Raw genomic sequence first — 72,089 nt, 5'->3', positions numbered from 1 at the left:
CTGTCAAACGTTAATGGAAATAGTCCCTAAACTTTTTGATGACTCAAAGTCCCTAAACTTTCTTCTCTATTGATGAGTCATAGTCCCTAATCTATTTTGCTGACTCATAGTCCCTAAACTATTGCTTACTAAGCAAAGTCCCTAAACTTTTCCCTAGAAAACACCTAAAGTGGTGGTTGAGGGACTAAAAGTGCACAAAATAGTTGTCAGGGACTAAAAGTGCACAAATACAATAGTTTAGGGACTGTATTTTACCTTTACTCGAGTAAAGTAGTACATTAGTATAGTATATTATTGAGATTATTGATATAGAGATTGAGTATATTAGTATAGAGTATAGTAGTATACTAGTTTAAATCCCGTGCAACGCACGGTTTTTATTTAATAAAAATTATGAATCAGTGAATTATAATGTTATTTTTATTTTTTTTTGTTAAGTAGTAGAACTTTCATGCAAATCGTTTTTTCTTACTTATAAGTAATACATAAAAATCTTTATTTCTCATTTTCAAGGCCCATCTTTATGTAGTCCGAAATTTTTATACACATCTTTTCTAATTATTTTTCGATTAGATCAGCTGTCAATCTTTCATAGTACCGTAAAAAGAAAAATAATTACTGAGTAGGTCAACAAAAATTACGAGTATGTAAAAAATAAGGGTTAAAATACAATCTATCTAAAAACAAAAATGATCTACTCATCTGCATATATATTACACTACCAATTCATCTAGCCTTTCCTATTCCCTAGCCCTTTTGTTATACTTCTTCAAAACCTCATCCAATTCCTTTTTTGCATTATGTTTATCCTCTTTCAACCATTCAAGTTGAATAGCACCAACAGCCGCTGTTGCCTCTACTCGGTCTAAAAACCTGACAAATTCAGGAAGCACATGAGGTGCTCGAGCAGCAGCTCCTTCTTGACCTGTAGACGCATTTCTCATAATGGAATAAGCTTCAGCCTTTCTTCTTTCAGTCTCCATCTTCAGTGAATGCGCTCCATCTCTAATGACCTCCATGATACGACCATGCACAGCACAGAATTCCTCATACTTAGCAATAGCATCATCAAGCTCCTTTGAGTCCCACATCCTTATATTTTTTTGCACAAAAAAAAACTTATTAGTAAAAATCTTTGATGCTAACATTTAATCACCTTCTAATAATAGAGATTCTAAGTCAAACACTACGTTAGGATACCAATAGCATCATCTAGAACCTCCATATTTGTATTGCACCACATATTTCCTCTAGAAATCCAACCTTCCTTATTTATTTCCACACTTCTCTATTCTTATGTCACTTCAAATTAGTATTTTTACAATCACATCAATTCAAAATCCTAATATTGTATTGTATTGTATAGTTCTCTATTCTTGATATCAACTTCATGCACAACAAATCATCATTACCTCAAGAAAATAGCACATTTTAAATCCCATCTAAAATGTAAATGGACTGTAACATGCATCACACAAACAAATTTTAATCATCCACAATACAGAATAATAATTTACAGAAATTGCATCTCAAGAATAATTTTAGCAAAATCGAATTGCTTAAATTATGCTTGAGATGCACTTTCTGTAAATTATTATAAAAAAAAAAAATTGAATGGCCACAATACAGAAAGTGCATCTCAAGCATCTTTTTATCAAAATCGAATTGCACCACATCATAATTTCGTAAAACATAATTGAACCTCCCATAAGAAAAGCATTATCTACCCTAAAACATAAGAACGTATACCAGATAATTGACAAAATCAAGTTAAATGTTAAGTACTAACCTTAGTCAGCCGATTGTCAAAGTGATTCAACACAAATTTCGATTCACTAAGCTTCACAATTCACATGGGAGAGAGTTTGGAAGTTGAACATCCAAAATGTTTTCCCTTTTCTTTTGTATGATCTGAGCAAATTAGAATACTTAGAGGCAAGGGGTAGCAGCAGTTTGGAATACATAGAGGCAAGGGGTAGCCATGCTACCCTATAAAACTTAAAAAAATGTAACTTTATATATAATTTCTTGTATAATTGTACAAAGTAATGTGTCATGGTTCGGTGGTGTGGAAGTATGTATATTAAAGTTGTACGCATGAACTGGAGGTCAGAAGATCGACACCTGTTCGAACATATTTTTTCAAGTTTTTTTTTTAATCCTATGAAATGAAAAATGGTTTTAAAAAAGAGACCGCATCTAACAATAACAGGTCTCTTTGCGTCCTTGGTTAATTCAAAAGGCGTAGACTATACAAATTTATTTCAAAGAGAACGCCTCTAAATACGACTGGTCTCTTTGTGTCCTTGTTAATTCTTAGCCCACATCAAAAAAGATAGCGCTGACAGTTAGACTTACTTCAAAGAGACCCCCTTTCAATTAAAACAGGTCTCTTTGACTTTATTTTACAAAATTTGCAAAACCGCTAATACCGTTAGCGGTTTTAAGTTGAACCGAAAACCAATCCTACGTGAACACTACTTTGGGAATTTGTTTAGGGAACCAAGCATAATGGGAATTAATTTAAGTGAAATCGTTCTTTTTCTTCTAATTCTATGAATGTAGACCATACTTAGAATTTTGTTATTGTAATTCCCTGATTCATGGTCTAAAACCCTTTGATTTTCCTTAGATTTTTTTCAATTCCATCCTTAAGGTCTATATTCTTTCAATATTTCGTAATTATTGCTATTTAGTGTACGTAAACTTAATTACAATCAAAATGTGGGATTGTTTGATATACGACATCCCCCGTATATTTCTTCTAATTCTATGAATGTAGACCATACTTAGGAATTTTCTTCTTGTAATTCCCTTATTCATGGTCTAAAACCCTTTGATTTTCCTTAGATTTTTTTATTTAGGTGTATTTTTAAAGCCCTATTTAAAACCATTTGATTTTCCTTAGATATTCCCTAATCTTCTGCTTTGTGTTTCATCTTATTTTTCTAGTTTGTTATTTTTTTAAAAAAATCCTAAAAATTTCTTTTCTGTATTATAATGGCGACTAGCACTGGTAGCTCCGCCGCTCCTGGAAGCGTTTTTGCACCACCAGTTTGGAGATTTGACGAGTCAAAATCACAAGAAGATAATGCTGCAAGTTTTCGTGTGTATGTGACCGGTATGTCGACCAAGATGAACAATCACTTAGAATTTCTAGAACAAGGAATTACAAGGGTGACGAAAAATGAAAAAGAAAATGAAGAAACTACTAGCCAAAAAAAGCAACAGCATGTAAGGGATGGCTGTGGTGAATGGTCAGTTATGGTTGTTGAATCTGATAGTGATGAAGTTCAGAGCAAATCCAATGACGGAAGTACAGCTAAAAAGAAAAAGGAGGATACAAACCAAAAAATAGGAAAAAAGAAAATTCAGAAATGATGAGCCAAGTGTAATTATATGTGAATAATTAAAGGTCATTATGTTAGGGGTGTGTTAGAACAGTAGCTTAAGTTTTTTTTTTAAAAACTTATTACTTAGCCTAAGTTTTTTTTTAATTAGTTTCTAAATAATGTAATATGTCTGATTTTGAAATGTTAATGTTATTTCCCCAAACCTCCAACTTGGATGCCCTACTCTATGATGAAACTTAAAACTGATATACATATATTGGCAATTGAAATTTGTGAATTTTTGCATAGCTCTTTTTTCACTCCAACCTTAATTTAGATTTACCGATGTTTTGGGAATATTGTTATTATAAAAATGTTACCTTCATGCCCGTTGGGATTATATAAACATTCTAATAGGACATATTTTAATTTGAATAAATAACATGATATCTATATTAGATTATATTATAGTAGTTTACATCATCTTAATTTTACTAATATATTTTACTCAAAAATATATTAGTAAAATTAAGATGATGTAAACTACTATTATATAATCTATAATATCGCCAATCGAATACCAAGTCATTGAGTCATCGTCTAAAACACTAAACCCTAAACCCTAAACCCTTAACCCTTAACCCTAAGCCCTAAGCCCTAAACCCTAAACCCTAAAAACTTAACCCTTAACACTAGGTTAGTCGACTCGGTTAACTCTTTGTATCGATATTCGGCTCGAGCTTGATCCGGCTCCATCGTGCTCGTAGCCGTATAATTTGATTTACAAATCGATAATGACTTTCAGCCATTGCTTGTGTTGTACTATGTATTTTGTTAATAATGTTAATCCACTGTACCAGTTACTCTTCATTTCCATAATGGATGCAATGTTATTAGCAATTGATGCCAAATCTAATGGTATGACATCATCCCTTAAAATAAAATCTAGATTATGTCCAAGTGAAATAAACGACGAATGCCTGTCAAAAATAAAAAATTATCACATGACTTAAGTCTTTGTTGATTTGACATACAACATGTAATTATTATCTTGTTTAGAGGTGATAAAATTAAAGTGACAAGTTCTTGGTATGCCTTACCGATTTGACAAATTAAGACCTTGTTTTTTTTTTCCTTCTGCTGATTTTTTAATTTAAATCAAGGACCTTAACTTTTACATTTTACTCAATAATAAAGTACAAGCTAATCAACTATGAATGTAGCCTAATAGTCTATAAATATATTATGTCTACACACTAGTAAGTATGGCCCTTTGGTTTTCATTTTTGACAATTGTGTGTACTTACTCCAACATACAATCTGTCATTATCTTCCATTTATTAAAAAAGGATCAATGTTATCCCTCCAAGTAAGTTTTAGAATTTACCAGATAGACATGTTTCCAGTTCTTGAAATCATATCCTACAGCTAAGAGCAAAAAATCTGTAATGTAAACTACTAATTAACCACGAGCTAAGCCATTTAAAAAAAAATTAATAAATATAGGAGATTTACTACACGATAAGAATGGGTATTGGCTTTTTCTCCATACTTGTTTAAGTAAAATTTTGTTCTTATTAATAGGTGTATATATTCAGCTTTATACTCCGTAGATTATGACACCATACTATTTGCAAAACCTTATGATGCTTCAACTTTTCAACTTATAATATAGACCCTAGGTTATTGAGGGTTGATCTGGCAAAAGTTCCCTTTAATTACATATGAATTTCAAAAACTCACACAAGTGGAATGCTTTTGATTGATCTTAGTTAAATAGGGGCAATAATCACCAATTACCACATTAAACCACATCAGGCTCTTTAAGTTCAAAACAAATACAAAGTAACACTACAACTACTAGTCACTAACAAAGCAATTCATTCTAGCTTGGCTCGTCAAGGCGACAAATACATAACATATACTCGTACGCTTTAACTCTACACCAACATCAATCCCAATCGCTGCCCTCATCTTCTTCTGCATGAGTAGTTAAATCATCCTCATTCATCGAAATCACTCTAGGCTGCCAACCAGGCTGTACAAAATCAAAACAAAGGCTGCATATTGTTAATTACCCAAAATTAATAAAACAAATAGACTAATTATAACTTAAATCTTGACTTACAGTTATAGTTGTGGACAATACATGACCCAATAAAGTCTGTTGCTTCATATGAATATATGGTATCGCACGTCTATCCCAAATAACTAAAAGGCCCCCTAATCCATTGTCAGGACCAATAACCTCGATGAAGTAATCTTCACCCAAGACCTTGCGAATTAAGTACACAAATGGCTTGTTTACTCTAGCTTCAGTCAAGACAACGACCATAGGCGAATAAGCTTCAAATAGGATGGCAAAATTTTCATCAAACGAAGGTCGATGGATACTCCTAGCATTCCATATCACTAACTTAGAACCCTTCATGAAACATCTAATTTTTAATGAGCCCGTAATTCTTTGAGAACTAATACATACGATGTAGAACCTAGTTTGACTCAATGAAGCAACAGAAGAGAGGACATTTAAGTGAACATGTGTTATCATATCATCGACCTCCAACACGTGAACACCAAACATATTACTTCCAAACACAACTTCTCTTGGATCCGAAGGGACCGAGAATATTGGAATCTCATCCGGGGACATAATGATCTTCATATCAAAAATGGGTACTAAATCATCTGGAATGAACGGAGGATCCATGTCTTCAACATTGTAGCAAAACCATTTCATGAACACTGACACACCCTTGTGTAAATAAGCATCCATATCATCTAGAAGAGGGATATATGCCGGTAGGAACTGATCCTGTTGATAGTGTTCTACCATCGTCCAAAACTGGGACATAAACTGGGATCCATTCTCTGGATACGTATTAAGCTCAGAAAATAAAGCATATGAAGAAAGCTCATTATCAGGTGTAAAATCACTATCATCGTGATAGTATTTTGTTTTGTTGAACTTCAATTCCGACTCAGTAGATGCACACACAGGTTTGAGATACATTGTTTTATTTCGAGGGTGGAAATTGATTTTGCGCCTTGATCTACCAAGCTCAAGGTTGTGCAATTGGGAGATAATTGATTTTGGATTCTTTTGCATTATGCCAGTAATAGGTGTTTTTTTATTTTATTTTTATTTTTTCTTGATTGGATATTTCGGAGGAGTTTATGGCCAAAAAAACAAAAGGATATAGCCCATATAGGACAAAGACATGACTAGATACTTCTCCCTTTCAATCTGGTCCCCTAAAGAAATAGTTATTCTAAAAAACCGTGGAAAATAAACAACTATTAGGAGATATATTTACCATTTTACCCATTTACCCTAAACCCTTAACACTAAACCCTAGACCCTAGACCCTAAACCCTAAACCCTAAACCCTAGACCCTAAACCCTAAACCCAAGACCCTAAACCCTAAACCCTAAACCCTAGACCCTAAACCCTAGACCCTAAACCCTAAACCCTAAACCCTTAACACTAAACCCTAAACCCTAAACCCTTAACACTAAACCCTAAACCCTAAACCCTGAACCATAAACCCTTAACCCTAAACTCTAAACCCTAAACTCTAAACCCTAAACTGTAAACCCTAAACCCTAAAACCCTAAACCCTAATGACTAAACCCTCGACGCTACGAGCTCGAATATAAATCTAGAAGCCTAAACTCAAAACCCTCAACGCGTCAACAATATCATGAATACATACAAAGTTAACATCATGCTCGCCGGTTCATCAAAATATTACGAAGTAACAACTTTGAAATTGATTTCAAGGTGTTCTAACATTATGTAATTCTCATTGTCGGGTTGGTCGATTTAGCTAATATAATACATGCATTTTGAAGATAATATACTTACCATTACCGTCAATTGATTTGTGTGGATTGTTCGGATCGGAAATATTGGTACCCCTCACTACCATAATTAGTGTGATCAATAATCAAAAACGATGTTATTAATTCATAACGTCGGTTTATTTCACATCGCGATTTATTTGCATCGTATATTATATGCACTCCACCCCAAAGATGACCACGCATTTTATGCTGGTGTATGTAGCCGACACTCGCACTTATCCAGTATATACACACCCGTCCTATTCGCCGTGTATTGTGAATCATAAACAATGTTTCCTCACATAATACATTACCTTGCCATCATCCTAATATGTTTTTCAAATTACAAAACTGATCACGCGTGTAACTAGTATATTTTTACGACCGCTTCACAATTAATTCATTGTTTAGCTCAATTCAACTCCCTCACATTCAGCTCGGTTAAGTTCATTTCTAGACAAATCAACTGACTCCAGTTCAGTTCAGCTAACTTAATTCAGTGAAGCTCATTTCATTAAATGTAACCGAATCGTAAGTTATAATTGAATGTAGGGATGACCGTGTCAATGTTTACCGTTCATTTTAAGTTAACGTGGTCATTTTGAAGTCGCATAATTTTTATTTTGTTTAAAAAAAAAAGGGAAATTTTTTTTTTTTAATAAATCATATATATTTAAATGAGCACGAATTTTTCTTAATTTATAAAATCTTTATCTGCATATCATATTTTGAACAACTTTAGTTACTTCATTTACACGGATTGAACACGTGTAGCCATATATCACCGTTGATTTGTGTATAAGGACTCTAAATAAAAATTTAAAAAACGTAAAGGGAAGCATAATTACGAAGACCCATAGAAAATCAGTTACTGTACATTGTCCAATAATAAATATTTAGTAAGGGAAGTTGCTGTAAATATCATACAAAATCTTCAAAAGATATACCTGGGTTTAAGATGTCAGCACATTTTTCTTCAGATTTTCAGCCACAGAGTACATGCATACGGTCAGCTAATGCATTTCTTCAATTTACAAAAGCTATGACAAGACAACTCATAGAAAAATAGTTTTTTCAAAAAATTAAATCAGAACTTTTGCTGCAATTCTTGACAATAGGCTGTTTTGCAAAGTCAGTAGGACTTAAAGTAGTAATTGCTCTGCCAAAATATCAATTTTTTAAATCTTACTTCGATTTATTTTCTGGGGCAAATTTTTTAATTTTTTTTCTCAATGTACTAATGCAATGGACGTGAAGTTTTTATCCATTTCAGTTTGATGACCGCCACGTGTAAGTTTCGAAGGATAGATGATGGACACCTGTTAATTAAATGGACATCTCTATATAAGATTTTGAACAGATATTTTGCACACAGGTGATAACCTAAAGTACCCAACCAAAGCAAATTCAAAACTTTCTTAGCATGGCGAATCCAAACTTTGATCCTGAAAACCCAACTTACCCAGATTGTTGCTATCTTGTTGCAACCAAAGCCAAAACAGTTTTCCGCCAAAGTAGGAAGGCTGGAACTCCAGAACTAGATTTCAACAGATTCATGTACTTTACTGGGAAAAAGGCAAATGGAACGAGGGATATTGTCAGTGACAGGACTATCAGGGAGATCATTCGCAGTCCAGATAGTCCCTTGAGCGAGGAACTGGATGGAATGGTCATGGTTGGCCCCTCAGGTTAATTTGTTCTAGCCCATCTCCCTAATTTGATTGATATTGTTGGCATGATTAACTTAGTTGATGTGTTTAAGGAACTATATGGTGATAATCCTGATGTAATTTATGACAAATCTAAGATTAGTGAGATTGTGCCCTATTTTCTGGCTAAAATAATTGACCCAATCCCTGTATTAGAGATTGAGGGCCCTGTTTACCCACTTAATATTCAGAAAACAAGAACTGAACTTGCTTGTTACTCTGATGGTCTGCAAATCTTTTACCTCCATGCTAAGATTAGTACTGTCGATGTGGTAGCTTGTTTGGGAAAGTACAAGGTTGACCCCTTCATTAGGTTCATGGATGTTAGCATTGAAACAAGCTATGTTGATAGTGAAAAGCCTTTTGAGTTAGGTTCATCTGTTGTGCTGTGGAATGCTCATGGCATTACTAGGCCATCCTTTAAGGGAAATGTCCTTAGGATTCAGGAAGTCCACAAGCCAATGATTTTCATCATTTCTGAGACTAGGGTTGGTAAGAAGTCCTTTGAGCAGGTTGTGGAGGCAATTGAGGGTGATATGAATTGGACATTTGATGAGAGTGTTGGGCTGAGTGGTGGATTTGCTATAATTTGGGACCAGATCAGGGTTAAATCTGATGAGATCCTTATGTGTGCTGATGCTGAGACCCCTCTTAGGATGCTTGGAACCCTTAAGGTAAATTCACATACAATGTTAATCCTTTTGTGTGCATTTATTAGGTTCACTTTATTTACCACATGTATTGGCATAATTTGACAGGCTGCTGAGGAAACCCCTGCACAGGGAGCTGATAAGCCATCTGGTGGTGAAGGATCTTCCGGGGGAGTGACAGGAGATGGAGAGCAGTCAGATGGAGTGGCTAGGCTGGAGATGAAGGTTGGATGGTGTGGCACTCAGCTATTTCTATGTGTCTGGATTTTCTATGATGACTATGTTTAATTTTGTTATGCTGTTAAGCTGATACTGTTGTTTAATTTATGTTATGACTATGTTTTGATGTGGACCTATTAAACTCTATGGTATGTATTAACTAAGCTCAAGTGGTGACTTGGGCAACTATGTACTAATATGTGGGATGTATTCCTACATGTGCTACTTATGTGTGGATTTGCATGTTTATCTACCTATTTTGACTGCCTATTGTGGTTTTAGTACTAATTTTTATTGATTTTGTTAAATATGTATAGATTAAGCCCTAAAAGGGATCAGACAATTAGATGTAGCTCTAAAAGGCATGACAATATTAGATTAAGCCATAAAAGGCATCAAAAGATAGGTTGAATAATTACAGACCTGCCAAACTTTAGTCCCCATAGAGCAATATACAGTTATTCACAAATGATTCAATCTAGTACAAAAGACTTAAGTGTTTCATCCTAATTACATCAGTACAGCATACAGACTAGAGAGATGATGCATAAGCTTCCAAGAGGACCTTCAAAAGGGGGTAAAGGGTCGATTTGGCTTCGCTATCCACATAGCCTACATCCTCGATGTCTACTGCATAGAGGCCTGCATTGAGTGTGTAGTTAGGAATTGAATGAGCATCACGAGTGTGGCATTGAATCCTTAATCAGGGTAGAATGTTGTGTCGATGTTTTTAGGTGTTAGACAAATATTGATCTACTATATATATATATTGATCAAGTGAAAGGGTGTTATGAAGGAAACATTATTGCAATACAAAATTTTACTCCCATAGCTCTTGATCAACACAACTAGGCACCCAAACACTGAAAATCACATTAGCCCCTAAGGGAATTGGCATATAGAGATGTGTCTTTTAAAGGTTAAGATATCAATTCATGGAATAAAGGGTCCAAATTTTGGCATTCATATGTATTGTATCTCATTCTCATCATGTAATATAGGATAACTACTTAATTGAGAAACCATTACCAACATCTCACAATGCCACTTTGTTCACATGGTTTTGAAGACCACTCATGATCTCATAGGAGATTCCATAATCAGAAGATATTCAGCAGGATATTCAGAAGATTATGGGAGAGTGTGAGAGATACTAGGAGCTATTCTAAGGGAATATATAAACAATATATACGAATTACATATTCTAGAATTTCACGAACTAATGATACTTAGATATGTAGTTGTCTAGTTGACTAAGCCCAAAGAGGCGAAACCATAGCCGGAAAACAAGCCAAAGAATAGTGGGAAGAAGTAATCGAATAGAGGTGAACTTAACACGTACTCATGCTAATATACACCTAACTAACATATCAAGCAGTTCGAATAGCAAAGGCTTCAATTCTATTACTTAACTCAAATTATGTGTTCATCCTTAGCCCTAAGAAGTCAGAAACTATAAATGGCAGCTCAAAATAAAAAAATATAACCGTTATACGACCTCACAGATACAATTTCACATGTGTGATCATATCCATTCCATTCTATAGACATGTGTGAGTATAATAATATGACCAATTAGCCCCTATGCATTTGATTATTCTACAGGCCAAAATATATTTCATGTAATGTAATCTAGATAGGGGTTAATAGATTTCAATTTAGACGAACTTAGAATCCACTTAGGTGTGATTGTGATAGTAGAATCAAGGGTTATTACATAATTTATGATTAAGCGGGTCTATCAACCAATGCTAGTACACTTCACTTCATACCCAAATCTGACCACACAACACACAGACTTATCAAACACACAATCTTATCAAACACACATATGGTATACCAGTTATACTATAAATGGCAATACACAAATCAGACAAAAAACACCACACAATACTCTATTTATTGATTCAATGACATACAATGAGACATAAAAGTGCCGCAATTACACATTCCACTGTCCCTATCATACCTAAATTAAAGCCTACAAACACTAACAATAGCATACCCTTGTATGAATTAATATCAAAATTCAAAAGATGTAAAGAATTACAAAGGATCTTACATTCTAGATGACACTAGTTAATTTAAGTAGTTGAATTCAATTAAAGAAACAAACCGCATTTATTTTCTTCCGAAAATGAGCAGGAGCAGGACATTCTTACATAACAAGACAATCTACATAAATTTTTCACACACCCAAGATTAACCAATCAACTACAAGCCCTCATGTAAAATACTGGTAAATGCATTGAGACAACTAGACAAATATCAAGAACATAGTGTAAAATAGTGTATAATACAGTTAGGCAATTATCAAGAACATCAAACCCTAACCTTGTGACTGATCTGGAGACTAGATGTAACGGCCTCCCCAATACTGGCTGCAGGTGTTGTTGACACTGTCAGAGTCGTTGGCGCCGGAGTCCACCTCAGGGTCAGAATCATACCAGTTGTCACCGTCGTAGTTCCAGTCTTGCCCTCTGGCCTTGGTCTCTTTTGCCCGCCCTCCCTTATTTTCCCCGTCAACCTCCTGATTGTCCTGTTCCCCACCCTCTTGGCTGTCCTCATCACCGGTGTCTGTCTCAGTTTCATCATCGCCTTCATCTTTTTCCTTTTCTTCTCCAGCAGCCAACCGTTCTACTTCTTCTTCGCTATCAGAGATGAATCCATTCCTCTTCTCCTTCGCTTCAAGGTAATCACGGTAGGAGGTGATATCAGCCATCAGGAAGATGAAGTAAGCGTCGAAGCTAGCTAGGTTTTCAGCTGAATTTTTGCTTGGATCGGGCTTCCAAAACTGTGGGTTGAAAGGTGTTGGTGTTGCAGTGCTTTGGCTTCCAGTTTCCATTTTTTGGAGTGTGAGAAAGGAGAGTTACAGAGATTTAATTGCAGGATAGAGGAAATACGATTGAAGAAGACAGAGAATAAAAGTAATGAGAGGGACCCACAGAGTAAATTAAGGGGAAAAAAAAACTGAAGTAGCCCCAAAAATTGACCAATCAGAACAATATTGTAATTATTTGCATGTTTGTATACGTAAAAAATAGAAAAAAAAAATTGGCTAAAACATTTCCCAATAAAGAGTTGTGTTTTGAATTTTTGGTTGATGTATGATGATTTCATGTCTTAGTCCGTACTCGTAGTATTTATGGACTTTGTACACAAATAAGAACAATCCCGGAGTAGAAGGATAGTTTTATCCGTTTCATTTGTAGTTGATTCTAGGGGTGGGCATTATTCTGTGAGCTGAATTATTAATTTGAATCGGATCCAAACTTTAAAGCATATGGGAAACGGATTGTATTTTTTATAGAAAAATTATATCGGATCAAAACGGATTGATCTTGTTCGACCAAATTAAACGAAATGTGAGATCACACTTTTAATATTAAGGATACATTACATAAATCATGTAAAATTTTAAGACATTGATATACATTTCGTTCAAATTTACTTACAAGATTCTTCACATTTCGTTAGTTATAAGTTACTTCGTTCTATTTAAGATCATTAAGAAATAAATAAACATTACGTATGTACTCGGAGCATCACATATAATGTTGTCAATTAACAAAATTTTCCGAGAATGAAGAAAAGTTCTAGTGAATAGGGAGTTTTACCAAAGATGATACAAGTTGAAAAGTAGTCGAAATAGACTGGATTCGAACAAACTAGACTCGTCAACGATCGGTCAAAACTCGACTATATAAAGCGCGATCTAATATGATAGTGAGGCTAGTAGCAGTACCCCATTCCCGATCTAGACTCGTAGTGTAAGGACCCCTAATATTCACATGTAAAGGATAGTCTACCACATAAAATAAAAAAAATACCAAATCCTATGTATAAGGTGAGAAGGGGTTTTGGGTGATAAATTTTACTTTCCCAAAATACCCCTCTCATTTTTGTCTTTCCTTTTTTTTTAAAGAAAATAATACCATCCTTTAAAAAAATCGGCTAACATCTAAAAAGTAACTAACCTCTAAAATTAAAAAATCATAATCAAATTAAAAAAAAATATGCCATTAGAAAAAAAATATAGAATTGAATTTGATAGATTCACGCACACGAATTTTTCGTGTGTCTCTTACGTTATATTATTAAAAGGGTAAGGCGTATTACCTCCGTTTCTGTTTAGTTGACATGCATTATTCCATTTTTGGAAAGTTGTTTTTAATTTTACCTTCCATTTACAAGCTACTTGAATTTTCTTTCTCTCTCACTCTATCCCATCTTCTTAATATATACGCCTAAATCAAACATGCGTCAACTGAATAGAAACGGAGGACGTATATGGTGGGTGTCATTCAGCATTCCAACCGCACATTGATACTTATCTTGCTTGTTCTTTGCGGAAACACATACCCGATTGAATCTAGTTAATATTTGACTCGTGAATTTTGGTCGCAGTATCTCGGACAATTCCATACGGATTTCAAAATTATGGAGAAATTAAACTTGCTAATTGTGTCACATAAATAATCATAATGTACCAAAATTTGAATTGTGTCAAAATATATATATATATATATATATATATATATATATATATATATATATATATATATATATATATATATAATGAATTGACAATTGGTCCACGTGGCATTATTAACTTCCATTTCTAATTCCTACACATAGTTTGGCGCGAAGAATTTAGGGAGTTGAGGAGTTACGTATGAAATCACCCCTTGATCACATTACTTCTCCTCCCACTATATTTATATCAACTTCCACAATCTGTATTTCTCTCCAAACTTCATTTTGCTTATTCCAAACTTCCCCTCTCTGTATTTTGCAACTGTCTTTTCCAAAATTTACAAAGTTTCCAAACCTGCAAAAATGGTGAAGCAAAACAAAGGAAAACAGCCAATGGAGCCCTCAGATGAGCCAAAATACACAGAACTTCAATTCCTTGAGATGAAGGAGAAAATGCTGAGTGAGCAAATGAACGACCATCAGTTCATTTGCCAAAGCCTGCAGACCCAATTGAATCACGTTACTTCAGCCATTTCTAACATTCGCCGTCCACAGGCACAGTCCATTCAGGCCCCGAAGCAAAAGCGACAGAGCAAGAAGGCGGTGGATACTCCCCTAAGGTTGGGGCCTACAACAAGACCCACCAAGGCAGCAAAGACAACGGCAATGAAGAGGGCAACTGGTCGGGGTGGTGCAGCAGCGCAAGCACCAGTTTGTGACGGGAAAGGAGACAAATCTGCAGCCGGAGCAAAGGGGGAAGGTGAGGAAGCCGTGGCAGCACCAGAGGTAGCAGCACCGGTGGCGGCACCAGTGAGGCCAAGGCCAAGGCAGTGGTAGGTGAGGCAGCGGAGTCCGGACAGCCCCAGGGATGTCGCATCACCCGCTCCGTACCATGTCCGAGACCGGTGGTCCCCGAAGGTTTCTGACCAGGAAACCGGCGACTACGGTCACTCGGCTTCCACCATTGAAAAGTTTGACTGAAGGAGGTTAAGTAAACTAAGCCAATTACATTTGATTAAGGATTTCATATAACATGAATTAGTTGGCTTACATTTAAATTTCTGTTTGGTTTGATAGTACATTTTCATCTTTGTTGATTTTTAACAGTGTTTTTGCTTGGATTTTTCTTGGGTTTTTCTGATGTAATGAACAATTAAATCGTGGTTTGGACATGTTTAATTTGATGCATTTCGGTATTTTGGTACTTATCTGATCAATTAAGCCGTACTTTTATCGTGAAATACTCAATGTGTTATGGGAATATATTTGCTTATGTATTTTACATTGAAATCGCATGTTGGACATGTTTATGGTACTTCCGTATATTGATGCAGTTTGGTATTCTGGTCATTTTGAGATCAATTTAATGGTATTTGGGACATGTAATTAGATTAGCTGTTATGGGATCATATTTGATAATGTAGATCAATTATATCATATTTTGGACATGTTTAGTTTATTAACTAGCAATGGAACATTAGTTAGATGATGCAGTTTGGTATTTTGGTAATTATGAGATCAATGTAATCGTGTTTTGGACATGTAAGTAGCTTATATGTTATGTAGAGCTAATTTTAACTAACCCGAGCCCTATTATGCGGACTTCATAAAATGTCCAAGACCCATCTATTCACGGGCCGGGCTTGCCCACGGGCTCACGGGCCTACAATCTTTGTTTCCCATATATCTAACACTAATTGCCCACGGGCTCACGGGCCTACAATCATTTACATATGTTAATATTATTTCGATTTAGTTATTTAAAAATTTCTTGAACACTAATGATACTAGACAAAAACATATTTAACTTGTGACATATGTTTGTGAAAAAAAAAAAGGAAAGAGTGAACTTATTTCATACAGGTATATGAAATTGAAAAAGACGCAGTTGTAGCTAATAATAGGTTAGAGTCCAATATAGTCTCTTTGTATTTATTTTATAAAATATACTACATATTCAACTAACTTAAAAATCATTAACCTATTACTCCTTGATATAAAGGGGCCGGATTGGACGGGTTTAGCGGGTTGACCCGTCTATGAACAGCTCTACTGATATGGGGTCATATATGTTGATTTTATGAATAATTAAATCGTATCTTGACCATTTGTAACTAGATTATCTTTTTAAAGCAATTAGTTTAATCATGCTAATTAAGATGTTAGTATGGTTTGAGTGTGAGTATGTTAACCAGTTAAAACTAATAATGCTTATGTACATGCTGGGCCAAACGCTTATAAGACTATCGGGGGCCAAATGTATTATAAAGCATACACCTATTCTATTACGCAGTCCAGCCCAATCACTCACATCAATCAGCCCAATTACTGATGTTCAGGTTTATGCATCCAAATACTCAATATGATTATTAGCTATTCCCTATTATTAGTTAGTTCTAACAGATAATTAAACAATCAGGATTTACAAGCTAAAATAAAAGTAAAAACAATGCATAGAATACAAGTTATTTGGGCTAATCAACAACACAGCCATCATCTTAATGTTGCCACCATTGGGAGAAATTCATAAAACTCTTGACTTGTAGCGGCAGGGGGTACAGAAACCAATTGATCGGAAATAAATAGCGTGCTTCCATGATACAAAGGGTTCGAGCTTTCACTTTGATGTGGAAAGGAGTTTGGTGGTGCACCTCTCCTCTTCTTCGCTTTACAGCCACGTTGAGGAGTATGAAAATATTCATTTACCCTGCAAGGTCCATCGGTGTCTCATGCTTCCTTTGGGTGGCTCTCACCGTAAGCTACATCCATCGTCTATAAAATGTAAAACAAAGAAGCAACACGGGGTTAATCTACCGATAAACACTCATTCATATGATTGGCAACAGACAATGCAACAAAATTGATAGTATTACTAACCCCCATCACACCATAGTCACCACCGCAAGCAATACGATCTTCTTTAGTGGCTAAGCTAATATGATTTAGGTTCCAAACCTTAATCCTAGGGAATTCACCCCACTGAACAGGAAACCTATCCAGCTTATCCAAATAGAATACCTACAAGCAACAAATGCAAGAACTTTGTAATAAGGGCATAAGGCGGTACAATGTAAAGGCATATAGTAATATAGAGATGCACACAAACCTACCACAGCAAAAATGGTACAGCCACCACATCCTCCTGCTACTCCCGTCGAATAAAAACGACGCGCAAAACTAGCAACGCTTTCCATCAACTTATTCAGAACAAGCTCACACCAATTGTACGAGGCAGCATTCATAGCACACGTAAGGGCGGGAAATAAATCACAAGCCAGCCTAGGAGACTGCGTAGGACATAAAACCATCTCTAATGATATCAACAGGAAAATAGTCTTAAACTCCTCTTCCTCATCTACATCCCATTCACCCTCCAACCTTTCCATCAACCTGGAATTCACAGGTATTCCAACAGAAGTATAAACACGCCCTCCATCCTTGCGCGATCTGGTCTTTGAAGATTGGCCATATTTTTGCTGAATTTCATTCACCTTCTTTTGCAGATCACCTGACATGGATTTCCCAGTGGGAACAGTTAACCCACCATTTGGGATACCTAGAACCCAGTGTACCTGATTAGCCGATAACCTAAATTGCTTTCCATCCGGAGCAACTAGCAACTTATTCAACGGATCAATACGACTCATTAGCCAATAACCCATTTGTCGGGGCAAATGAATGTCAGTTGGGACTTTCAACAGCCCACCTAAGCCCATTTCATTTACCCATCGTGTCCTCCTCTCATCAAATGTATTGCATATCCTAGAAAAAGTCTCAACTCGACAGTTCATGTTTGGTGGCTGCAATCACATTATAGAACACTAGTTACTTTTAGGACATTAACAAATGTGGTTCTCTTATTCGTTATTAATACAACCGAGTTAATCACATACCCGACGGAAAATATTACATTGTTGCTTTATAACTTCACCCTTTGCTTTCACTATACCACCAATGCTTAAAGTATCATCCTACAGACCACCAAGCAATGCATTATTACATTTGACTGAATATTACATTTCAGACAAACTTAAAAGCTTAACATACCATAAAGACTTCCTTGCTTAAGACTTTCCTCTTAGTATGATTTAATAAATTGATATCGCCCTGTTCAAAATAAACAAAATCCCCATATCACAACTACACAAACTCACACATTTCAAGTTATCAATGTAAGGTTCAACTAGAGCGTTAGATAACGATGACACTTACCATCCTTTCCAATAGTCACCCTCCAACCACCGAAGAAATTATCCTAATTAATTGCTACAAGGCCTACAATCTGCATATTGACAATATTCAAACAAATTACTAATTTCCTACAATCTACACTGCATATACAAATATGGTCCATTTGATGCAGCACTAGTTTCTCAGGTAGGAATTCAATTGCACATAACAAACAAACCTAATTAGCACAAAAATATAAAATTTCAATTTCCTAAATAGACACAAAGGCGATTAAATGCAATAAATACATTTTACTGCATTGCTAAGCTCATTTCAGGAACTCAACTCAAACAATGCTAAGCTAAGAAATTAAAGTACGCATCAAACGTGACCTGAAATCCAACTTCAACTACGAAAACTGGAATAATTCTAACAAGTTCGAATTGAAAATCAAACAAGTTCGAATTGAAAATCAAACAAGTTCGAATTGAAAATCTAACAAGTTCGAATTGAAAATCAAACATCACCAACATATTGAAATTCAACCAGGTGACAAAAATTAAGGCTCTATAGTATACTTACCAGCTAGGGAGCTCCAATCTTCGAACAACTTCACGATTTCAAACGATTTCAAAAGCACTCCCTCAATGTTTGAGATTTTCTCACTCCAAGGGTTTCGTTCAGGAAGAATGGGAGACTGTTAGCACCGTCAGTCAACCAAATGAGTCATACACATGACATGTCCAATTAAACAAGTAAAAAGACGCTTTTGCCCCCGCTTTTGCCCCGTGAGTAACAAATTTAATCTCTCACGGTGATAAATATGAATTTGCCGATAAATTATTGTTGAATTAACAACATTCTTTATAATTTTTGTTGTAAAGTTTAATTATAAATGTGTACTAGTTTTGTGCCCGTATGATGCCCGGGTTGTTTATTGAATTTTAAAATATATTTTTAATCTATGTGTCAAATTTTAAAACATATTATTCATACAAAATTAGTTAGGAATTAATGTGTTTTTGTGACGATTTAAACTTTGAGAATAATGATTTGGTTTTATCACGTTACTTAACTACCCTTGATCTATACAACGTTAATGTACAAGGGGAAGTCACACAGTGGCAGGGCATTCTATCTAATTGTTCTTCAACTGTTGAACGCTTAGAGTTGAAATTGTGTAATCTTCCAAGTTGTATATTGACAATAATTTCATTCGGTTGAGCTTCCTCAAGATTGGACAGTGCTCAGATTTGCAAGAATTGGAACTTAGTGCTAGGAAATTGAAGAAGTTTGAGTACTATGGTGGTGAAGGTGAACAAGGTTTGACATGGACTTTTAAAATCGTTTCAAGTTTGGAAAGTGCGCATATGTTTGTGAACTGCAGAACTGAATATGCTTTAGAAAGACTTGCAGTTAGCGCGAGCCCTAAGTATTAGGCCTCCGAGCATACGATCCTCTGGTGCGTATAATTCTTGAAATTTTGCTCGTTTTATTAGCTAACATGTTATGTGGCGAACCCTAATTTACTTGCAAGAATTTCTTCTTCTTTACAGATAAGTAAACTACCTACTAGCCGACACAATCTATTTCACTCGGTCTTGAAACTGCGCATCTCCTCGGTGTTTGGTGATAGCAGGATAGTGCTGGATCTCCCCTGCCTTATCAAATCCTTTCCAGTATATATTGGAAAAGCTTGAGATAGAGGTAAATATGGCCAACTCCCTTTATAATTCACAATATTACACGACATGTAAACAAGTGCAATATATAGTTAAGTGCTCTACTTTTAGAAGTTTATATTTGTGCCACTTTTAGAAATTGCAATTTGCACAACTTTGGATGAGTTTAATCCATTCAAACTAAGGAATTCTAATAGTCCATCCAACCCGAAATTGACAAAATGAGTTTTGATGAAAATTCAAGATTAAGGACTTTGTTTTTTCAATTTTTTCAATTTTGTTTAGGTAGCTCTCTCTCAATATTTTATAGCTGCACTTGAGTTCCGTCCATTGACATCTATTGATTCAAGACCTTCATCTTTCGTCGTATATAATATATGCTGAAATCAATTAATTCTGTTTTGTAGTTTCCAATAGAGCCTGGTGATCAAAGCTGTGAGCTTCCGCCTGTGTTTCCACAACAATTTGAAGGAGATTAAATTGTTTTGTTTCAAATTAGTATGGATACCATTTGCTACCTATTTGTTGCAAAGTGCTTTGGTGTTGGATCGTATGGTGATTACCAAATCGTTTACTAGTGAGGGAGGCATGCGACCCTGGGAATATATCAAAATCATACCATTCACTAGTACCGAGCCTCAACTTATTTTGAATTCGTTCAGTGGAAAGGCATCATCAACTAATGTGAAGTTTATCTTTACATGTAATATTCCTTAATCTTGATTATTATTAGCAACAATTACGTTTTAACCCGTAACTAGGCCAGTGCAATTGGTTTTGCATTACTATGAAAAAGAATAATGCAAAACCATTGCATAAGCTAAGATAAACAATTTGAAGATAGGATCAATATATACTTGTATAGTCGTATATCATTATGCATATACAATTACTCTATATAATTTAGTGCAACATGAATTCTCTCACTTTATAGTTACATGTTCATTTCCTATAGTAACATAGTGCAATTACAATTTTTTTTTTAAATTCTCTCACTTTCGATCACAAGCTTTCATGTTTCCAATTGTAAATTTAGATAACATAAGTGCAATTACCTTTTTTTTTTGTTCATTTGTAGATTTAATGAAGATTGCTTAAATTGCAAATACGTAACTAAAATCAGCTTGGTAGAGGGTTTGAGAATAGATTTAACAGCTTTGGCTCCCTTATAGAACAGCAGGCCAATTAAATTATTGCTTGCATTGTCAATTAGAGCGAGGGGAAAGGCGTGGGGGACGAAACATAAGGGGAAGTGCGTGGGAAACGAAAACATAAGAACAAGAAAGAAGGGAGGAGGGCAAAGAGAAGGAATCACTTTTAAGAGACCATGTTTACAGTGAAATTGGGGAAGAGTTAGAGAATACTTAAAGAGAGCTTATTAAAGATGGTAAATGGATGGGGCGATTAAGATAAGTCTTACTAAAATGCAAAAGAAGGAAGAAAAAAGATATGAGAGAGAAACACACTTTTAAACCGCTTTTAAAATAAAAATTTAAGAAGAGCTATTAAGCTATTTTATGGAAGCATTATTAGAGTAAAATTTGTTTTGTTGCAAAGAAAACAATCACAAGCAGGTAATTTTTGAAATTGGTAAAGTCGTAGAAGTTGAATGAGAAGTTAGGAGAGAATCGAAGGAAGTTGAGGAAAAGGTGAGAGATAACGCATAATACGATGCAAGAGTAGGAAGACGAAAATACTTTTAAGAGATTATATTTTCTAAAAGTAAAAGATCTAATGAAATACGTAAAACCAAGATGAATGCATGACAGTTTGAATATATAATCTAATATCACTACAAGAAAAAGATCAAAAAAAGCGACATAAATCGATCAAGGAGGATGAGTTCTCTTTGCCTTGTTAATTTCTATCAATGAGGGCGAAATTATAATTGTCCTTTTATTATAGAGCAAAAAGGGCGAAATTTATTTTCGTCTTTCTATTTCAAAGCAAACAGTACGAATTTATTTTTCGTCCTCTATATCAGAGCAAAGAGGGTGAATTTCATTTTCGTCCTCGTTGTTCAATAAAATAAAACAAGGTACTGTTTATTTGATAAAAAAAAATAAAATAAAAAAACAAAAAAACAAAAAAAAAAACGCATTCTCTTTTCTTATTCACAAAATGTAAGAAATCTAATTTTTGTTTATCATATTCGAATTTTTAGCTCAAATTCTCACAAATTGCTACGTACTCTATTTATTCGCTCGAATTGCTACTCGAATTCATATTCTCATATCCTTAGATTTCACATATTGTTGCTCCAAATCGTTGCTCAAAGTCGGTCAAATCGCTAGTCGTCGAGATTTCACATATTGTTGCTCTAAGTTGCTCGAATTGATTTTGGTAAATTTTCGCAATTCTACTAATTTTGGATCAAAGTTATGTCATTAAGCTTTTGATTTTGTAAAAATTTGTTGATTCTCAAAAGCCTTGCTCTAAATTTGTTGATTTTTTTTGTTAATTTGTTGCTGCATGTAAGTACTGCTCTAAATTTGTCAAAAAATTTTGTCAATTTGTTGATTCTGCAAGTTTTTGGGAGTTTTTTTTTTATTTATGCAAGTAATGTCAGATAGATTATGGAGAAGCAAATCAGGATTATTCATATTTTATCAATTGTTTATCGAATCAATTGCTTAATTGATTGTATGAGCTATTGATTAACTGAAGTACTCTGGTGTCAATATTGAGTTGCTTGTCAATATTTGAAATTTAGTAAATATAAGTGCACTTTGATTCACATATGGTTTCCGATACATATTGAACTCGTGATTGAAATATAATATACTATCTACTATATGACAATAGGAGGGAACAAGCTAAGTAAACAAATATATTAGGTACTAAATTCACAAATGAGTAGTATAAAAGAGATTGGTGGATTCGTAAAGAGAAAATGGATTTTACACAAAGAGAGTAGAAAGGTATGAAGGCTTGTCTATAGGTTTGGATTCTTGTGTGTATATATTGATTGAATGTCCATCACTAATATTTATAGCTGAAGATGGAAGTTGAAAGAAATGGCTAAAATATTCCTTCCTAATCCCTTCATCGTTCTTGTATTCATAATATTCCGGAATTTTCAAGAATCATATCTCTATTGATTACTTCTAAGTTCAAGAATTTTATGTGTGCTTGTGGTAAGAACCCAAAGGGGTATTAAGTGGACATGTTACCCATAAAACTTGGCCATAAATTGATATTAGAATATTGTGACATGTACATATATGTATGATAACGACTTGGATATGATGTGAATGAATAAGCCATAATATAAGACTACATAGAAACTTTTATGTCTGATGGTCTTCATAATGTCATGAGCACCATTGTAAACTTTGAGGAAGACCTTGAGCCAAATGGATGGGGCGATTAAGATAAGGCTTACTAAAATGTAAAAGAAGGAAGAAAAAAGATATGAGAGAGAAACACACTTTTAAACCGCTTTTAAAATAAAAGTTAAGAAGAGCTATTGAGCCATTTTATGGAAACATTATTAGAGTAAAATTTGTTTTGTTGCAACGAAAACAATCACAAGCAAGTAGTTTTTGAAATTGGTAAAGCCGTAGAAGTTGAATGAGAAAGTTAGGAGAGAATTGAAGGAAGTCGAGGAAGAAAATGAGAGATAACGCATTAATACGATGCAATAGTAGGAAGACAATAATACTTTTAAGAGATTATATTTTTAAGGAAATTTTGTCTAGAACTACCCTAAAGATAGGGCCATTTGTGAATAACTACCTTTTTTTTTTCTATTTGTTTATAACTACCCGAAAGTTACAAAACGTTTGGGTAACACTACCCATTAACATTTTCCATAAAAAAAAAAAAACGTTAATGGGACCCACTTTTTCACTTTTCCCACTTAATTAACTCCCCTAATTACTTTTCTCTCCTCCCTAATTAACTTCCCCTAAACCCTAGAAATCAAAACCCTCAAATCTAGACATCCTACCAATTACAATGGTCAATTAGATATCCTACCAATTACAATGGCCAATTAGTTATTAAAATGCAATTAAATCAATCTTAAAGTCAAAATAATCGAAACCTACAACTCAATTGAACCCCTAAACCTTAAAAATCAAAAACCCCAATTTTTTTGAACCCATAAACCCTAATCCGAATCACTAATTTACACTATAATTATGTTAATTGCGCTCAATTAAAACTTGTAAACAAATACAACAAACAATGAATTAAAAGGTAAGTGTGAAACATTACATGAATAATTGAGAATTTGTGTTCAATTGATTGAGTATATGCTCTTGGATTTTTTGAGTGAGAATTGAGGAAAGTTACTTAGGGAGGAGAGAGAAGGTAATTAGGGTATTTAGGGGAGTTAATTAAGCGGAAAAGTGAAAAATTAGGCCTAATTACGTCTTAATTGGACGGAAAACGTTAATGGGTAGTGCTACCCAAACGTTTTGTAACTTTCGGGTAGTTCTAAACAAATAGAAAAAAAAAAATGGGTAGTTGTTCACAAATGACCCTATCTTTAGGGTAGTTCTAGACAAAATTTCTAATTTTTAAAAAGTAAAAGATCTAATGAAATACGTAAAACCAAGATAAATGCATGACAATTTGAATGATCTAATATCACTACAAGAAAAAAGATCAAAGAGGGCAACATAAATCGATCAAGGAGGGTGAGTTGTACTTTGCCTTGTTAATTTTTATCAATGAGGGCGAAATTATAATTTCCCTTTTATTACAGAGCAAAAATGGCGAATTTTACTTTCGTCTTTCTATTTCAAAGCAAACAAGACGAATTTATTTTTCGTCCTCTGTATCAGAGCAAAGATCGATTGGAATTCCATTTTCTCCCTCGTTCAATAAAATAAAACAAGGTACTGTTTATTTGATAAAAAAAAAAAAAAAAAAAAAAAATCGCATTCTCTCTTCTTATTCACAAAATGTGAGAAATCTTTTTTTTTTTTATCCTACTCGAATTCTTACCTCAAATTCTCACAAATTGCTACATACTCTATTTTTTCGCTCGAATTGCTACTCGAATTCAGATTCTCATATCCTCAGATTTCATATATTGTTGCTCCAAATCGTTGCTCGAAGTCGGTCAAATCGCTAATCGTCGAGATTTCACATATTGTTGTTCTAATTTGCTCGAATTGATTTTGGTAAATTTTCGCAATTCTATTAATTTTGGCTCAAAATTATGTGATTAAGCTTTTGATTTTGTAAGAATTTGTTGATTCCCCAAATCCTTGCTCTAAATTTGTTGATTTTTTTGTCAATTTGTTGCTGCATGTTAGTACTGCTCTAAATTTGTCAATTTTTTTGTCAATTTGTTGATTCTGCAAGTTTTTGGGAGATTTTTTATTTATGCAAGTAATGTCAGATAGATTATGGAGAAGCAAACCAGGATTATTCGTATTTTATCAGTTTTTTATCGAATCAATTGCTTAATTGATTGTATGAGCTATTGATTAACTGAAGTATTCTGGTGTCAATATTGAGCTGCTTGTCAATATTTGTAATTTAATAAATATAAGCGCACTTGATTCACATGTGGTTTCCGATACATATTGATCTCATGATTGAAAAATAATCTACTATCTAATATATATATGACAATAGGAGGGAACAAGTAAACAAATATATTAGGTACTAAATTCACAAATGAGTAGTATAAAAGAGATTGGTGGATTCGTAAAGAGAAAATGGATTTTACACAAAGAGAGTAGAAAGGTATGAAGGCTTGTCCATCACTAATATTGATTGAATGTCCATCACTAATATTTATAGCTGAAGATGGAAGTTGAAAGAAATGGCTAAAATATTCCTTCCCTAATCCCTATCGTTCTTGTATTCATAATATTCCGGAATTTTCAAGAACCATATCTCTATATATTACTTCTAAGTTCAAGAACTTTTTAAAAAGGTTCAGTGGACCTTGCTCAATTTTTTCGAAAGCTTCTAGGATATGCACAATACACTACTAAAATAATGGGCTTATAAAATTTGGGCTACACCCAACTATCTTACCTTAGACCAAATTTTATGTGTGCTTGTCATACGAACCCAAAGGGGTAATAAGTGGACATGTTACCCGTAAAACTTGGTCATAAATTGATATTAGAATATTGTGACATGTACATATATGTATGATAACGACTTGGATATGATGTGAATGAATAAGCCATAATAGAAGACTACGTAGAAACTTTTATGTCTGATGGTCTTCATAATATCTTGCACCATTAGAATTATTAAGAGTGCCTAGAGATGAGATGATAATATGCTTTAAATGAGGAACATATTGAACATTAGATAAAGTCTTGATCTTATCATCACATGTCTTTATTCGAATGAAGTTAGTGCCATGAACTTTGCAATGATTTTTCCCTTTGAAATATATCTATTCTTTTCCAAGAAATAATCAATAAAGAGATCCTTTTGTGAACAACAGCCTTCCAAAGGGGGGTTAGTTATGTATGAGTAAATGCATAACGAGGGGTATAGGGGTCATTTCACGTAAATGCATTTCTGAATTTAGAGTAGTACCACTAGGTGATCAATTGTATCACTAGATGATTAAATGGTATCATTGAACATTTCAGTGGTACTATTTATGTATGTAGTGATAATATATATTCATTCAGTGGTACTCACTACGTGTAGAAATAATATCACTACGGTAGAAATAGTATCACTACATAGTCAATGGTACTATCTAATCTTTCAACGGTACATTTAAAAAATGGCCCCACTTACCCATCTCTCTCCTCTTTTCTCTCACCCCCGTGTGCTTTTTAATATTTTAGTATTAGTTATGCATTTGCAAATGCATAACTAACCTCCCTCACTACTTCCTCCAAATATGCTAGGAACAATCAGAATCAAGCACCCAATCAGGATTTTTTTTTTTTTTTTTTTTTTTTTTTGGTGTAGTAACCAAAAGAATATCATCAATTCTATCTTACCAAAAACGACTTATGCAATTTCCTTAGCCTTTTTCTTGTTTCTTCTCTTTTTATTTAACGTTAAGCAATTGGAAACATCGTGCTCATTCGACTTATTACAATCTTTGCGAAAAAATCCTTGGATTCATTAATTATTGGTACTATTTTTTCAGTGTGATCTCTCTCTTACGTGTAATTTAAACCTTCAACATTTCATCAATATTTCAATGTCAAAATTTTCTTTTAAAAGTAAATTTGATTTAACATCTTCAAAAGAGAGAGAACCATTGTTGCGTGCCATATAGCATGATCTCCCTAAAGGACTCATATGAAGCCGGAAGAGAGACAATTAATCTCCTTGAAGTGCTCATATGAAGGCGGAAGGAAGACAATTAATAGATTGCCTTATCGTAATCTTCAATATTAATTGAATTGAATTCATTGAGATGAGATCATCGAATGAAAGTAAATATATACCTTCGGCTATCTAAATTGTATATAGCCAGTGGCGGAGCCACCTTGTGTCCTAGTAGGGCCATGCCCTACAAGGAAACAAAAGATCAAGTTAAGATTTTGTTTAAATAGAATACAAAGTACATTATTATGTGAGTTAAGTACACAATTAGGTACTCAATTGTATAAAATTTCACTTTTTAGGTACTCAATTATTTTTACTTTGCTTTTGGGTACTGAGTTAAGAAATCAGGCCAAAAAAATTAAATCAGCCAAAGAATTCAGTACCTTGGGTTAAAGAATTTAGTACCCTTGGTTAAGTATGTGGGCCCCACCCGATTAAAAAATTCGCGGGCCAACCCATTTTTTTCCCTTTCTTTTTCTTTATTCCCCTTTTTGCTCCTTTATTCTTTCCCATTTCTGGAAACTTTACTGCGAACGTCGAAGAACAACGAGCAACCTTTGTGCTCGAATCTGGGGAAAACGACACCAAAAGCCGCCATTTTTTTGAGGTAAGCTCAATTTCTCATCGTTTATGTTGTTAATTTGATATAAATTTTGGATTTTTTGCCCATTTGTTGATGTTTGTTGTGACCTAGGGTTTTCGAATTTTGGGGTTTTTTTTGAACAAATTGATGATGTCGATTGGTTGTGGTTTTTGTGTTAAATTTGGGTTTTCGATTTTTTTTTTTTTTTTTTTTTGACAAATGGTTTTGGATGAATTTGTTAAGCAACAATGGCTGATTTTGTGTCTGGACAGAAGAAGCAACAATGGCTGATTTTGTGGCATAGTTGAACTACCAGCAGCAGGGGGAAGCAGCAGCCCTTCTGTTTCTGGTTTTTTTATTTTTATTTTTTTTTTCTACAAAATCTGGCAAAACCTTGCAGAATTTATGCCTAAATAACATGCTCAATGAACCTGTTTTGTTGCTGGTTAAGCTGCTGTTTTTGATGAATTTTGATGAATTTTCTTGCTGTTTTTTATGAATGAATTTTGATGAATTATTATTGATGAATTTTGATGAATTTTCTTGCTGCTTTATGAATTTTCTGCCAGGTTCATGCCTCTTTAAATAGAGAAACCAACGGCTAGTTTCTTAGTCAAATTTAATACAATTTTTTTTTTATATAAATATTAATTTTTTAATCGGGTGGGGCCCACATACTTAACCAAGGGTACTAAATTCTTTAACCCATGGTACTGAATTCTTTGTCTGATTTAATTTTTTTGGCCTGAATTCTTAACTCAGTACCCAAAAGCAAAGTAAAAATAATTGAGTACCTAAAAGGTGAAATTTTTAACAATTGAGTACCTAATTGTGTGCTTAACTCTTATTATGTTCAAGCTTTAGAAGATGTCTTTTCTATCAAAGGTCATGGGTTCTAATTAATCTCTTGCCCAACCATAATTCGATTGATGTCTCTTTGTGAATGTCATCGTGCAGAACCTCCTTAGTTAAACAAGGATCGTGGACAATGCTTTTTCATCTAACTAATAAGTACCCATATGTATATATTATTCTTATACTTCTTTATGAAGTATAAAATAGTCAAAGTGGAAATACCTTTTTAAAAAAAAATTACAAAATAGAAAAAGTGAATATATACTTAAGGCATGTTCATTTCAGCTAAATTTCAGTTCAGTTCAGCTCCGCTCCTAATTTTCTTCTCTCATAAAATATTCATTTCAGTGTTATTAAGTTCAGCTCAGTAAATGTAAACAGACCCTTAATTGGTCCAGAAATAACTTTCAATCATCGAACGTATTCTAATTACTATGTTACATTAAGAATTACCCTCGTGAGGAGGGCTTGTATTCAGTATTTGTATATGCACGCGTAATATATAAAGCGTTAATGAAATGTTAATTTCTTAGGAACAAATTTAAGTCTTAAGATTATTTTCATCATTTGTAAAATCTTTAACGTCATTTGTAAAATCTTTAACGAAAAAAAATATATCAAACTCATTAATCAGCACATGCTAGTATAGTAGTATCTAGGCTTAAATCTAAAAGTCATTAAGCAATAAAAATCCACAGGATGCTAAAATTAGACAAAGAGAGAGCCCAAAGGGTGCATTTGGACTAATTGATCTTGCTTCACTGGCCATAGAAGCTGTAGCAGCAGCCGCAGTGGCAGCAGCAGCTGCAATGCCAGCTGCAGTATCAGCCCCTTCTTCAGCTTCTCCTGCAGCTGCGGCTGCAGCCCCTTCTTCAGCTTCTCCTTCAGCTTCTCCTGCAGCTGCGGCTGCAGCTCCTTCTTCAGCTTCATCTGCAGCTGCGCTTTCAGCTCCTGCTGCCACAACATCTACATCAGCAAATTTACTGTTTCGGAATCCACCTACAGTTGCAACTTCATCCTTAGGTGTTGGGGCTCCTTCGCCAAGACCGTGACCACCTCTACTGGCGTGAGTACCTATTAATCCCCTACCTCCAATCTCACGGAAGGCTGCAATATACACCTGCTTATTTTCCACAACCTTCATGTTGTTATGTTCTTCCTGCATTCCTGTTTGACATTTATAATGCAATAAGAGTTAAAATTTATTTGATAAACTAACATTGGTAATGATTAATCAGATTACGTGATTGTAATTTTGATTCAAATATCGAATTACAATAAGATACAACTAACATAAATTACACAATTATATAAAGTATATCCTAATCTACGACAAATATTATCATAAATATAATATCTATCATACGGAACTATCCCATGGCAAACTAGAATATACCCTGCATTAATGCAGGACACGTATATACGAAGTATATGTTTAGAAAAATAAACTAATAGAGAAAAAAATTTATGTAAAAGTGATTAATTTTTTTTTAGAAAAAACTCTTAATTGTAAAGTAGATAATTCACTTTAGCATCTTTACTATTGCGACAAAAATAGGATATGAATATACATTATTATATATTTTCGGATCTTGTTTGATTGACAGGTGTTAACTATTATAAAGCTATTCACAAATTAGGGTTGTACTCCGTAACAAGTTTATTTGGACATCTCCCATAAACTCTCTTATACGTACCCTCTAAAACTAAGAACACCGTAATTGTAACGAAACATGTTGTTGGATCATGAATTTGTAGCAAATTCATGTAAAGAAAATCTTAATTGCAACAAGAATAACAAATTAAATAATAAATTATAGGAAACAGATATGAATGAAGTAGTAAATACTATATTTGTTACCTAAATTGGAGCAGTTGGTAGTAATTAAGAGAAGCAAAAACTGCAAAAGAAGAACCAAAACAATCGCAAAGAATCTCATCTTCTGTTTTTTTTTGGGGGGTCAAAGTTTTGAGTGGAGAAGTTTTTCAATTTAACGGGTAATTTTTAGGGCAATTGCAAATAAGAATAAAACAAGAATTTTAACAAAGACTTAATAATATATACACTCCTCAATCCTATATTATCTCGAATTTTAATTGGCCGTCAAAGTTTATCCTATATCTTTTAACACTTTTTTTTTTTTTTGGAAACAATATCTTACACTTTAATTAGGAAATAAATTTATATATTTGTATTGGAAGGATAAATAATTTGGTAATTATCTTATTAAGACATGAGATTTGAGAAGTTGAGAGTGATGGAATCTCTAACATTAAACAAAGTTTTCAGAAATGAACTTATTATAAAATCCTTGGATTACACTTTTGATCCACCCATACACTCCTCCGTATTTTCAACCTCATTTTGTGATTAATACATAACCAAAATTGTAGTATTTGAATCTAGTTAGATTGATTTTTTGGGATGTATAATTTTCCAAGTTCCCACAGTGCAATAACAAGTACTCGTAACAAATAAAGTACATCACTTGTACAATACGTTATATTTCTATCAATATTTTCACAAACATTTACGTGGTAAACTGAAAACTAATTTTGACACACGTATAAGTGAAACAAATGAAAATTGAAAATTGAAAATTGTACTCTGTGTCAAAAAAATCACTTTGATATTAAATTTAACTGCCTTTAAAGCGGAAGCTTTGGCATGCATGTATGGATTACAATGAGCTTTGGATCGAGGGTTCACTTCCTCACGGTTTTTACTGACTCATATGATGTTGTTACCCTTATTCGGGGGGATGGCCATGGTAACATCGCTTATCTTTGGCTCATTCGTAAGATAAAACAGCTTGGCTCAATCTTTCAATACTGTAATATACATAAGGCGGATCAACAACATCGCATGTTCATCTAGCTCATCAAATCGCGGGAGAAGTGGCGGTTACTTTTATTTGCTTTAGTAATTAATTTGTCTCTTAAACATATATATATATATATATATATATATATATATATATATATATATATATATATATATATATAGGGTGGTTCCGCTGAAAACAGGGCTTATGCTGAAAACAAGGCTTATGCTGAAAACAACAAATCTCAACCATTCATTATTAGCATAAAAGATCAGACGGCTTAAAAGCCCTAAAATCTTTCCAACCTTACATATAATCAATTCAACCGTTTTAGACATACTTAAATAAAGTAACTTTATTTAAATTGACGACATTTAAATAGAGTAACTATATATAAAAATAACGTAACTATATATAAAAATAACGTAACTATATCAATTTTGACGATATTTACACAAAGGTCATTATATACAAAAATAAGGTAATTATATCAATTTTGACAACATTTACATAAAGGTCACTATGTACATAAATAAGATAACTATATCTACTTTGAGTTTTTGACACCATTTACATAAAGGTCACTATGTACATAAATAAGATAACTATATCTACTTTGAGTTTTTGACACCATTTACATAAAGGTCACTATATATAAAAATAAGGTAACTACATCAATTTTGACAACATTTACATAAAGGTTGCTATATACAAAAATAAGGTGACTAAAACAAATTTTACAACATTTCCATCATGCTAAGGTCATTACATACAAAAATAAGGTAACTATAAATAAACTTCGGATAATTATATCAATTTGACGTCATTTACCATAGGTCACTATATACAAAATTAAGCTAACTTTATCAAGTTATAACAATTTTGACGACATTTATACAAACAAGGTTATAATATCAATTTTGTTGAAGCTTGCACATAGGTCGCTATATTTAAAAATAAGGTAACTATATCAATTTTTACGATATTTACACAAAGGTCACTATTTTATATAAAAATAAGGTAACTACTCGTATATTAATGGTGTCTATATGCAAATTATTATTTTTTATGGTGGGTAAAAATAGAAAACGCAGAGACAATCTACCCATACTTCCTGCATTTAACTGCTAGAAAGTGGGCTTGTTGGACTGTATTCCTGCTAGCTTTGACACAAGCTATAAAATCTCTAGAACTTGCTGCGTCTTTTATGTCTATGATGACCTGTTTGAGCTCTTCCTCCGCCTTGGTTTGAATTTGTAGGGCTTGTATCACTATATCAGAGTCCAATTTGATCACCAGATTGATGAAATCTGCAGGAGTTTCTTTGATCGCTTTAAGTATCGCCAATCCTTCGGCTTGATTTGGAGTTCATGCGAAAATTCTTGGGACACCTTGAAACTGTTGGGATTGTTCTTGTTCTGCTACCCATGCCACTGCCCTCCATGCCTTCTTCTTGTTGTTTTCCTGACACTAATGTAATATAATCCAATACATTAACATTGTATAATTCCAAAAATTGAATATTAAGGTATAATAATCCAAAAATCAAACATTCATCATACCTCCTATGTCTTGCAAATTAACTCATGTTGAGCTTCGAAGGCCTCTCCTTTTTAACATAATCTAATCCAAATTGAATAAAAATGAACAAAAAGTGAGAACATCATTCAAAATTATTACGAATAAAAAATATACAATGATCAAGCCATAGTACAATTGTTGAGCAAAGCCATGAAAATTTATGAGTATGACGACGAAACGAACAACATATAACAAGGTGTGGATCATGTGAAAACAAGCCTATACTTGGCCTCCTCTTCCGCCAAAACATATCCACACTCTATATATATATGTTGTCTATATGTTGTCAAAATAAATATATGTCGTCAAAAAGCCAGAGTATCACGTAGTATATATGTTGTCAAAATATATATATATATATATATAAATTAAAAAATTAAAAAAAAAATACCTATCTATCATAATGAAAGTATTCAAAGAAGGCAACTTTAAAGCCAAAGTAAAAGTTCTAAAATACCCCTAAACTGGCAAACCTCATCAGAAAGAAACTGTCAAAACTGAAAAAACCCCAAATTTGATCAAAGTGAGAGAAAATGGAAGACGACGATGTGCAGCAACATCAAGGCCAACAAGGAGGAAAAGCTATTGTTTTGCTAATTAGTGGAACATTGATTTATTACCATTGTTGTTTCCGCAATTCCAGTTTTCTCTCTCTTCTTTCCGATGTCTTCCTCGTTATTCTCTGCTCTCTCGCCATTCTTGGCCTCCTCTTTCGCCATTTCAATATTTCGTATGTGATTTCATCTTTTTCATTAATTTTGTGATTTTCTCTTTTTTTTTTCTTGTTGGGGTTTTGTTGTTTTCCCCAATTTTGATCGTTATTTCAACTGGGTTTGTTTTTAATTGAATTACCTATTTTGAGATTTCTTTTTAGGGTTTTGGTTTCTAATTGATGAGGGTGATGATGTGGGGTTTAATTTTGCTGCTGTAATGCGAACCCTTTGAAGTTTTCTTGTAGTTGATCTTCATAATTTTAATTTTTTTGGGAAATTTTTATATTTGAATTGAAGAATTGGGTTTTGATTTTTTTTTTTTTTTTTTTTTTTTTTGTGTGTGTGTGTGATATGCAATGGAATTTCGGGAAAAGAACCGTTGAAAGTGTATTAATTTTGGGTTTGGATTTGGATTGTATTTAAATTGTATTGTACTTTATGCAAATGCAGGGTGCCAGTTGATCCATTAGAATGGCAGATTTCACAAGACACTGCCAACAGTATTTTTGCGTGTTTGGCTAATACTGTTGGGGCTGCTGAGTCTGTTCTTCGAGTTGCGGCTACGGGTCATGATAAGAGGCTCTTTGTTCGGGTATATAATTCTTAGTCATATGTGCCTCTTGGCCTTCTTCTTGGTTATGCTGATTCACATTGATATGCATGGTATAAAGTTTCTTATTGCTTTTGTTTCTCAGCATTTGTCAATAGTGGGGCAAAAAAATGGGATGTGCATTCTCTTTTAAGAGTCTTGTTCTAATTATGATTGTGAACCTTATGACATTAACTGTGTGATACCAGAGCATACCTGTGTCCTTGGAAATATGGAAGATCAATTTACTCGTATTACATGTTATGTTTTGTTATTTTCAGTCATAGTAAATGCTGTTATGGTAGCTGTATGCCTGTATATCTTCAAGTTGCTCTAATAAGTCTCTCTTGACCATGAGATGGACCTAGTATTGGTTGCCAAGTTTGTGAATTGTGATCTGATGTGGATGTTTAGAGAAGAATTTGGTGTCTGAGATTGGTGCTTCATAACCGTCTTGTGTGTCTTGCAGGTGGTTGTCAGTCTCTACTTTCTGTCAGTTCTTGGAAGGATCGTCTCTGGGGTGACAGTTGCTTATGCTGGTACCTTCCTTTACCCGTTTCCTTATGTATTATGTGCTTCAGTTTGTAAAATTAATGAAAGTTAATGTTGATTCTTTGTTGCAACTGGCAAGTTAAAGAGTGCCTCTGCATTGTTTATTTGAAAATGAACATCTGATGTTCTGGTGTACCTACTAAATACGCAGTATTCATAAGTTTCTAATAAATTGCTATTGCTATTTGCATCTTACAAGATCATCACTGGCTTCCTGGCTGGTTATACTTTTCAGTTTCAGTAGGAATCATTTAGGCAGGTATTTGGGTTTTTTTTTTTCGCAAATTTCACTGGCCTCGGCCTGGTCTTTGAAATTGCTTTCCCAGCCATGGCTATGTAACATCATTGAGTGGCCTTTCATCATGCTTTCTCTATGCCCTTGATTGTAGTTTTACTTTCGATGACTTGCACCCACTTGGGTTGCTTACTTTAGTCAGAGTTCAATACTTGGGTTTTATTTGGCCATGCTACAGACTGATTTCAGGTTTTTCAAGATCACAATATTTTCTTGTTTGTGGGGTTTGAGGCGAAGGATGATTACGTGTCATACTAGCATATAATCAACTTGCATTTTCTAATCGCCTTTTTATTCTCTATTCTATGTGCCAAAGGATTGTGCATGGTGCATGCTACTCATTTATCCCTATTCGTCAACTCATTTTTTTTCCTGCTCTTCCTTGTTGATAATGTTTGCCAATTACTGCTTTGAATAAACTACTGGTCATTCTTACCATTGTGTTTGTATTGGTTACATCCAGATCATCACGTTTATTGCATAGCTAACTTATGGTGCTATTTTCGTTCAGGTTTGTGTTTATTTTGCCTCTACATGTTTGTCGAGAGCTCACTGCCACTCAGTAGTCGACTATCTCAGTATTTAGCAAGAAGAGAGAGCGCAGTAGAAATACAGGATTAATATGTACGAGTATACAGCAGGTCTCGTCCCTCTGACATTCCTGTATTCTACACCAACTATACCCCTCTGCCATACCTGTATATGAAAATTAAATGTACTTTACCAATTACTGGTGTACTAATTGTAGCTGTCATTCGATTTTAGTTGTATGTGTTACAATTTTGGTAAATAGTACGGAGTAGCAACTGTTAGATCAATTGTGTTAATGAGTTAAATGCCTTCGTTTATTTTGGAATAAAGCGTGAAGTGTTCATACTCTTTATGTGGTTTCAATGCTAATTAGAATTGGAGGAAATTGTAGTTTTTTCAACTGTTTTGGCTCTTTTTTGTTATTTGGTGAATTTTCACAAATTTAGGGGTTGTTTGGTTGACAAATAAAAACATGGGAAGTTGGAAATCCTAGGAATTGAAATTCTTTGATGGTGTGTTTGGATTCTAGAATTTCATTTGAAATTCCGGAATTGGGACAATTATAGTGTTTGGATGTCCAAGAATTTCAAATGAGGAATTTGCCCAAATTATACAACTACCAAGTAATAACCCATGAAGGTAAGGATTTCAAATGACAAGGTAAACCATGTCATTTGAAATACTCAAATTCAATAATTCAAATGATGCATTTGAAATGAAATCTATCTTCCCAAACACAACCTAAAGTTGTTTGGTTGACAAATTCATGGGAAGTAGAAATTCCCATGAATTTCCACTTCCCACAAAATGGGGAAAGTTAATTACCTAGGGGGACCTAGGTAAGTGGAACTTCCACTTCCCTTAATTAACCAAACACTTTTTAGAATTTCCTAGAAAGTTCAATTTCATGGAAAATCAATTTTCCAAGGAATTTGCAATTTCCTTATTCAACCAAACGAGCCCTTATTTTACGGAGAAACATGCTAATTTTGCAACTGAAATGCAATGTCTTTACTCTTTACCGATGATTTCAATACATTTGAACCATGTTACAACAGTGACAAGCGGAGCTCAACACTAACGAATTGATAAACCTTTAAATGGCAAACAAGAGCAATTTATCCCCCAAACACTAACACTGTGGGGTAGGCCACGGGTAATTGTGCTTCAAGAAACATAGTAATTAGAGTAGTTTCACAGATATTCTTCATTAATTAACAAAAAGTTTAATCCGAAACAAGATTAGTAACTCGGTCAATGTGGTTGGAACTCCTAAATCCTAAAGAACCTAGATAATTAGATTTCTCTCTTTTTAAATGATACACAGCCTCTCATTATGGTTGTAATAGAGGGCCAATGAGCAAAATTCTAATTGAAGCAAAACAACATTATCATATATCATCTCCTCTCTTAAAACAGGGGACGAGGGTTTTTAAGATGCTTATAGATGGCGTCTTTCAAGTAGTAATATGTCTTTCCAGGCTTCATAAAACATCCAGGTGATGCCTGAGTTTGGCATGACTTTCAAAGTACTTGCTCCCCAACCTCTATAAAGCCCCATTACACCTTCTTCCCGAATTACTTCGGCTAGTGCTGCAGCCATATTTGGAGGGCATTTGCCTTGTAGTGCTCCAACCATCAACCTTTTCCGAGCAACCTCAAGGGGAAAGCTAATTGTACTTGCTGTAAGACCTACCAAAATACAATAACAATAAAGCCTTAGTCCCAAAATGATTTGGGGTCGCCTAACATGAATATACATCACAAAAAGCAAGACTGGATAAAGTTTAACCAACCACATAATTGCCTATCATCTAAAAAAAAATATAAGAACTAGCTTATAATGGCATGGAATGATCACTCAACAATAAAAAAGCACAAAATAAGCTCGAGAGAATTTATGTAACAAAAATAAAAAATGGAGTCTAGTGTTTCACCTGAAACAGCTCCAAGCAAAAGCATCTCAACACGGTTCAGCTTTTTCTTATCCTTTGCAACACAGTAAGATGTCTTTAATTTGTCATACATGAAATAGTAGCATGTGCTATATGGGAGCATCCCCACAAGGGTTGGAGCAAGACCAGAATACAAGGCACGAACACCTCCATCTTTGTAAATTTTACCAAGAGCAACTGTTAAATTAGGGTAATCCTCAGGTCTCACAGTCAATCGATCCTGCCAGAAAGAAGCCAGCAACCAATGTTATTTACAGAGCAAACATCAAAGAATAATATGTGCCATATGGAAAACATCAAACAAATTCCCCAGGTATTCAAGAACGGCAGCATTCTTCACCATATCCCCCCAATAAAATCGAAGAATAAAAAAGTGGCTTTCTAATAAGCTTATCAATTAAGATGATGGCTTTTCACGTTTATGTCAATAAACAAATAAAAAGATCAGAAAAGAAGATGATAAAACAGACGGCAAGCCTTCAGCTTAGATACCTTAACAACTTCCAGAGGATGGCAAGCAAGTGTGCCAGCAATACCAGCAGAAGCACCTGCCAGGCCAACTGGAGACAACCATGAGAGAGGAATGGTCAAAGTGATGTCGCCAAATTGAAGCTTTGGATCTCCATCACGGATCCATTTCTCTTGGGTCGATGTCATTGTTCGCTTGACCCACTCAAATGTTCCAAGCTCAATTGCTTGAGTAGGGACTATGCGCAGCATGTTAATAGTATTTCCTGCCCAGAGACCTTGCCACCCATGCTGCTGAACAACCTCAATGAAGCTTCCAGGTATACTTCTAGACCCAACACCAACGACCATTCTTGTCCTGAGATCATGATGTTAAAATTCAAGAGCACAGCCAAATTAGACACTTAAAATTTGAAACAGCAAATACTCATTGCAACCAAGGAAGTACAGCTCAATTGCCTCAGTATTCAACACTACCCATCAAGAAAATTAACTGATGAGTCAAAAATCTCTGATAGCAAAAATTATGGACAACACACCGAATACTATAATTTCAGATTGAGTTGTGGACTTCAAGCAGAGTAAATAAATCTTTAGCAAGACATGCAAAACGATTACATGCACACAAGTTCATTAAAAAAACCCAAACACAAAATCTAAGAAACAGATGAAGAGTGGCATCACAATTTAATAAAAGACAATACAGGAAAGCTACATTTCAGCATGCAGGAGCAGGACAGCTAAATTTGCATCATGTGGTACAGTTATTTACACCAGACCATGTCAAATGAGTTTTCATGTTGTAAGTTGTATAAAGAGGGTCAATTCCAATGTCAGATGAAATGAACATGCAAGTAAGAATCAGAAACTTCAGGTCACAGATTGTCATTAATGTCCAAAGCAGTTTCCATTTTCTAACACATTTCGCCAAACTTGCATGCATCCTTTAACAATGCATTCAGGAAGAAAAAAACCAATGTAAATACATATACAAGCCAAAAGCAATTGAACATGAAGATTATTTGAAACGAAAGCAAACCTGATAGTTTCAAGAGGTGCTAAAACAGCCTTTGTCATTGCCCCTGCAAGAGCACCACTAAGAAACTCACCTACTTCTCTGGTTCCAATAAAATCCTGAGCCACATTATATCAGCTTTTCAGTCAATTACATACATCAATTCAACTAAACAGACAGCGAAAAATCAATCTATTCATGCATGATGATGAAGTATCAACACTGATAGACAGAAGATAAAAATCTTACTCAATGTCCAATTTCATCACATGCATTTGCAACCAAACCAAATTAAACCTCTTAAGGATTGCATAAATTCTAAAGAAATAAGTACATAAATAAATAAATATACCTGAAACGCTTTTCCAATGTCAGGAACTTGAAATTTAAGGTCCAAATTTTGGGCTTTTTCAAGCTCCATCTCTCTAGGAAGCAAAACACCTCCATGGACATCCCCAAATACCAACTGCTTGTTATTCTGCAAATTCAATTCTATACCCATTATTATAAAATAATTTTTTTTTTTTTTAAAAAAAAAAAAAAAAAAAAAATATATCCCAGATATCATCAATCAATTCTACAAATACCCATTTCAACAAACACACAATTAGAAAAAATAAAATAAAAAAGAAAAAAAACAGACAAAAATATCAAAATCAAAACTTTGGAAAAGAAACAGATTGTAGGACATACCTGAGAAGATGGGGATTTTTGGATCATTTGAAATAAATTGAAATCCAAAAAAAAAAAAAAAAAAAAAAAAATGTTGGTCGCTCCCTCTTCAGTGAGTTGAAGAGGTGCGAAAAGGGGGGAAATTGAGAAGAACTGTCAAAGAAACTATTTTTATTTGTTTTTTTTTTTTTAGGGTTTATGGGTTTGGGTTATTTTTGTTGGGCTTAAAAATCTTGGAAAATCTGAGGAAAAAAAAAGTTTGGCGAATTTTATGGGAATTAAGTGGGACCGACAACGTTGGACGAGGTGCCGCGCCCTTGTTTTGATTTGTTGTTGCTGGTAAGAAAGTAACGTCTGTAGTCTGGAAATTGTGCAGTATTGTGACACGGGACACGGGTGATTAGAAAATGAGCATCTTTTTTGCACTTTTTTAGTTGGATGTTCTTTTTTGATTTTTTTGCATGAGATATTTTTTGTACAACATGAGATAAGTTGCAATTTACAATTGGTGATTGTTGATATGTTGTTGAGCTTCAAAAGAGTTTTTGAGTTGGATGGATTCATATGGGGTTGTTTGGTTGCCAAAGAAAGAAAAACATGGGAATTCGGAAATTCTATGAATTGAAATTTTTTGAAGTTGTTTGGTTAATAAATTCATGGGAAGTAGAAATTTCCATGAATTTCCATTTCCCACAAAATGGGGTAAGTTAATTATGTAGGGAGACCTAGGTAAGTGGAACTTCTCATGGGAATTTCCACTTTCCTTAGTTAACCAAACAAATTTTAGAATTTCCCTGGAAGTTCAATTTCATGGGAAATCAATTTTCCAAGGAATTTGCAATTCCTACATTTAACTAAACGAGTCCTATGTTGTATACAATTCCCATATTAATAAAAAACTCTAAAGAGAAATGAAATTCTTTCCTGTTTCTTTTCACGATGGACAATTTCATAACTTTATATCATTTCATAACTCTTGGTTATTATCTACCATAAGACTAGAATGATTGTCCTTGCTCAATGGGTCTACATTTAATCTTGATATCGTCGTGTAGGTATCTAATAAGGAACATGAGTGACACATGCCCTATAATATTTCAAAAGATATATATATATATATATATATATATATATATATATATATATATATATATATATAAGTAGTACATTCAAAATGAATAATTTGAAGATAAAACAATGCAAGCATGTATTGAACTGGCGGTTTACAAATACCTTTCATAGACACCATTTTAAAATCATAGATCCACCCCTTTATATATTGTATAAAGAGTTTGATGAGGTTAGAGTAATAATAGTGTCAGGGTTGTTACTTGAGTGGTTTGCAAATGTCAAGTGTATATTATGTTTGTTAAGGCTTAGCTCGATAAAGAAAGATAAAATTGATATGGGGCTTAGTATGTAACAGATTTGAACATGTGGCCATGAGAGTCATAATGAAACATCGTAATGTCACGAACTTTAGCTATGGATAATTAAAAATTACGACTAATTTAGTGGTGAGTAGTTAAAATTTCACTTATTTCCACTCCCCTCATAGGGATCCTTGCTCGACTCCCGTCTCTTGAATTGGCCCCCTTCTCCCCTAAGTTGTTGTAAACTTAATTTTGATGGTTCAACTGTAAATATTTTAACTTTTGCACGAGTAGTCATAATGGACCTCTTAGGTAATCATGTAGCAGTCAAACCTACAACTTATGATATTGTAAGCATTGTTAGCCAAACAAAGCAATATATTAGATCACAAAGTGTTTTTTATTTTTATTTTTTAAAATTTTGTTAGAAATGGAAACAATTCAATTACTCCGTAATAAAAACGATAGCTTATGCACAATCAAATATCACATAAGATAACAAAATGTGAGTTATGTAATTATCGATAATATGGATATTACTCTTTATGATAACTCTAGTTTAATTATCATTCTTTTTCCAAATGCATAAGAAATTCTCCTCGTGAGGGAGGTCTCTTATTATTTTTACTTTTTCTTACCTTTATTGAAAAAAATAAAAACAACCTAAACTTAAAAATATAACCATACTCTAATCGAGCAGTTCCATAACCATAAGTCCATAATGAGTATCGAACATCTCAATTAAGGCCCCACCCCTTGGAACTTCAATTCCCTTATACGGCTAGAGTGCTAGAGTAGCTAGACCATCTTCCGAGTGATACAACTAACTACCAAGTACCAACCCCACCTCACTTAACTCACTCATTCATACTTTTGTTCTTCACATCAAAATCATCCTCTAAACTTAACCATGACCATCTTCCTTCGCCGAAACCACCGCTACTTCCACTCACCACACCAACTAACAACCGCCTTTCGACACTACTCCCGATTATCGCCGCCCCGACCCACCGGGCCCGACCAAGTGATTCGGGTCGTGAACAACATAGCCCATCTGGGAAGCCCAAAGGAGGGCCCAAAACCCCGTCAGCTTCTTTCTCTCCCTCCGTTTCCGTCTGACCCTTTGCCCGCCAAGTGTTCGACGAAATGCCCCAATGGAAAGCAGCATACCCGTGTTACTGCAATCAGTTGGGTCAAGTATTATTTTGATGAAGTTCATGATTCTGTTATTCAGTCTCATTTCAATAAAGGCCTTGTGAGTTTATACGATTGCATCTTTTATGTTTGGCTGATTGCTGGGTTTTCTGTTTTTAGTAGTTCTTGATTTTGTGAAATGAATTGTATTTAGTTGTATAATTATCATGTTTCAATTTCTGGGTATTGTTTATGTATAATTTATGGGGGTTTTAGACTTTAATCGATTATCAGAATGTATTAAATTTAGGTTTCAGGGTATTGTTCATGTAAATTTATGGGGTGATGTAAATTTTTGTAGAAATTAATCATTGAAATGAACGAACTTTCAGGTTTCAGGGTATTGTTCATGTAAAATTTATGGGGATAAAGTAAGGTTTTTAGTACTTAATCGTTCATCCGATTGAGTGAACATCTAGGAGTTCCTTTATTTGTAAGCTACTAAGCTGAATTCTACTAGAAGTATATACTATAGTAGTAGCTAACATTGTTGCACCCCTGAATTTATATTGGTAGTTTAAGCATTAAGGTGGAGGGATTTGATGTATGAGTTTATGTTGTGTTTTGGTTATAGGTGCAGATAGAATATCCGAATACAAAAGGCTCGTCGAGCATCCCTGGGAAGACGTCTATGAGGAAGGTAATGCCCATTTCAGTCATTTGTTTGAGAATGCCGTCTAATGATGTGTACACTTGCAATTTCTTCCTGCCTGTAATTTCCATGTCGGTTTAATTTTCCTACAATTCTACAGCTAATCTACAGATTAAGCACAATGAAGCGATGAAGGCAGGTACGAAAATCCTTGTACCTGTGTCAATTGCTGAAAGTAGGATTTCAAGGAGATTTGATCCCATACCATGTGGAACTTTAAATCCAAATGCTGATGAAATAGCTTACTTGCAGAGGCTTGTTAAGTACAAGGCAGGTCCCCAGCTATTATATTTGCTATAAATGTTTAATTTTTTTTTTGCCTGAGATTGTATTTTGTCCTGATTCCTCCACTTCTGCTGTACATTTCAGGATTCGGCTATTATTGTGCTTAACAAGCCTCCAAAGTTGCCCGTGCAGGTGACTGCATTAGAAAGCATGTCTATATTTTGCTGTAGAATAATGTTCGATTGCAATATTTGCTCATTTTTTCTCTTACTGCATTGTGACAGGGGAATTTGCCAGTTCATAACAGCATGGATGCTCTTGCTGCTGCAGCATTATCTTATGATTACGAGGAAGGTCCTCAGTTGGTAAGCTTTTGTCAAAATTTCTTGTAGTATGTTAGTATATATGCTTTGCATTTGGTAGTATTGATGAACAGTACCTGCTTACTTAGTGATGTCTATTCCGAATACGAGTAGTATTTGTGTGTCCATTTCCCAATATCTCTTATGAAGTTAGACATTGCATCCAGTCTACACTTGAGGCTATTTGAACTATGGTCATTGAAGAATGTATATTTTGTTCCTTTTTCTTTCCCTATTGCTTTTCTGATTTGGAATTCTATTGATAGAATTGTCTCAACAGTGGCCATTTGTTTGATGTATCCATGTGCAATAAATTGTAGCGTATAAGAACAAATTTCGGTGTTATTTATAAGTTAAATGAGTGTTATGAATTGAAAAATTGAGGGAGATTAAGAGTAAGAAGATGATAGTTGAACATCCAATTTAAATATTTTAGTAAACTATCGAGTTTTTGTTACTACTTACTCTTTACCATACCGTGATAAAAGGTAGTTAATGAAGAAATGGCATACTTATATGAAAGTAATAATCATCACTCACATTAGTCACATAGGACATTCCATGTAGAATTAGACTCAAACTTAAAAATGTAATTATTATACCTCAAAGACATTGTATGCAATGAGTTGTGGGGATCGTATCCTACCTGTCAATGCTCAGCCAATGAAATGAAGTATAGAGCATGAAACACTTGCTTGGTTTGGTAACTTTATGTCCTTTCAGATTACATCAAGTTGGTCATCCGACTCCTAGCTTATGTGTAGGCTACTATGCTCTGTAAGCGCAAGCTTGTTGCTACTATTTATGGTCCTTGGGCGTACGATAGAATCCGTTATTTTATATCACTGATAGAATTTTCTCCTTAGTTATTTTTAATAATTTGATAATTGACATGAGTTTGACATATTAGTGCATCTTTTACTCCCCTCTTGTCAGGTTGCCGAAAATATGGAATACTAATTGCATCCATCTTATTACTGTCTCTTTTAAGGTACATCGTCTTGACAGAGAAAGTAGTGGTATCCTTTTGATGGGAAGGACAAAGGAGAGCACTTCTTATCTTCAAAAACTGTTTAGCAATATGAATGTTGCAAACACATCATGTCTGGTATTGATATTCATCCATTTGTCACTGTTTAGTGATGATTTTATAGTCTACATTTTGGTTTGAAGTTGCAAATCTTGAACTCTAAATTAAGTATATTTGTTTTATAGGCCTGGAATGATGCATGTGGAACTACATTTATGAAATATTGGGCATTGGTCATAGGGTCCCCCAGAGAAAAGGAAGGTGTGATATGTGCTCCTCTCACAAAGGTTTTCTCTCATTCTTTGACACATCCCCCCCCCCCCCCCCCCCAAACGAAAAAGGTGCTTTTGTTACTTCTTTGTTCATATATCAGGTTTATTAAAATTGGGAGCTTTTTTTTCACAGGTGCTTCTCGATGATGGAAAATCCGAGAGGGTAATGCTGGCTCATCCATCAGGTTTAGAAGCTTATCAAGAAGCTTTGACTGAGTATCGGGTACTTGGCCCTATGATCAATGGGTGTTCATGGATTGAACTACGACCACATACCAGCTGGAAACATCAGGTAAATTTATCCTCTTCTGTGTCACTCATCGTAAGCTAGCTACTATGTCTATTTGCTTCTTAATCAACGCATGGAATATAAGTTAAGACACTCGTAGACTATGAGAAATTTTCTGATGCACCAGCAATGCGTTAATTTTTCTTTCCCTATTGTGCACATAGTAAAGAAGAAGCAAAGCCGTATTTGCTGTTCTTTGAGTAAAAATGGTAAAATATTTTTGTGTACCATTTTTGCTTAGAGGTGTTAAGGGGGATTAAGTTTCTTGAAATTTTGTATTATCAGGTATGATAATAGTGTTTTTGTTGGGTTAAGCAAGTCAGCTAACTCACAGAAATCGAACACCATACAGTTTGACTGTTGGATTTCTATCTTTCTTGATGCTGTAGTCGGAAAATACAGACAACCGCATGATGATTTAGATAAAATTATTAAAATGGCATTGAAGGACATTTAAAAAGGAGTTTACATCTTAGTGCTACCATTATTCCTTTCATGGTAATGAAATTTTTGCCGAGGGCCATGTCTTGATTTAGCACTTTGATGCTCTGTTTTTTACTTGAAACTGAAGCATTTATCTTAAGCAATTGGAAATGGTGATAATTTCATGATATCCTTGTGCCACCTGTAGCTGCGAGTCCACTGTGCTGAAGCTCTTGGCACTCCCATTGTGGGTGATTACAAGTATGGTTGGTTTGTGCATCAGAAGTGGAAGCAGACACCTCAAGTTGATATTGAGCCAATAAGTGGCCAGCCTTACAAGTTGCGGCGGCCAGAAGGTTTGGACATTCAGAAAGGCAGTGTTTTATCTAAAGTTCCATTACTACACCTCCATTGCAGAGAACTTGTTCTGCCTAATATTGCTAAGTTTCTCAGAGTTTTGGGACAGAGGTCTGAAGACTACCACCCAAAGCTCAATGAGAAACCGGACGTCCTCCGAGTTGTTGCATCTATGCCTTCACACATGAAAATCAGTTGGAATGTCATGTCTTCTTATTTGGTCTGAATTACACCCTGCTCATTTCAGGTCATCAGATGTATAAAATGTTTAGACTGCACTCCAATCTGTACAATTTTGCAAGGTCAATGTAAATAAAAGTTTGCATACTATCTTCAGGTTCAATTTCCTTCTCAGTATTTCACCGAATTTCTCTTCACACGTTTTCTTAAAAGTCTTAGTTAGATCAGCGCTTTGTTCTATCATGCTACATTCATAGATCTAATACCGGAGTACCTAGGCCATTATAAAGTTGAGAGAAAAGGTAAATGTATAGGATGAAGGGGATAAGAGGGAGAAGGTGAGGTATTAGGATAGAAATAATTTCATTCAGAAAGTATGTTGTACTCTTGAGAGTACTATTTCTGGCCTAGTAAAATGTTGTTCAATTGTTCATCTTTTCATGTATCAAAGAGGACTGAAGCTCAAATTCTAAGTCATTCCCAGATCATATCTCAATTTTGTTACAATCAAATAACACTTGCTCATGGAAAAATCAAACAAGTGAAGAAAGTTGGAATCCATATTCCACAGTAGTAACTAGTAAGTAACCACCCTCTTAGTAGTTAATAGCTTAGTGTACAACATTATATTTTCAAAGCACACCATTTTTTTTTCTTTTAAAATTTTTTTTATTAATTTTTTTTTTTTTTTGGACGGGAAAAGCTACAACAATTTGAAGCTACAACTTCTGTGATGAAAAGTCACACCATTTGTAACTTTTGTAGTACCAAATTGATAATTTTATTAATAACAAAAAGGAAGAAGTATCCATAACACACAACAAAGAGCACATTTCAAAACAAATGGGTGGTAAGAAGTACCTTTTTTTTGGTCTAATTACAAAGACATTGTATGTTGCTCAACTGGTACACTTATTGCTCAATAGTGGTAAGGTTGTTGCTCTATTTTTTCCATTCGTAATTAATTGCAATCAAGTTCTCCATTTCTTTCCATGAAGACGTAGGGCCTGTTCTCATACGTTGAAATTCAGTTCAGCTCAACTCAGCTCAGCTCAGTTCAGATCAGCTCCTAATTTCCTTCTCTTATAAAATATTCATTTCAATTCATTTCAGTTCAGCTCAGTTTTGTTCAGTGCAGTTCAGTTCAGCTGAGTTCAGTCAATAAGAGCAGACCCGTAATCGATAGTAGCTAAGTAAATTATATATATATTTTTTAAGGGGATAGTAGCTAAGTAATTTAACACGGAGTAATTGGTTAAAATTAAGAAGTGAGAACACTAGTTTTTTTTTTTTTTCCCTTTTTATTTTTCTTTTGTTGAGACTTGAGAGGGAAAAAAAAGCGTAGACAATCCTTGAACCCTGGGCAAAGCATCGGTTTCTTTATTTTATTTATTTATTTATTTTTTTGACAAAAGCATCGTTTTTGAATATTGGCCCAACAAAAAAAACAAATTCATAAAATAATTTTTTTTTTAAAAAAACCCATAAATTCTGGGGAAAATCAAACTCCTCACTTCCCTCTCTCCCTCGTCCCCAAACCCCCATTCCCCGCGCTTTAATCCCCCTTTCGCCGGCGTCGGAAACATTTCTCTCTCCTCCCATCGCCGGCGTCGGAAACCTAGAACCGCCGCCACTGATAAACACTTTTCTCTCTCCTCCTTTGCCGCAAAGTAGCGTAGTCAAAATCAATGGAGAGAATACTGAAGAGCAGAAATGAACTTCTCGATCAATGGAGAGCTATTGAACAAGACCAGGAACAAGAGGATGATGATGATAATAATTGTGACGATTCTTCTCGGCTTAATCGTATTCAACAAGCTAAAGAAAATTGGTCCGTTTTTTTTTTATTTTGTAATGAATTTGATTGTTATTTTGATGATTTTGAATTCCAGTGATTTTCTTAGTGATTCTTGCTACTCGACACATTTAAGCGATTAAATTTCGTTATATACTTGTTTTGACATTTTGGATACTATTTCGGAAAAAGTTTAAAAGTTGTGTTTCTTGGAATAAAAATGGTTCATAAATGGATTTTCCAGTGTACCTTGGCTTTAGAAATTGAATAATTGAAAGAAAATGAGAAGATTAATCTATTATTATGATTGTATAACCACAAATTTACGAGGGGTTGAGACAACGTGACAAAGTTTTCATGATAGGAGGAGTATAGTACGGTTTTCGTGATAGGAGGAGTATAGTACGGAGTATTCATTATTGTGCTTGCTTGTTTTGAGTTTAGGATTATGTATGTATAATTTGCCAAACATGGAGCATGCATATGTTTTGGTGAGTAATGTAGGTTAAGGAAATCAATTAGAGTAAAAGATATATTGATACTTGAAAGGGAAAGTTGTATTTAGTGTGAGTGTGTGACATTGATTGTTTCAGGATGGTTAGTTTGAGGCAGCCGAATCTGAATAGCATAGAAGAAGATAGATACTTCCTCCGTTTTACTAAAATTACAACTCTTTGAGTTAGGACATTGTTTAATGTAAGAGGGGAGAGAATGCAAATTTTAAAAAGTAAACTGTATATCTTATGGAAGACAGAGAGGAGGGGAGGGAAAATGAGTTGGCGGAGTATGAATAAAGTAGGTTTGGAAATTTGTAAAAAGTTGTTTAGTAAAAAAGTGTTATTTGTCATTTTGAAACATCCAATTTAGGTAAGTGTTGCAAGTTTAGTTATACGGAGGAAGTATTATTGATGATTTGTTCAATTGAATATGAGTTGATTTCTTGAACTTATGAAGTATTTTGCTTGGGTACTAATGTTAGTTACTCACTTTGAATAATTGATAAGGTAATGTCACTGTATTGAAATTTTCAATAGCTGAAACGTTGCTGTGGTGTTGCTGGATTGGTTGTCAGCTTTGTACTTCGTATTTATGTTTGTTATCCGGCATATATTGAAGTTTAGAGGCTGCTTTTCTCGGATATAGTAGAAAGTTGCAAGTATATCAAATTGTCTATTTAACTCTCATGCATGTATAATTTAGAAGTTTTGGACAAAACTATAATGCAGAAATTTTCTTAGAATGCTACTCCATGTATTTCCATATTCCTTTATTCAGTATATAAGGTTGTTCACTTCGTATGCTGCTCCATTTTTATACCCCCCCCCCCCCCCCCCCACACACACACACGCTTTTGGGTGTAACACATGAACCTTCTTGCCCTGATATCCTTTAAATTTGGTTATTTGTCTGATTCAGGTTTTCATCTGCATACAATTTCTTGATTTGTCTGCCCAGTTCGCATCATCCTTGGTGTGGATATTGGGATATAATGGGTCCTTTTCTAGAGACATTTTTCAATTACTATAAGGTTGAGAGCGATGATTCCCTTCTTAAGATGTTATGGGGTAGGGTATCTCAAGAAATGAGGAGGTGTACAGAGTGCATCTCTCGGCACCACCAAGCCCAAGAGATGTACAAAGCTGAATATGAGTCAAGTTTTATTTCTCCCCTAGTTAGTATATTGCAGCGCCTTGATGAAGAAAGAGTCTCTGAACACATAAAAGAAGCAAACTCAAGACTTGCACACGGAGGGTATCATCTTGATCATGATAATGCTGAGATTGTTAGTTTAATGTTTGAGGTATACTACATTGGCTCTTTTGGATTGATCATTATGCATATAAGATTTTGAAACAGGGATTTGGGTTATTTTTAGATGAATCTAATTGAATGTACCGTATTACTCCTATATGTTTTGTATCTGCATTCTATTTTTGGTTCCATTGGAAGGACAATGTCTCTAGTTCTTTTACCTTCTGTTGATCTGTGCCATCCATTTCATAGCTGTGAACATAGGCACACTTGTTTATTATGTCATTTTTTCTTTCTTCTCTTGGCTGAGAAATGTGTTTCTGATAAAGTCCACTAAGAAAATATCCTTTCATGTCAGACCTATTAGGGCATGCTTGCCAGCCTTTGCATGGCTCTTCTTATGGCTTGTGAATATTTGTATTCTTTCTCAGTGCATTAGTACATCAAGCTATGTTACTTGGACTCGGATGAAGTGTCAAATTAGACACGGGTGTCCAAGCATTGGACTCGTCCATTTTCTTGGAAAAAGTTGTTTTTTAGTTAAAATGAAGTGTCCAAGTGTTGGTGTCGGTGTCAGACACGTGTCATGTCGACACGGACACGTGAGGTAAATGAAAGAGTCCGAGTAACATAGACATCAAGGAACTTTTTTCCTTTCTTTTGTGGTAATGTTCTGTTTGATAATTTGATGTTTTTGGTTCTCCCTCTAGGCCTCTTCTTGACATAACAAGCTTTTGTGTAATTGATTATGTATTCATGCAAATATGATGCTATAGCCAGCTAATTCTGTATTATATACAGCATGTATATTTCTTATACACCATATGCCCATATATATGGAGGCTGTTTCTTTGTGTTGTGATGATGTTGCATCTTTATTTTATTTGCAGGTCTTAACGTTCCCTATTTTGTTGGACGACGAGTTCATTGTCAATGAATTCCAAAAATTGATTGAGGCTGTTGATGATGCTCATGAATTAGCACTAGCTAAGCAACAGCACTTTCCGGTATTCTTACTTTAGGTCTGATATTTTTGTCTTGTGTGCCTATACTGTTCTATTGATATCAATTCCCTGAATTTGGCTGTACATTAGGGTGTCTACGCTTTACTTTTTTTCAAAAGCAGAAAATCACGATCTATTGGCCATCGGTTAGCTGGTAATTTGGGAAAGTTGAGGTATTGTACCCTGTCACTTGAAAGTATTTTTTACGTTTCGATGTTAGTTATAGCGTTCTTGTGGTATTGTTTTGTATTATATGCTTAATCTGGATTTCCAAGCTAACTGCTGACCTCTATTATCTTATGTATTTTTGGGTTGAAACTTGAATATGGTGCCAAGTTTCACTGGTGATGGTAGTGCTTCATGTCTACATATACCCATATAACATGAGATGTGAGGCATCTGCTGCAACCAATAGATCAAAAAATCATTATGATGTGGTTTTTTTTTAATTTTTATTTATTAAAATGACTGCCACGAGAAGTTTATTTTGATGCATATTTTGAAGAGTCTCGAGGCCTGGGGCTAAATTGAAAAATATTGAGGATTTGGGATGAGAACCAAATTCTCATCATAGTTCTGCTCATAGATCTGATGTTCATAGGTAAATGATTAAATACATCATGCATGTCTAAGTTCCCATTAAATTATATCCTAGACAAGGTGGCAGAGTGAATCAATTCAATTCTTTATATTGGAACATTACATCAATATCTTCTCTTGCAAGGTCTGCTGCAGAGCTGGAACCTCTCCAGCCTTTTCTTAAGAGATGTATTGGCTTTCTTACTGGTGATGCGATGCAGCCAACTTCTGAAAATTCAAGGCCAAGAGTGCAGATGGATCATGTTACTATATGGTTGGGACTCAAAGCATTGTATGTATCTGTCTGGCCTTCAATTAATGTGGATGATAGAACTTTTAGATGTAATTAATGTGGCTCTGCACCATTGGTGTTTTGAAAGCATGGGACTTCACTTCTTGTACTCACCCAGCTAATTATGTCCTCATATTGATTTGTTGAAGGCTTTCTTTTTTGGAACCTCCTGCACTAGAAGATGGGATATTGGAACCATATCCTGTTTTTCTCAATTTTGTACTGGATCACATCAGCGATGATTCCCCTGAGTTTTCTCATGCAGTCAATTGCATGAGGTTGCTCTTTGAGATTTTGGGTATGTTTAAGTTTAATTGATTTTTGGTGGTATTCTCTTCTTTTGGTTTCATTGGATCACATCACTTTGTGACTCTTCCTAAATTCTTTTCAGGCTGTAAACTTTGGTTGAGAACATCATTGCCTCCAAGTGTTATGCGTGACTCTTTACTTAGTCAATGTTTTCATACACGAAATGAGAAAACCCATAAAGAAATATTTGATCTTTTCCAGCCACTTTTGCAGGCATGTGACTGGTTATTTATCACTTTCACCTTAGCTGTCTAAGTGTCACCTATAATTCCCGCTAGCAGTAATTAATGGGGCTTGTCTCTATGCAGTCTCTTGAATCTTTGCATGATGGAGAATTCGAAAAGCAACGTAGGCATTTCTTATACTTTCTCTTGCATCAAGTAACAAGGAGTAGTAACTTTAGCATGCTGATGAGGAAAAAGGCTTGCCAGGTCTTTCCCCCTCCCGATCACCATGTTTGTGTAAATTTGGTGTAGGTTGAATATATGGCTCTTGTAATTTCTGAGTAGATAAGTTTGTTTTCTATATCCTTTGCAGATTTCTTTTCTTATTGTCTATCGTGGTTACAAGATGAACCCACCTAGCCCACCTTTTGAGTGTGCTCACATGTGGTAAGTTTCATAATCTCTTCATGATTAAGTTTCTGTGATGTGACAAGTTGTGCACATTTAAGATTCTCCATGCAGTTTTATTTATTATTGGTTCCTGTATTTTTTTCGCTGTTTTGCATCAAATTTAAAATTGACTGTTGGGCTTTGGCTATCTTGATATGCCATTTTTGTTTCCATATTCTATGATGGCCATCTTTTACTACGCTACATGCATTTGATTAATTTGGATATATTTCTTCTTCTTTATTTATTTATTTTTTTAGTTTTTGTTCCCTCTTTCCTCTGAACTTCATCAATGGCCATTTTGGTTCCATGCAGGGGGCCATCTCTTGTGTCATCTTTGAAAGATTTGACACTCCATTCTTCTCTGCGCCAACCTGCCATTGATCTTGTACAAACAATTATTGTATCGGATGCTACTGCATTATTGTCCTCCTTGTTGCACTGCCAGACTTCAACAGATGATAGTAGCAATTTCTTTGAACTGAGTGAAGAAATTGATGATGCTACTTCATGCTCTGTGCTGGATGACAAGAAACATGTTTGTTGCTGGAATGAATTTACCTTTCAAAGCAATATTGTTTGTCAGGAATACACTGAATGGATGTGTGCTCCTATGCTGTGGTTTGATGTTTTGCTTGACATTCAACCTTCAATCCTACCAGTATCAGTTGCTAAGGCTGTCCTGTGGGCTTTATCTCGATTTTCCATGGTGGAGCCTGAAAATAACTCTGAGCTGTCACTTCCTGTTAAGGCGTGGCTTTCATCAGGAGCTGCTGAAGTTGCAGCTTTTCTGGGTTGGAAATGCCCTTCTGGTTCTGATGACAGTGGAGATGGGAATGTATCAAAAAATTCAGTAAGGGTGTCAACACTGTGTATCCCTTTGATAAGAACCTTTCGAAGGTTGGTGCTTTTAAAGCTTTCTTCTCTGCAATTTACGGAAGACTGTTTTTACAGTGACAGTGGAAACTTTCTTGACTGGCCTCTTTTTTTGTGGAAGGTTAATTGGATCTGTAGTTTTGAAAATTGTATGCAATTGTGTTTCTTATAGGTTAGCTGCACAATTCATAATTCAACTGGAGCAAGGAGAGCTTCGGAGGCAGTGGACTTGGGAGCCACAGATGGGTGAAAGTCTGATCCTTCTGCTTTCAGACCCTAATGATGTACCTTTCAAAACTTCCATTGTTGAATTTATTGCTTTTTTATTGAAGGAGATTGTGGTGAATTGCCTAATAAGAATTATTGCATCTTTTGAACGACCTAATACACTCACACTGAGATTTTGGTAAATTGCCCAATCAATGTATAAAAGGCTCATGGCGCACCAAGGTGTTTCAAAGATCCTTGTGCCTAAGGCGCACCTTATTGAAGTTAGGCTTATATCATTGAAATCACCTCACCTAGACCACAAAAAGTGCATGACCCCTAACGCCCGCCTCAGCGCGTCTTTTCAAACATTGTGCCCAATAAGAATTTGTCACATCTTTTCAGCGACCTAATACACTCACTCACACCACAAACTCATACGCCTCTATTATTAACTCAAACTTTTGAGATTTGGTGTAAATATTTCCAAGCTCCTTGATTACCTTTCATCATCAGTAGTCTCAAATATGATCTTAACATTTTGGCTTTGTTGGATAAGTTTAGATTTGTTGGTTGTTGTTGTTTTTTTATTTTTATTTAATTTTTCTCATCCAAAATATGAGCATTATATGACTTCTATAATAACACGCAAGTAAAGATGTTTTTGTTCAAAGATGTCTTGGAGACTGAATTAAAAGAAGCAAATGGCCTAACTAAATTGGGACAGATGAAGTGTTATTCTTTCCTCTTACGGTGTGTTTGGATTGAAGGAAATGGAGGGAAAGGAGGGGAAGAGAAATGGAGAGATGGAGTATCTTTCATTTGGATAGCAAATGAGGAAGGGAGGGAATTGATGGGGAGAGAAATGGAAGGATTAAATTGTAGAAAATTAATCCCTCCAACAATGGAGAGATTTGGAAGGAACTCACCATTCTTCCCTCCCCTCCCCTCCTCTTCTCCTCCCCCCCCCCCCCCCCCCCCCCTTCTTTTCCTTCCCCTTTCTTTATCCAAACAAACTGTTATTGTTGTTTCTTTCCTTTCTCACTTACAGAGTATTTTGAATTTTTTAGACTTTAATGCCTAGTTGTTTTACTGTATTTTGTTTAAACCTTGCCCTAATTCTCTGATTCCTCCTTTAAACTTAATGCCTCTAGTATTGCCTAAACCTCGATGTTTTCTATATCTTTCTCACCGGCTTTCTTTGATTTTTGCTCTTATAATGTTTTGCATAGTACCACACATGAAAGCGTGTCTTAAAAATAAAAATGTATTAATTGGCTATCTATATAGGGTCTAATATATTAGGTGGTTTCTTGCAAAAAATTAATTTTATTTTTCATTATTCTGATTTAACATAAACTTAGGTAAATAGCTGTACATGTTTTTGGGTGCTATGAATTTTGAAGAACTTCCTGTTTGATGCAGAATGTCAGGCAAGTTGGTAGGCGTACTTTGGAGTATGTCTCGGACACACGTGGCCTTGCTTCTGGTTTACAGTTCCTCTGTTGTTCAGGATCTTCATTGACTGCAATTTTACAAGGCTTGAAGCATGCTTTGAAGCTGGTAAAACTTTGTCTCCTGGTTTAGTTGATTTTTTTTTTTTATAATTAGAGTTCAGGTCATATATCTCAGAGTTCATGTCATGTTATAGGTTTTTATTGAGCGATCAGTTATAGATGCCAATAATGTAGTGCTTTGCCTGAGAAAACATCAACAATGATGCTATCATAAATTCATAACCACCATAGTAGAATAAATATTTTTCCAATGTTCTAGTTTATCGTGAATAAGGAAATTTTTAGCAGTTGAGATTTAAATATTTGAATATAGCCATTCCTTACATTGGAAGTCTCTGCTCTCTATTCAGGTACAGTTGGATTCTGTTCTTGTCAATTTCCAGTGTCTGCATCATTTCTTTTTTGTCCTTTGCAAAATTTTTAAAGAAGGGTTTTCACCTGCTGCTCACTCAGTGGGAAATTCTTCTGATGAGCTAAGTCTTAAGTTCGCATCTCAAGGTGGGTTCTTGCAGCAATTGAACCTCAATTCTTTGCAAGTGAATGATGGAAAACAGTTATCCAAGGTTGATAAGAAACTTTGGGAGAGCTTCAGCTCTGAGCTTGCTGAAGTTGCATGGCCATCTGTGAAAAAGTGCTTGCACAAAGGAAAGGCTTTTATGGATTATAGAATCTCACAGGTAGTTTATCAATCCCCGTTTTTTATTTTTTATTTTTTAATTCCACTATTTTAAAGTTCTTGAGACGGTTTTCTCCATTTGTTGAATGGAATATGTAAGCTTGAAACTCTTTCCTTTTTTCTTTTCTCTCTGTGATAATGCCTCTAGATGTCTCCTTTGGTACTATGCAATATCAATACATACTAGTGTAAAACTTCTTACTATTGAATAATAGACAGCACTGGATATTTTTTTAAATATTGCAGGTTGCATTTTGTCGCATTCATTTTGTTGTACAACTGCATTTTTGAATGATTGAAAGGATTTGAAACTTAGATTTCTAGGTGGATTGTGTTGGTGATGAGGGGCATTGTTTGCATGCTTGTGTTTATAAAATTTATTTTTTTTATAAAAAAATATATTATTTTATTTTATTTATTTGATAAAATGGAGGAGAAATAGGGAAACGGAAAATAAGAGGAATGTTGGGGAAAAAAAAATAAATGTAGTGATTTTCATCAACGTTGATTATTCTTGTCAACCAACCATGAGGTCCCATCAATAAAGCCACGTTTTGGCTACTTTCACAAAGGTTTCATTAAGAAATTGGGTTATGTGGTGATTGAAACCATCTCTTGCAGCTTTTGATGACTGCTACAACAGATTTCTGAAATAGCCATATTATTGAACCAAACTCATTTAACTTTGGGGACACCTCCCATATCCACTTCAATTTTAGAGAAATTTTTGCTTTTTCGTGCTCGAAAGAAAATAGGACGAGGTGCTTGTTATGGACCCTTTGAGACCTCGGAAGGCTCACTGGGTGGTTGGAACTATCCACTTTGCCTCTTAACTATCAAGCCGATTATGTACATGCCTCCCTTCATGAACCCAAGTCCACCATGGGCTTTTATGTGATGGACTAGTGGCCCTATATGGTTCCAAACAACAATTTAGTGTATTGTACCCTGATTTATCATATTATTTTATTATTAGTGAGCAAAGTTGCGACTATGCATCTTGGAATCTAGTATCAAACTACCTGCATTTTCCTTCTAGAACCTCTTAGATGAGAAAAAGATTGGAATCAATGGCAAGATGATAGTAAGGTTTATTTTGGTCTTTAAATTGACTGTATGTGATGAGAGGCAATATATCTTGTTTTGTTTCCCTTTTTTTTAAAAATTCTTTTTATGTTTTGAAAAATCTTTGCTGTGTCATCAAAGTACATGCTTGTCTGGTATGGTTAGATGAATGTAATCAATATTTTACTTGTTACAGATGTCTTGTGTCCGTTTACTTGAAATCCTGCCCATTTTGTTCGGGGAACTTACACAATCATCTGAGGTATTTCTTGGGAAAAATTCAAGGAAGATGAATGGATTACCCGACATGAGCTGGCTACATGATCTGGTAGATTGGGGAAAGTCTGAACTGGAAGCAGTTATTCGATACTGGAAACTGTCTATGACCTCTTTGCCGGCTTTGCTAAAGAGTTTATGCAATGAAAGATCAGAGGCGATTGTCAAAGTTATTGAAAAGTTGATTGCATCAGGTGCGTTAGGAATTGTTGTTTGGCTCTTTTTTTAAAATTTTTTTTAAAAATAAAACTTAACTATGTCTTCTTACTTATAATTGCTCACTATTTCCTTGTGCTGGCCTATGTCTAATGGTTTGCTGAGCAGATGTGGTTCCAATGGATTCATTGAAGGAGCAAGTATCACGTCTTTCTGTTTCATTGTCAAATGAAGTTTCATATGATGACAAGTGCATTCCAAAGTCAAAATCACTTTCAGATAGATTGGCAGCTGGGAAGAAGAGTTCATCTTTTGATATTGAGTCTTCTGTGCAAATTTTGGACACTGTGGCCACTAGAAGCAGAAATAGTGACCCTGTGATTCTATTATCAGATGATGAGACTGAAATTTTGGAGCCTCCTGTTGAAGTTCGTGATGCTATAAATCCAACTAAGGGAGATGTTTTGGCTCCCTCTGCCGATAAGTCAGTTATGCAATCCAATATTGAAAAGAGCTATTCTGAATCTGGCCCTGCAAGGATTTTGTCAGAGGTTGAAGAAAGAGCTCCAAAAGTGCTTGCACCAAAGTCTCGAAAACCTACTGTGACAAAACATGCCCTGACATCAACTTCCCTTTCCAAAATGAAAAACAAACAGATTGGAGAAACAGACGTCTCTAAGAGTATCCCAAAAGAAGGCATCACACTTGACAAAGCCACGGCTAGATCCTTCTCTGCTGAAATTGCCAAAAACAATCATTTGGTTAATTCCCAGAAAAAGGCAGTTTCTGGTTTGAATGACACAATTTTAAAGGAAATAGTGCGTGATACTGAAGATCCATTAGAATCTGCATTGAAGTCTGCCGGACGTAATCATTCATCTTTGAAAACGCAGGGTTCCTCTTTTCCTAAACGTAAAGTCATTCAACTTGCAGGTCCTATTGATAGCAGATCTGTTTATTTGCGTAAGATGGAGGCAGCAGCCAGACGGTTGAAGCCTCCAAAAATGGACGAATGGTTTAGGGCAATACTGGAGATGGACTATTTTGCTGCTGTTGGATTAGATACTGATCATCAAGAGAAAAATGAGACACCACTTGGTTTAAAGGAGGTTCCAGTATGTTTTGAGTCACCTCAGCAATATGTGGACATTTTCCGGCCCTTGATCTTGGAAGAGTTTAAAGCACAATTACGCAGCTCTTTCCAAGAGGTGTCTTTATTAGAAGAAATGTCTTGTGGCAGTTTATCTGTGGTTTCAGTAGAAAGAGTTGATGACTTCCATCTTGTTCGATGCGTCCATGACGAGCTTGGTTCTTCTGCATCTAGCAGTTGTGCTGAGAATGACTTAGTTTTACTCACTAAACAACCCATAAAAAATTCTCCTCATAATGTATACTTAGTAGGAAAGGTATGAACTAATAATCTATTCCTCTTCGTCCCTCCTAGTTGATTCCTGCTTAAATACTCTTTGGTCCTTTTTTATGTTTCATTCCTACGATGTTTAATAGAGTGTACCCTGTGCTTATGCACGGGTATCAATAATATCAGGAATTAACCTCATATAATCTAAATATTTACAACTTTGTATTCTTTTTTTAAAGGATGCAAGTATTAGACTGTTAGAGGTATAATAGAGGTTATTAAATCTTATTTTCCTTGAAATTAGGTTTTTTTTTTTTTTTTTCGATGAAATATTAGACGCTTGGAGGTATATTAGAGGTTTTTAAATGAAAAAAAATGTATGGAGTAGTATATTATGGGACTGAAAAAGTAGGGATAGTGCATTCCTTGAACTTAGGGACCAAAGAGCATAGACATTCCTTTAAATTACGAATAGCAAAAAGGTTCCATGAATTCTTGCGGAATTTTTTTTTTCTTTTATGCTCATTAGTTGCACTTCTCTACTCTATGTAATTCTGCTTTTGTGTGTCTTAGGTGGAGAGACGTGAGAAAGACAATAAAAGAAGGCTAAATATGCTTCTCATAAGATTTTATGTTTTAAGTGGATGTTCACGCTTAAATCGAGCCAGAAAGCAGCTTCTTGAGAGGAGCAAATGGTATCTGAGTCGTATTATGAGTATTACGCCTCAACTTCGAGAATTTCAAGCACTTTCTTCGATTGAGGTTATCCCTGCCCTTCCAGTTATCTTGAAACCTGCTGATCATTCTCATGCCTCTACTCAGAATAGAAAGGTAGATTTGAGCAAGCTGTCGCGACCAATGCAGCAAGTGCTCAAGTCAACCTTCAATGGGAGTCAGATTCAAGCAATCAGTGCAGTTTTAGGAATCCCTGATTCTAGAAATGATTTCGATTTGTCTCTTGTTCAGGGTCCTCCAGGTTTGTGGCTTTTCTATGTAACATTAGTTGGCAATACATCAAATTACTTCCTGTTATATGATGGTCTTTATATACAGGTACTGGGAAGACACGCACTATTGTGGCTCTTATCAGTGCACTGCTTGCAGTATCATTACAGTCAAAAACTATTGACAAACAATATGGTAACAATTTGAAACACAACTCTACCCCATTCACCAATTTCCGGAAAAGTATTAGCGAGTCTGCTGCTATTGCAAGGGCATGGCAGGATGCTGCCTTGGCTAGACAACTGAATGATAATGCTGGGAATGATGAGAAAATGCCAAGGGCCTCTGGGAGAAAGAGGGTGCTTGTTTGTGCTCAGTCTAATGCTGCAGTGGATGAATTAGTTTCAAGGTTAGCTGGTGAAGGTCTGTATGGTGCTGATGGAAACATGTACAAACCATACCTTGTACGCGTTGGCAATGCAAAAACAATACATCCAAATTCATTACCATTTTTCATTGATACACTAGTAGAACATCGTCTTGCTGAAGAAAAGATGGCTGTGGGAGATGGAAAGGATGAGTTGATTGTAGAATCCTCGACAACTCTACGTGAGAGTCTAGAAAAGACAGTAGACCGCATAAAATTCTATGAATCTAAACGGGCTAATTTGAAAGATGAAAGTACAGACAAAAATGGTGCCTCTGCGGATGAACATCTTGAAGTTGATAATGGAAAGAAAATGTCGAATTCAGAGCTGGAGGCTAGGTTGCGAAGCCTTTATAATCAGAAAAAGGAGATTTACATGAGGCTTGCAGCAATACAAGCCCGGGAAAAGAAGACTAGTGAAGAAATTAGAGTGTTAAGGAATAAATTAAGGAGGTCAATATTAAGGGAAGCTGAAATAGTGGTAACAACATTGAGTGGGTGTGGTGGAGATCTATATTCGGCATGCTTTGAGTCCATGTCTAATAGTAAAATTGCTAACCTGTCTGAACATAACTTGTTTGATGCTGTCGTCATTGATGAAGCAGCACAGGTTTGTATTAGGGTAGTTGTTGTGATGAACTTTTGCCCCCATCCTGAATTTTTTCTGATGTTTTCAGAGCTTTGATATTCTTCTGTTACTGTAGGCTTTGGAACCAGCCACTCTGATACCTCTTCAGCTTTTAAAATCAAGTGGTACAAAATGCATCATGGTGAGTAATAAAGACTCTGTCAGCCTTTTTGTTCTGAATAAGATAAAATCTTATATTGATGTTTACATATAAACATTTTTTGTAGGTTGGTGACCCAAAGCAACTTCCTGCGACAGTCCTTTCTAATGTTGCCAGCAGATATTTGTACGAATGCAGCATGTTTGAGCGTTTACAGAGGGCTGGTTATCCAGTCATTATGCTCACTGAACAAGTAACTTGAACCCAACTGCTTACTGATTGTTATTTTTTTTCATTTGTTGATAGAAATAAATAGCCTTTTGGTAAATTGTTTTCGATTATCCATTTTTCCCTCTACAAACTGATTCTTATTTATGTCAAGATGTTCAGTTTCTAATGTAGTTGCTGAGCAATATTGGTGTTTCTTATATGCAGTACCGAATGCATCCTGAGATAAGTCGTTTTCCTTCCTTGCATTTTTATGATGGCAAGTTGCTGGACGGAGTTCTGTCAACAAGTAAAGCTGCACCTTTTCACAAGACTCCTGGTCTTGGACCTTATGTCTTCTATAATGTCAGTGATGGTCAGGAGTCCTATGGAAGAAATGCTGGGTCTTCATCCCTATATAATGAGGGTGAGGCAGATGCTGCCATTGAAATAGTGAAGTTTTTTCAGAAAAGGTATCGGTGGTGCTTCTTAGTTATTATTTTGTGATGCCTGTCCACAATACTTAAAATTGCTGATGTATTCTTATTTGCTTTGTTCAGGTATTCTTCAGAGTTCGTTGGTGAAAGAATTGGTATTATCACTCCATACAAGAGCCAACTTTCCCTTTTACGCTCAAGATTTTCCAGTGTATTTGGATCATCTGTTTCTTCAGAAATGGAATTTAATACTATTGATGGTTTTCAAGGTCGGGAGGTTGACATACTCATTCTTTCAACAGTTAGATCTTCGGATACATATTCTACGGCTTCCAAAATGAACTCTAGCAGTATTGGGTTTGTTGCTGATATTAGGCGAATGAATGTTGCTCTCACAAGAGCAAGGCTTTCTCTGTGGATTTTGGGCAATGAGAGGACATTGAAGAAAAACCGTGATTGGGCTGCTCTTATGAAGGATGCTAGGGAGCGGAATTTGATTATATCTTTGAAAAGACCTTACAAGTCCATATGTGAGAACATATTGGGTACAACCACCAACACCATATGCTCAGATGATTATTGTGGCAAGCTTAGTGAAGAAGTTAAGAAAAGCCAGCATGGCCTGCAAACTGGAAGTAGTCATGAAAGCTTTAGAAGGAAGAGTAAGAACAAGGACTTGAAGCATAAGCATAATAAATCTTCTGCGAGTGAGGGCCTTGAAACTGCCAGAACTAAAGAGGATACTACTGAGAAATGTAAGAAGCAGGCTGAGCAGCAGGATATTCATCAGAGTGTGAGAAAAAACATTAGGAGTGTCAACCTACCTGACCAAGAAAAAAGTATCCATGATAAAATCACAAATCCACTGGGGTCAAGTGAGCATGCTCATACGAGGGAGAAAAAAGGTAAATATACAAGGGATGTACGCCAGCTTGAGCGTGAAAATAGTGGTCTTAAGAAAATCTCTGATACACTGGGGTCAAAAGGAGTTGAAAATCCTGTACGACATTCTAAAAATCAGGACCCCGCACGACGTTCTAAAAATCAGGACCCTGTAGAAAATTCTAAAAACCAGGACCCTGTTGTACGGCATTCTAAACACCAGGAAGATAAAGGAGGTCTAAGATCGCATGTTAACAGCAAGGTACGAAGTAAAGGCGTGGATGAGGATGGGAGATCTGCTGAGATTGAGAGGCCAAAGGACATGATTTCTAATAGAAAGCAACAGCGAGAGGCTGTGGATGCCCTTCTTTCCTCAGCCCTTCTACCATCTAAGAAACCTGAAACCTCAGCCAGAACCGTGGCCCACAAAAGGCCTCGTTCTCCATCATCAACAGGTGGTGTTTCTAAATCGACCAAGCAGCAAAGAGGTACAAATGTCTTTCAATAATGTTGTAGATCCTACTACCTCTGTTTCACATTGACCTTAACATTTACTATTTGCACAAATATTAAGACAAAGGAGAGAGATTGTGTAAAATGGTAGTGAGTGTAAGAAATAGGTGATATAATAATATAGAGTGTTAAAAGATGGGTGGGTGTAAGAAAAATGTTGATAAAGTAAATTGAATGGGCATGTGTAAATTAGGAGGGGGGGGGGGGGGGGGAGAGGGGTAGAATACGAGCATAGAAAAAGGGATATGGCAACCATTGAGTAAGGTAACATGTTATGAACATTTTGAAATGGCCTAAAATGGGAATCATTTTGAAATGTAGTATAATGAAACATCTTACTGTTTTGTTATCTTCTTTTCACCATGTAAAATAAATCATCCTAATTTCAAGATTATGAAGAGATATAATGATTAACCTTGTCTTTATATGTAAGAAATCTAATTTTAATGCTGGTGGTTGTTTTTGCCTTTCATGATTTATGAATTTTAAGGAAATTTTGTTGTGATGTTATTGGAAGTACCTCCTAATCTAATGTTATGCTTAAGAAATGAGCTATTTTGTCTTATATGCTTTATATCCCTGATTTGCCCATTTTCATGTTGCTATTATTTGTTGCATGACTTGCAACTGAGTGAATTGTTGTCGAAGTGCCCGCAAAATTTAACCCACTCTAACAAAGAGTAAGTAAGAGACGAACCTATGAAGAAAGCGAATCTAAGAATAGGAAGCTAATAAATAATGTTCCACACAATATGTAGCACACTTTTTTTTTTCTTCCCTTTTTTTGTTTGGTTGGGGGAGGGGGGAGGTGAGGGAGTTAAAGAACTAATTTAACAAGAAGTTACACTAGCATAGCAATATATGAACAATTTATAATAGAAAATATACCCATTGGATAAGCAATTACGAACTTAGACTCCTTAATAGGTACTCCCTCCGTGTTTAAATAAATGAAACACTTCCCTTGTGCAAGTATGCCAATGCAAAACTTTGACTAAAAATATCGTAAATTATCAAGTAAAAATTATAACAAATATCAATGAACTATTCATTGAGACAATTCCAACAAATACCCAAATGACTATTTATTCTTATGTATAAATCACAAACATTAGTCAGAGTGAATTAGATGAATAGTGCAAAAGGTCAAAACGTTTCATTTGTTAAACACAGAGGGAGTATGAAATTCGACTCAAATAATTGTTAGCTGCCAGGAGTCATCATTCATAAGATAAAACAAGTATTTCATGAATACTCAAAATAAGTTAATAGAAATAACGAATATTACAGAATCATTGTCTCAAACACTAATTACATGGCTTTTATCTAATCACCACTGAGCAAAAAAGAACTACTCACTCATGTTACAAAGTAGAGAAGCAAATCTTTTAGGGAAACACATTGTCAATTCCAAACTAGAAAAAGCGAGTTCCTCTAGGTTGCTCCTTTTGGACGAGAAAATGAGTAAGCGATTTAGAAGTAAGGAGAATGGCCAATGGTAGCTTCTTTTAACGCTGAATGTCCATGGAGATTTATAGGGTTAAGATAGAATTATTCCCCAAGTAAAATTCCAAAAAAATATCGAAGATATAATAGTTAGATAGAATTTGGGAGAATCTATGTTTTGACATACCTTTTTATATATGATAGGATCTCCTCCTTAGTAAATAAATCTTCCAAACATCTGTACATCTTCATAAATTATTCTCAAAACACCCAAATATTATGCTAGCAAGTTTCTTCGCTAGTTTGGATATCCTGACGGACACTAGTTCCTTTCAGCTTCTCTTCATAATTAGCCACTACCATGAAAAGATGGTAGCTGCTATTCTTCACTATATATGACTCAAATGCTACTGAGAGTCAGAGACTACCCTAAAATATTAGGATTAAGGCAAGAAAATAGTGTCATAAATGACAGTCATCAATGAGTTTCCTTTGCTTTCTTCATATACGTAAATAGCACTACAAAGGATGAGCAGGGGAGTCTGATCCGGTTGATAGATGGCTTATCTTGTAGCTTAAGTTGCAAGATCAGGTGAAAGTCTCCTGATAATCTGTATATACACGCCTTTCATAATTTCTTTATGAATGATGATCATTAAATTTTACTGATACCATAATAATGGTAAGAAAAATAAGGGCCTTTTAAATTCAGTGGGGTGTTTCTGTTTCTCATAACTTACTTCAGTTTTTAAGATGTGAGTTCCTCAATTTGATTGTTATCTGGCTCTTTATGAGGGAAAATGATGCCACTCTGTCAGTTAAGGATGGATTTTCAAGTTTGTGTTTTTGACTGTTTCATTGGTAGGCCTGCAAGCTGAACAGAGACAGAAGAAAGACAGGAATGTGGAATCCCTTAGCTCCAGTAAAAAGAGATGATGTCGTATTATATGGTAATTTTCTTAATCCATCGGAGGAAGACTACGTTTGTGATGGATCTCCCTGTGCTTGCACATTTATGCTGCCCTTTGAGGGGAAATTTTGCTAAATTTGCTGATATGATTTATGTCAGACTTGTGTTTCCTAAATCCTAATACATGTTTTCAAATTCTAATAACTTGAGCTTATTTTGATTTTCCAGGAATGGGATTCAGTTACTGTCTAATGGCTATCTATCACTTGAATAAATGATGTGATTTGCTAACAGTAAGTCAGTAACAGAACACTATGCTGCAAAGTGAGTAGGGTTCAAGTTTGCCCAGTCCGAGTATCATGTAATTCGATAAACTTCCACCATGCAGAACTGATTATTGGTTGGTACACCATCAATGCAGAATGTATGGCCTTCATAAAAGGTATATCAGTCAGCTTATATTTTGAGTTACCACACTATATATATACTTAAGAAGTACATTAGTGATGCTTTTGCAGCCTTGAAGCCCTTGATCTTCAAGAGCTTTTATACCAGTGTAATTTTGAGGGTTTTTTTTTTTTTTTTTTTTTTTATATATATATATATTTACAGAATCTTTTGATTCTGCCAAAAAAAAAAAAAAAAAAAAAAAAAAAACTTTCAATTCTGTTTCTGTTTTTTCCCCTTAGTCCCTTACGTTAACTTAATCCATTTTTTGTACTCTTTGTATTTTCTTTTCTTCAGTGAAGTAGATGTTCATGTTTGCAAACTGTGATCCTTCATGCTAATTAGAATTTCTTATATTTTTCATGTCTCTGTTGCTGATGAATGTATGTTTATGCAATTGTGCTTCCATAGCTTATCATAGTTCTTATCTAGGATACTCTGTACTTTATTTGTTCTCTTTGTTGTTTCCATGAGTGGGTTTTCCTGCACAATTTTGCTTATATATTGTCTATTTCTTGAAGTTTGGCTGTTTGAGTTGAAGATGTGCACATTTGGCACCCTCTCCACATGTCTCAAGGACCCGAGGAACCAATCCCCTCACAAGATGAATTATTATGCTGTAAAATCCATCTTGTTCTGGAGTATTATTGGCAAATCAAAGCATGATAAAGTTCAAGTATGTTTCTTTTTTTTATTTATTTATTTTTCTTTGTTTAGTCTTCCTTTTCTCCACCTTTTTTGGTATCATTGCTTTGAGCTAACTAATCATTTGATAAGCTGGCTCTTGGCTAACACCTGTCTTTTGTTTTTCGGTAACAGCCTCGAATCCTCTGGAGCAGTGAAGTACATACATACGTTAAGTCTGCCCTTGTTTTGCTCGTATATATTATACCAGAGAGGCAGAGAGTGATGCAAATGGCTAGGATGCTTACTTTATTCTTGCTGTTAAAGATCCCACTTCGCTGTCGACATAGCTGTGATTATACCAAAGATACCGGTAGTTCGTAGGTGAACAGATATAGCTCAGCTCATGCATTTTACTGCAGAGCCAATTTTTTCTGTGAATACTGTATAGTTGGAAATGTTGTCTAGAACACGATGAAGATCCTGTCTCACATAGGTAGATAGTTTATTCTTTTTGTGAATCTCACTTATTGTTGTGTTATCAAGCTACTTGAATACTCATAACATCATAATGCCAATACATCTTCTCTGGCCGCAGTGGCTATGAGTTTTACCTCGTAGGATTATATTGTTGTATAGGGTTGTTATGACTTTAGATGATTTTGTACTTCTATATTAGTAGTTCGAAATCATGGTTGATATTTGTAAAAAATTTCAATGAAAATAATTTTTATACTGCTAAAGCTATTTCAGAAGCTGATATTGAGTTCTGTGCTATGGACTTGTAATATTAGACCACTTCTGCTAATATTATTCATTAATCTTGTCAAGTGTAAAAAATTTAAGAGGGAAAATAATTATGCTGCACTATTTGCTGAATTTAGTATCCGCATATGTTTACATGATTCAGGAATTAAGAAATGAACTTTTTCATGAAGTAATTTATCAGTTGTTTTTCCGTTCTTGATGACATTTTATCTTTGGTGTTACCTTCAGTGTTCTTCCTGCTCCTCGTACATTGGTTCTCAGCTTTTGACTATATGTATCCTATTGACCTCTAAGATGTCCTACCTCTAAAATGTCCTAGGCCTTCAAGTTGGATTTCGAACATTTTCATTATTAGTACATGATTGTGATGTTACTTCCAATGATAATACTAGTTGTAACATGTCAGAGAAACTGAAACTGCATTCATGCTCAGCTGTACATGTAATCTAAACTTATTTCTAGATCTGTTATCTTGTCACCATCTTCAGTACCCTGTTATATCGATACATCGACTGGATCGCCAGTTGTTAATATACCCTTGTTATATTTTATTTCTGATTAAGGTGTACGATTTTCGTATCGAAAATCTGTAACTTTGGGATGTAGTGACTACAGATTTTGTGCAGCTGCACAATTGAGCTACCAATTGCTAATAGGATGACATATTGATTTGGATCACATTAATTATTAATCATACTGATTATTTTATCTTAATGCAGGTTGATTTCTTTTTGAATTGTGATTGGTACATAAATGATTGCAATGTAGTTGGCGGAGCAAGTGAAAGGTTGCTTTCTGACGCTCAACAGAAGTTATGATTGAAGAAATGAATTATAAGGTTCATTTTCTCTCTCCTCAACATTATTCTTTTCAGCCATATATCCTTTTTTGGTCAAGTTACTAATCATAGTATTTCCATGTTAAGTAGGTTTATATGGCTGGCAATTGCATGATTAATTAGTGCTTTGCATTAGTCGGACCATTAATTAATTGTTTGAATTTTTATGAAATGTACCTTTTGGGAAAATCCAAAAGCAAAGAAATTAAATTTATACAATACAAAAGCAAAATAGTACAGTACTAGTTTGATAATATTTGTTATAGTTGTCCGTCTTGGTTGGTCTCAACTTGAAATTGTCGCAAAAAGTTGTAAATTTGTATGAGATGGGGTAGCTACGAGGAATCTGTCACCAACTCACCTACGTACACACTTGTGGTTTATTTAGATTAGGTTATGGACCATCTACTAGTGTACCAGAAAGGATATACGGAGGTTTTTATGTGCAACTAGTGTCTAATTTTGGGACGGTGATGTTTTCTATTTTACGTCGTAAGTCGTTACTTTATCCCAATTCTTGTATAGTCGTATACTCGTGTGTATTGGTGATGTATGTGCGACAATTTAAGTTGTTTCAAATCATGTAAAAGTTCTAGAAAAAAAAAATTATGTAAAAGTATTTTATATCTATTTCAGCTTGTTCATTTTCTAACGAGAATAGGACATTGTTCATGTTCTGGTAAATTTACTTAAGGGTTTATAAGTTCAAATAAACTATTTACGAAAATTAAGGTAAGGTGTAAACTAATAAGAGTTAATAAGGATTATTTTAATTTGATTTAAACTACAAGAAGTTCTAATAAAATTTAATACGGAGTATGATAATTTTTATGATTAATTAAGCTTAGATAAATTCATACGCAATTTTAATATGAATAATCATTGAAGCCATTTCTAAGAATTCTACCTCCTGCATTTTTTTAGTTAACACACTTTAAATTTTACACTATTCACAAACCTATGTTTTGATTAACTTTTGTAATTTATATTTGTGATAAAATATAGTTACGTAGGGTCTTATTTAAGTCGTTTGAATGTAAATTTAACAATATTTACTTTTCTCGTAATAAAAAATAATATCCCCTTTTTTTTTTCTTTTTTTTGTTAGTGTGTGTGTAAGTTTACAAGTTGATGATTAGAGACATTAACCGTTAAAATTGTACATTGACAAAAAAAAAAAAAAAAAAAAAAAAAAAAGTCAACTTAAAATAACAGAGAAATTAAGTATTTTATACTACTATCAAAACTAATCTAACCCCAATTTCATTCTACAATATACTCCATTTGATTTATTCGACATATAATAACAATGGAATCGAAAATTCTAAAGCCATATTATTGAGTAATATTAACATGACAACTATTAATAAGTGAGCATAATCTCTAAGTAGTGCTGTCAAATTTCAAATCGAAACCGTTTAACTGCCTGAAATAAACCGACCCAAATAAAAAACGAACCGATTAAAAACCGTTTTTTAAAATCGAAAACCAACCCGAACCGTATGTGAATGAGCCTGAAACTGAACCGATCCAAATAACGTTACACCGTATAAGAACCGAACCAGTTCTAAACCGAACCGAAAAAGAACCGAACTGTTTCTAACCCGAAACCGCTTTCAACCCGAAACCGTTTGAACCGAGATAAAAAAAACCGTTTACACCGAACCGTTAACAACACGCGACCCGTTTGCACCGAACTGTATATAAACCGAACCACTTGCAAACCGAATCGTTTATGAACCGAACCGCTTATAAACAAATTAGCTACAAACTGCTTACTATAAAGAGAATATTAAAATCAAGTCAAAAGGTGTTTTAAATGAAATTTTATTATCATAATACAAAAATTCTTCCTGCCAAATTAATATTTATTGAAAATTTATTATCATAGTATAGAATATCTTCCTGCCAAATTATTATCATAGTATAAAATATTTTCATGCCACTAAAAATCCTCCTGTCATAAACTGAACCGAAAAAGAACCGAACCAGTTATAAACTGAACCGAAAAAAAACCGAACCAATTATAAACTGAACCGAAAAAGAATCAAACTAGTTATAAACTAAACCGAAAAAGAGCCGAACTGTTTCTAACCCGAAACCGTTTCCAACCCGAAACTGTTTGAACCGGGGTAAAAACCGTTTACACCGAACCGTTAACAAACTGCAACCCGTCTGCACCGAATCGTTTACTACCCAGACTGTTTACAACCTGAACCGAATAAAAACCGCTCAAGAATAAACCGAAACCGAATCGAACCGATAACTATTTAAACCGAATTGGAACTGACCCGCGAAATACTTAAACCGATTTCAAACCGACTCGCTTTAATACCGAACCGATTTCAAACCGAACTGAGCCCGAACTATCAAACCGTTTTGACAGTGCTATCTCTAAGGATACTTTTGTAGTTTTAATTACTACCTCCGGTCCAAATTACTCGCAACTTTGGAGTATTTTATATCTCACAAATAATATCCTAAAGTTGCGAGTAATTTAGACTGGAGGTAGTAGGTAATATGGTTTAAGTTAAAATAACAAAGTGCCACATAGATTTTTTTTTTTTTTTTTTTTTTTTTCTTCCTACTTTTTTTCTTTTTACAATTTTTCTTGAAAAAGGAAAAAAAAAACGTATCAGTGGGCTACGTCGTCTCCTAGTTAAAGTTTCCTGGTAGCTGTTTTCCACACAAACAAAACTATGGAAATAATAATAATACCATCACTATAAACCCATAGTTTGCATAATTCAATTGATTTGCTAATAATAAAATAAAATTCTTGGATTTACTAAACACGTAGCTCGATATTGTTACATTTAATCAATCGAAGAGTCAAGATTTGGAACAGTAGGAAGATATGCTGCAATTGATCATGAACAACCCATTCTCTTTGCCTTTTTGGTACATTGCATTTGTACTCACTGCACATTCTAGCAGCAATCATGATTACTAATTAGCATCTTCGCCTTTTAGAATAAATGTTCTATGTTTTACCCTTTACCCATTTTTGGTTTCTCCCAAGAATACTTGCACTTAGAACCTATTCTCTTCGGCTTAATTTCAGTTCAATTCAACTCCAATGAGTTTAGTTCCTAATTTCCTTCTCTCATAATTTAAACAATTCATTTCAGTTTAATTCAATTTCAATCAGTTCGGTCTAGTAAATCAGAACATGCCCTTATTCATGTAATTAATTGTTATGCTCGCGTCCATCATATTTAATTATTAGCTACAATAGTCATTTGTACAAGATTTTATACATTTGAAAATATATGGGTGGGTTTCAAGTATCATATTATTGTCATACTTGAAGAAAATACTAGTTATATATTTAGGTTTAAGATCAGAGTATATTGAACTTTTAGATTAACTACTTAATTCAGGTGTGTTTAATTACAAGTTTTAACCTCTCTACTAAAAAAATAACAATAGATTAGATAAATACGGAGTATATATAAATTAAACCTTGAAAAAGCAAGCGGAAATCTATCTATCTATCTATCTATCTATCTATCTATCTATCTATCTATCTATATATATATATATATATATATATAGGGGGAGGCTCTCGTGAGAATTTTTCTTATGTGAGATCACTCTTTGCGTTCTAAATTTTTACTCACATGTTCTAAATCATAAATTAGTTAAGTTAGATGTTATAAATTTCGAATGACTTATTCCAAAATGTTAACTTATATGTTCTAAATTTTAAAACGTGCGTGTGTTCTAAGACTTTTAGTTTCATGTTCTAAATTCGAAAGCATATGTTCCAATTTTTACTCACATGTTCTATATTTTTACTTATATGTTCAATATTTTTGCTCTCATTTTCTATATTCTATACCAAGTGTTCTAAATTTTTTATTCACGTGTTCTAAATTTTAAATCAGATGTTCTAAATTTAATCATATGTTTTAAATTTCATAAAGCAAATTTTTACTCACATGTTATAACTCTTGAATCAAATGTACTAAATTATTGCTCACACACATGTTCAAAATTATAAGTCATATGTTCTAAATTTAAATCTGAGCCGCATGTTCTAAATTTTTACTCGTTTGTTCTAAATTATAGATCAGTTCTCA

General features: G+C 34.7%; 4 protein-coding genes and 1 long non-coding RNA gene across 6 annotated transcripts; 4 read left to right on the top strand and 1 right to left on the bottom strand.

Moving 5' to 3' along the window:
* The first annotated feature begins 19,599 nt into the window (after positions 1-19,599).
* LOC145617986 (uncharacterized) lies at positions 19,600-20,695 on the top strand. Its single transcript, XR_014107827.1, has 3 exons — positions 19,600-19,865; positions 19,960-20,110; positions 20,493-20,695. It is a non-coding gene; the product is annotated as an uncharacterized LOC145617986 (long non-coding RNA).
* Positions 20,696-33,667: 12,972 nt separating this feature from the next.
* LOC145617976 (reticulon-like protein B23) lies at positions 33,668-36,287 on the top strand. Its single transcript, XM_081672755.1, has 4 exons — positions 33,668-33,937; positions 34,371-34,512; positions 34,979-35,048; positions 35,868-36,287. Exons 1-4 carry the CDS (start codon positions 33,741-33,743, stop codon positions 35,975-35,977), a joined length of 519 nt encoding a protein of 172 aa, XP_081528881.1. The 5' UTR covers positions 33,668-33,740; the 3' UTR covers positions 35,978-36,287.
* Positions 36,288-37,259: 972 nt separating this feature from the next.
* LOC145617967 (putative mitochondrial adenine nucleotide transporter BTL1) lies at positions 37,260-40,233 on the bottom strand. Its single transcript, XM_081672743.1, has 6 exons — positions 40,019-40,233; positions 39,678-39,803; positions 39,350-39,444; positions 38,335-38,668; positions 37,825-38,062; positions 37,260-37,579 (listed from the first exon to the last, which is right to left on the bottom strand). Exons 1-6 carry the CDS (start codon positions 40,043-40,045, stop codon positions 37,329-37,331), a joined length of 1,071 nt encoding a protein of 356 aa, XP_081528869.1. The 5' UTR covers positions 40,046-40,233; the 3' UTR covers positions 37,260-37,328.
* A 1,978-nt stretch (positions 40,234-42,211) lies between these two features.
* On the top strand, positions 42,212-46,528 carry LOC145617952 (RNA pseudouridine synthase 3, mitochondrial-like). 2 transcript variants are annotated; one of them, XM_081672726.1, is made up of 9 exons: positions 42,212-42,625; positions 43,139-43,204; positions 43,328-43,486; positions 43,586-43,633; positions 43,726-43,806; positions 44,795-44,911; positions 45,019-45,120; positions 45,239-45,397; positions 46,026-46,528. In XM_081672726.1, exons 1-9 carry the CDS (start codon positions 42,281-42,283, stop codon positions 46,398-46,400), a joined length of 1,452 nt encoding a protein of 483 aa, XP_081528852.1. In that variant the 5' UTR covers positions 42,212-42,280; the 3' UTR covers positions 46,401-46,528. The 2 variants fall into 2 exon arrangements, with proteins under 2 accessions (XP_081528852.1, XP_081528857.1); XM_081672731.1 differs by having other exon boundaries at positions 42,552-42,625; positions 43,317-43,486.
* A 1,073-nt stretch (positions 46,529-47,601) lies between these two features.
* Positions 47,602-67,147, top strand: LOC145624321 (uncharacterized). The gene is made up of 25 exons (XM_081677325.1): positions 47,602-48,185; positions 49,566-49,950; positions 50,792-50,908; positions 50,996-51,078; positions 51,630-51,776; positions 51,926-52,074; positions 52,168-52,298; positions 52,394-52,516; positions 52,623-52,696; positions 53,015-53,599; positions 53,748-53,859; positions 55,208-55,345; positions 55,650-55,976; positions 57,237-57,510; positions 57,641-58,878; positions 59,406-59,808; positions 59,886-60,814; positions 60,909-60,974; positions 61,060-61,185; positions 61,368-61,612; positions 61,700-62,946; positions 65,283-65,367; positions 65,556-65,769; positions 66,296-66,450; positions 66,594-67,147. The coding sequence occupies exons 1-22, from the start codon at positions 48,043-48,045 to the stop codon at positions 65,351-65,353; spliced, it is 7,113 nt and encodes a 2,370-aa protein (XP_081533451.1). The 5' UTR covers positions 47,602-48,042; the 3' UTR covers positions 65,354-65,367; positions 65,556-65,769; positions 66,296-66,450; positions 66,594-67,147.
* The last annotated feature ends 4,942 nt before the right edge of the window (positions 67,148-72,089 follow it).

The sequence above is a fragment of the Chenopodium album genome, chromosome 3, assembly GCF_948465745.1.
Source record: "Chenopodium album chromosome 3, dcCheAlbu1.1, whole genome shotgun sequence".
Lineage (NCBI taxonomy): Eukaryota > Viridiplantae > Streptophyta > Magnoliopsida > Caryophyllales > Amaranthaceae > Chenopodium > Chenopodium album.
Note: the sequence above shows the minus strand (reverse complement) of the source record. Positions and strands in the feature narration are given on the sequence as shown.

Coding starts and splice junctions, on each gene's coding strand:
- LOC145617976 (XM_081672755.1), top strand. CDS start 33,741: ATGGAAGACGACGATGTGCAGCAACATCAAGGCCAACAAGGAGGAAAA. Junction 34,513..34,978: donor ATAAGAGGCTCTTTGTTCGG/GTATATAATTCT, acceptor TGTGTCTTGCAG/GTGGTTGTCAGTCTCTACTT. Junction 35,049..35,867: donor GGTGACAGTTGCTTATGCTG/GTACCTTCCTTT, acceptor ATTTTCGTTCAG/GTTTGTGTTTATTTTGCCTC.
- LOC145617967 (XM_081672743.1), bottom strand. CDS start 40,045: ATGATCCAAAAATCCCCATCTTCTCAG. Junction 39,445..39,677: donor ACATTGGAAAAGCGTTTCAG/GTATATTTATTT, acceptor AATGTGGCTCAG/GATTTTATTGGAACCAGAGA. Junction 38,669..39,349: donor GCACCTCTTGAAACTATCAG/GTTTGCTTTCGT, acceptor TCATGATCTCAG/GACAAGAATGGTCGTTGGTG.
- LOC145617952 (XM_081672726.1), top strand. CDS start 42,281: ATGACCATCTTCCTTCGCCGAAACCACCGCTACTTCCACTCACCACAC. Junction 43,487..43,585: donor AGAGGCTTGTTAAGTACAAG/GCAGGTCCCCAG, acceptor TGTACATTTCAG/GATTCGGCTATTATTGTGCT. Junction 43,634..43,725: donor CTCCAAAGTTGCCCGTGCAG/GTGACTGCATTA, acceptor GCATTGTGACAG/GGGAATTTGCCAGTTCATAA.
- LOC145624321 (XM_081677325.1), top strand. CDS start 48,043: ATGGAGAGAATACTGAAGAGCAGAAATGAACTTCTCGATCAATGGAGA. Junction 51,079..51,629: donor GGTAATTTGGGAAAGTTGAG/GTATTGTACCCT, acceptor TTCTCTTGCAAG/GTCTGCTGCAGAGCTGGAAC. Junction 55,977..57,236: donor TGGATTATAGAATCTCACAG/GTAGTTTATCAA, acceptor TACTTGTTACAG/ATGTCTTGTGTCCGTTTACT.